We start from the raw sequence: 72,089 nt of genomic DNA, 5'->3' as shown, positions 1-72,089 counted from the left end.
GGAAAGACCACTAATTACGCTCACCGGAACAAATGGACCCAACTTTCCATATGACAAAAGGGTCAGATATTCTCATACAGTGTCCTGCGGATCTTCAAACTGCAGTAGTGGATATTCAGGTTTGCGGTCAGAGGGTCGGATGAAATAAATCTCCTCTCGAGGTTTATTCTGTCACAGGAGAATGTTAGAAATGCCAGCAGTGAGACTGGCTATGCACGAATCACCGGATTGTGTTCCGCAGGAAAAATCTGATGAGCAAGTCTGGGTATGCTCAGTGAAGAAAAAACACAAAGAAAGCAAACCAACACATGACATCACTTCTGAAGTAGAATTTTGTTGGCCAAGAAAATTCGTGTGCAGTCTAGGCACATTCCAACCAACAGACACCACTTAAACAAAAGTCAGACGATCGGTCGGCCGATAATCGTTGCGTGTGTACGAGGCTTTAGAGTAAAGGGGGCTGAATACAAATGCACGCCACACTTTTCAGATATTTATTTGTAAAAAATGTTGAAAACCATTTATAATTTTCCTTCCAGTTTACAATTATGTGCCATTTTGTGTTGATCTATCACATAAAATCAACATAAAATACATTTACGTTTTTGGTTGTAACATGACAACATGTGGACAATTTCAAGGGGTATGAATACTTTTTTAGGGACTGTACAGTACTTATTCTGGGTCACATCCTCTAAGTCAGCCATCACTAAATGGCGGCCCGTTGTCCATTGACGGACCGCACGATGCTTCCGCCCGGACGTGAGGCTGCTACCTGTAATCAGTCATTGGTTTGCTGGGACCGCAGGTGTCCCAGCAACCAGTTTTGTGCTGTGTGTGTGCACCACGCCCCCTCCTTACTTCACCTTATTCAGCTCCTGGCTCACTCCCAGCCGGTGTCCTGTCGGGCCGACAGTAGGGGCGTGACATCACACGCGCGCCCTGCCCCCCTGCTCCTGACTGCGGCTCCCTCTCAGCCGGGCGTGACATTAGGTGCGTGCCCCGCCCCCTACTGCTCGCGGCTCCTGGCTCAGCTCCTGGCTCCAGGTAAGGGGAGAAAGCAATGTGGTCCCCAATTTAATAGCTGCACTTGTTAAAGCTTGTGAGAACGGTTTGTAAAAGTGCAGACTGATGGGCATATTTTGTTGTGCTCATTAGAGTGCCCCATAAAAAAAAAAAAAATGTGCCCATCAGAGTGCTCCCTAACATAAAATGTGCCCATCAGCGTGACCCTTATTTTATGCGAAGGGACACGCTGATGGGCATATTTTATGTTAAGGGGCACTCTGATGGGCGTATTATATGTTAAGAGCAACGCTGATTTAAACGTTTTGTTTTTCCCATCAGCGTGCCCCCTAACATTAAAATGTGCCCATCAGTGTGACCCTTAACATAAAATGTGCCGATCAGCATGCCCCTTATTTTATGTTAAGGGTCACGCTGATGGGCAAATTTGATGCTAAAGGTCACGCTGATGGGCAAATTTGATGCTAAAGGTCACGCTGATGGGCAAATTTTATGTTAACCACTTGCCGACCGCCGCACGACTATCTACGGCGGCGGTCAGCCCCTCACAGGCAAAGTGACGTAGGTCTACGTCGCTCGCCTGTGAGGGTTTAGGGAGCGAGCGCGCGCCGCCGGAGGCGCGCTCCCGCTCCCGCGTGGTCACGGACCCCCCTGCGCGTGTGACCTGCGGACCCGATCGCCGCCGGCCACTCTGCGATCGGCGGGGGAGAGGGAGAAAGTCAGGCAGCTTGTGTAAACAAGCTGCCTGTCATTCTCCTCTCTGTATGAGAGCTGATCACATGGATCTACTATGTAGATCCATTGATCACTCTGCAGTTGAAGCCACAGCCAATCACAGTTAGAATCACGCCCCTAGGGACACACACAGCCCCTCCCTCTCAAATAAAGTTAACCCCTTCACTACCAGTGTATTTTTACAGTAACAGTGCATATATATAGCACTGATTACTGTAGAAATGTCACTGGTAACCCCAAAAGTGTCAAAAATGTCAGTCAAGGGTCCGATCTTTCCGCCGCAATGTCGCAGTACCGCAAAAAAAATCGCAGATCGCCGCCATTACGCGTTAAAAAAAGAAACAACAAAAATGACAAAAATCTTTCCCTTTGTTAGTAAACGCAATAACTTTTGCGCAAACCAATCAAAATACGCTTTTTGCGATTTTTTTTACCAAACATAGGTAGCATAAAACAAATTGGCCGAAAATATTAAAAAATTTTGATTTTTACATTTTTTTTTGGGGGAATTTCATATAAAAAAAAGGGAAAAATATTGCTATTTTTGCAAAATTTACGCTCTTTTTTTGTTTATAGCGCGTGATCAAAAAATCGCACAGGTGATCAAATACCGCCAAAAGAAAGCTCTGTTTGTGGGAAAAAAAGGACGCCAAATTCGTTTAGGTACAGCGTCGCACGACCGGGCAATTGTCCGTTAAAGTCACGCAGTGCCGAATCGCAAAATACCCTCTGGTCGTTTAGCAGCCAAATCCTCCGGGGCTTAAGTGGTTAAGGGTCATGCTGGTGGACACATTTTGTTCTGCCCATCAGAGTGCCCCTAACATAAAATGTGCCCATCAGCTTGCCCCCTATTTTATGTTAAGGGTCACGCTGATGGGCATATTTTATGTTAAGGGGCACTCTAATGGGCATATTTTATGTTAAGGGTCACGCTGATAGGCACATTTTATGTTAAGGGAGACTCTAATGGGCACATTTTATGTTAAGGGGCACTCTAATGGGCATATTTTATGTTACGAGCAACGCTGATAGACACGTTTTGTTTTGTCATCAGCAGCGTGCCCCTTAACCGATTGCTGACTGCCGCACAACTATTTACGGCGGCGGTCAGCCCCTCACAGGCAAAGAGACGTAGGGCTACGTTGCTAGCCTGTGAGGCTCTAGGGAGCGAGCGCGCGCTGCCGGTGGATCCGATGTCCGCCGGTCACTCGCGACCGTCCGTTACACCGGGAGAAATGCAGGCGGCTAATGTAAACAAAGCCGTCTGTCATTCTCCCCTGTGTTAGAATGGAGATCATACGGTTCTACTATGTAGGACCATTGATCACTGTTCTTACACATCAAGCCACATCCAATCACAGTTAGAATCACGCCCCTAGGGACACACTTAACCCCTCTCTCTCAAAAAAGTTAACCCCTTCACTGCTAGTGTTTTTTTTACAGTAACAGTGCATATGTATAGCACTGATTACTGTAGTAATGTCACTGGTAACTCCAAAAGTGTAAAAAATGTCAGTCAAGGGTCCGATCTGTCCGCCGCAATGTCGCAGTTCCGAAAAAAAAAAAAAATCGCAGATCGCCGCCATTACGTGTTAAAAAAAAAACAACAAAAATGACAAAAATCTTTCCCTTTGTTAGTAAACGCAATAACTTTTGCGCAAACCAATCAAAATGCGATTTTTTTTTACCAAACATATGGTAGAAAAAAATTGGCCTAAAATGATAAAAAATTTTGATTTTTACATTTTTTTTGGGGAATTTCATATAAAAAAATATGTGAAAAATATTGTTATTTTTGCAAAATTGACGCTCATTTTTTGTTTATAGCGCATGATCAAAAAAATCCCACAGGTGATCAAATACCACCAAAAGAAAGCTCTGTTTGTGGGAAAAAAAAGGATGTCAAATTCCTTTAGGAACAGCGTCGCACGACCGTGCAATTGTCCGTTAAAGTCATGCAGTGCCGAATCGCAAAATAGGCCCTGGTCAGGAAGGGGGTAAAATCTTCCGGGGCTTAAGTGGTTAACATAAAATGTGCCCATAAGAGTTCCCCCTAACATAAAATGTGCCCATCAGAGTGCCCCCTAACGTATATTATGCCCATCAGAGTGCCCCCTAACATAAAATGTGCCCATTAGAGTGCCCCCTAACATAAAATATGCCCCTTAGAGTGCCCCCTAACATAAAATGTGCCCATCAGAGTGCCCCCTAACGTATATTATGCCCATCAGAATGCCCCTAACATAAAATGTGCCCATTAGAGTGCCCCCTAACATAAAATATGCCCCTTAGAGTGCCCCTTATTTTATGTTAAGGGTCACGCTGATGGGCAAATTTTATGCTAAGGGTCAAGCTGATGGGCACATTTTATGTTAAGGGGCACTCTAATGGGCATATTTTATGTTAGGGGGCACTCTAAGGGGCATATTTTATGTTAGGGGGCACTCTGATGGGCATATTTTATGCTAGGGGGCACTCTAATGGGCATATTTTATGTTAAGAGCAACGCTGATGGACACGTTTTGTTTTGCCCATCTTTCTGAGTGATAGCACAGACTTCAGATTCAGACCTCGGCTCAAAGAAAATTTTAGCGACCGGACCTCATTGAATTTTAATTTCATCACTATGTGAGGCTCTTTTTCCCTATGATACCCTGGATATATTCCTCAGGAGTTCACTCTGATATCCACGATCCATACGGCTCCAAGAGGGTTACACCAGAAGGATCAGCATACATGTACATTCTATGACCGGATAGTGGATCTTGGTCCTATATGCTGGATACCCCTGTAGGGGTGTGATTATCTCGTGAGCGCGGGACAAATTAGGAACAAGAGGGGTACACTGTCCCCACACCTGGCACTTATACTACTGGAGCACTATAAAACACCCACCCATGGAGTAGAATATTGCCACAGCTCACCCTTTATTGAACTTTTAAGGACTCTTTACCAATTGATTCGAATGATTGAATTACCCGTTTTTTTCGAGCATAACCACAGATTAATTCCTTTATATATTTTTGATATGAGTCTTTGTAAATCAACACTTTTAAAATTGAGTTATTTGCACTAATTAGCACTTTAGCACTACCCACTATTATTATACATTATCTCTGATTATACTGCACTTTATTCCGTATTTTATATATTTATTGCACTTATTCACTTATCATATTTTATATATTTTCTATGATATTGTTGCACAGATATTCCTTTCACAGATAAAATTCAACATCTATCTTTTGTTGATTGACTGGCCAGATTCCTCACTGGCTAATCTCACTTTAATTAATTTTTTATATAGATCGTTAATATATATACCATTTTTTGGGGTATGCGCACTTTCCTGCACCATTTTGCACTATATATGTTTCTATAAATCACATGTGCATATATATTGATCTGTGATTGTATTGATTTACTGTTTTGTACTTTATATTTATATCTATTTATATCTGAGAGATTCTCCATGTATTGAATTGCCGTTTCACATTTACATCTATCTTTATCTGAGACATCCTTTAAACACAAGCGGACGGATCTCCATAGTGACAGGGAGTGACAGATCGGACTGTTCAGCATAGCTGGACATCCGATCTGTCCATGACTCACTCAGTCACCTCCCCCCTACACGTCAGTAAGCACCAGGCATACATTAACCCCTCCCTCTCCAATAAAATTAACCCCTTCCCTGCCAGTGTCATTTTTACAGTAACAGTGCATATATATAGCACTGATTACTGCAGTAATGTCACTGGTACCCCCAAAAGTGTCAAAAATGTCAGTCAAGGGTCCGATCTGTCCACCGCAATGTCGCAGTCCCACAAAAAAAATCGCAGATCGCCGCCATTACGCGTTAAAAAAAAACCACCAAAAATGACAGAAATCTTTCCCTTTGTTAGTAAACGCAATAACTTTTGCGCAAACCAATCAAAATACGCTTATTGCGATTTTTTTTACCAAACATAGGTAGCAGAAAACAAATTGGCCAAAAATTTTTTAAAAAATTGGTTTTTACATCTTTTTTGGAGGGAATTTCATATAAAAAAATGTTAAAAATATTGTTATTTTTTCAAAATAAACTCTCTTTTTTTGTTTATAGCGCAAAAAGTAAAAAATCGCACAGGTGATCAAATACCACCAAAAGAAAGCTCTGTTTGTGGGAAAAAAAGGACGTAAATTTCGTTTGGGTACGGCGTCGCACGACCGCGCAATTGTCAGTTGAAGTCGCACAGCGCCGAATCGCAAAAAGTTGCCTGGACGGAAGACAGCAAAATCCTCCGGTGGTAAAGTGGTTAAGAAGCAGAAAAAGCGCCGCACCTTAGAAAACTGCCAGCCACAGGCCTCCTATTTTTATTTCCAACACATCAGTAAAACATCATTCACATGCTGACATTAGAAACTGTGAGGTATCTGTAGAAAACTCACTTTGTAGACTGGGATTTTCATGATGAAATAAACATTTCTTCTCTCTCTTGGCAGAAGAGAACATTTTTTTTTCAGAAGCAGTACACTGGATAGGAAGGGGATTTCTGCATACAACTTCTCAGCATACCATCACATTACATTTATGTAAACTCAATCTTTAAAATCTCATTTTAGGTTTAACCACATGCTTACTAGACATTTCACCCCCTTCCTGCCCAGGCCAATATTCAGTGCTGTCGCACTTTGAATGACAATTGCGTGGTCATGCTGTCAGTGTGTGGAGAGGATTGCCGATAACCGGCAAATCCAGTTTACACTGTAATCAGCTGTGATTGGACACAGCTGGTCACATGTTAGAGAGCCACTGTGATTGGCTCTTTACCCTGATCTGTGATCAGCTGAGTCCGGAGGACACAGCGATCAAAGATCACTGCCGATACGCACCGCATGGGGCTCGCGGGAAACACGATCACGGGAGGACATCATATGACGCCCTCCCGGCAATGTGCGACTGCTCTGTAGCCGTCATTCCACAGTCGTGAAGAGGTTAATATGGTAATGTCATTTAACCACTTTAGGACCGGAGGATTTTCCTGCTTTACGTCCAGGCCACTTTTTGCAACTTGGCACTGTGCGACTTTAACTGACAATTGCGCTGTCATGCAACGCCGTACCCAAACTAATGTTACGTCCTTTTTTTTCCCACAAACAGAGCTTTCTTTTGGTGGTATTTGATCCCCTCTGCGCTTTTCATTTTTTGCGATATTAATAAAAAAAGAGCGACAATTTTGAAAAAATAACAATATTTTTCTACTTTGACAGTTAAAAAATATCCAATATATTCAATTTTTGTCATATATTTAGGCCAAAATGTATTTAGCTACATGTCTTTGACAAAAAAATTCTCAATGAGCGTATTTTTAACCGCTTTAAGACCGGAAGATTTTACCCCATTCCTGACCAGGCCATATTTTGCGATTCGGCACTGCGTTATTTTAACGGACAATTGCGCAGTCGTGCGATGCTGTACCCAAATTAAATGTATGTCCTTTTTTTCTCCACAAACAGAGCTTTCTTTTGGTGGTATTTGATCACCGGTGCAATTTTTACTTTTTGCGCTATAAACAAAAAAAAGCGACAATTTTGAAAAAATAACAATATTTTTCACATTTTTTTATATGAAATTCCCCCCCAAAAAAATGTAAAAATCAAAATTTTTTAACATTTTAGGCCAATTTGTTTTCTGCTACCTATGTTTGGTAAAAAAAAATCGCAATAAGCGTATTTTGATTGGTTTAGCGCAAAAGTTATCACAGCTATTAACTACGGGAATGATTTATGTCATTTATGTAATTTTTATTGTTTTTTTTTTTTAACGAGTAATGGCGGAGATCTGCGATTTTTTTTGCGGGACTGCGACATTGCGGCGAACAGATCGGACCCCTGACTGACATTTTTGACACTTTTGGGGGGACCAGTGACATTACTATAAATATGCACTGTTACTGTAATAATAACACTGGCAGGGAAGGGGTTAACTTTATTGGTGATCAAGGGGTTAAATGTATGCCTGGTGCTTACTGACGCGTGTGGGGGGAGGGGACTGTGTGACACAGGTACAGATCGCAGTTTCGGCTATGCTGAATCCTGTAATCTGTCCCTGCCTGTCACTTAGGAGATCCGCCTGCTTTGTTTACACAAGCGGGCGGATTTCCTCACTCGATTCCCCGACGATCGGGGAAGAGCGGTGGTGATCACCGCCGCTCCTCCCCTGGCCCGACTCCCGCTGTGTCTGAATGCAGCAGGAGCGAGCCTCCGGCGGGGCGTGCGCACTGCCCACAAGGGGAGGAGTCCAGCAGCGTAGATCTACGTCACTGGACGATAACGAGCCACTTTGCCGCAGTATGCTCAATGGGAGTGGTCGGCAAGTGGTTATTCACTTCAGCTCCGGAAGATTTTACCCCCTTAATGACTAGGCCATTTTTTGCGATTCGGCACTGCGTTACTTTAACGAAAAATTGTGCGGTCGTGCGATGCTGTACCTAAGTACAATTGAAGTCCTTTTTTCCCCACAAATAGAGCTTTCTTTTGGTGGTATTTGATTACCTCTGCGGTTTTAAGATTTTGCGCTATAAACAAAAAAAAGAGCGACAATTTTGAAAAAAACACAATATTTTTTACTTTCTGCTATAAAAGCATTCCCCATAAAAAAAATTTAAAAAATCGAATTTTGTTATCAGTTTAGGCCAATTTGTAGTCTTCTACATATTTTTGGTAAAAAATAAATCTCAAAAAGTGTATTTTAATTAGTTTGCGCAAAAGTTATAGCATTTACAAACTATGGGATAGATTTTTGGACTTTTTATATATTTTTTTTGTTTTTATTAGTAATGGTGGCGATCAGGGATTTTTAGCGGGACTGCGACATTGCGGCGGACAGATCGGACCCCTTACTGACATTTTTGACATTTTCTGGGGACCAGTGACATTAATACAGTAATCAGTGCTAAATATTATGCACTGTTACTGTATAAATGACACTGGCAGGGAAGGGGTTAACACTGGGTGTGATCAAAGGGGTTAATGTATGCCTAATAATGCTTACTGACTATAGGGGGGGTGCTCTGTGACAGGCACAGAGAGATCGGAGTTTCAGCTTAGCTGAAACTCTTGGTCTCTCTTTGCCTGTCTGACAGAAGACCCACCTGCATTTGTTTACATAAGCAGGCTTGTCTTTTGTCAGTTCCTGTGACAATCGTGGGAGGCCGGCAGCGATCGCGGCTGCTCCTCCTACGATCTGGCTCCCGCTGTGCGCGGGTGTAGATCTACGTGATTATGCGCAGCCGAGCTGCACTGCCACAGTAAATCTGTGTGGGGTGGTCGGCAAGTAGTTAAAAAGTCGTCTTCAATCATTTTAAAACTGAAGATTTCATTAAAATAATCCCTGGGTCTTGTTCAGTCACTTCCATTCACAGAGTGACAGTGACATTCCCTTCCCTTCCAATTGTGCTCCTAAATTGCCACCCTATCACATTTTCTTATTTTAGGCTTTTTCCCCCCCTCTGTTTTTACCTGGTGATCTAGCCAGTAACACACCTCCTGTATTAGAGCACCCCCCACTCTGGATGAAGGAGCACAGCAGACAGCAATATAGTCAGTCTGGGGTAAGTTTTAGATGGACTACTAGATTTACGTACAGTACACTGAAGCCAAACTCACGCTAACACTTTATAAGCAGTCACAGCAGTTTTTTTTCTTTTTAGGATAAAGGTTTTACATCTGCAGGACAGCGTGTTCTGTTGAAAAATAACAGACTTACTGGCTGGATCACCAAGAGAAAATGAAAGAAAGAAAGCCTAAAAAAAGAAAATGAATGCAGCCATCATATCTAAGAATTGGACAAGCTGTAATATAATTCATGTTTGCTTTTGGGTTTTGTGACGAGACCCTTGCTCGCTCGCTTCCGCTCTCCCGACACTCCTCTGTTTCTAGTGAGTCAGCTTGCAGATCGCAACGTCTGATGGTTCGGTCAACCAAGGCTCCGGGATCCGAACTACAGCTATGTGCTGTTCGGAATCCATTAGAACAAACACCGGGCAGGCTGTATGTAAGTTCAAACAGGAAGACCTTTATTGGAAGTACACAATACACTTTTATACAGAATTTGGAACATCCTGCCCCCAACAACCGCTTTCCCATTGGTCAATTGCAAAGTACATGCCATTCTCCTTCAGGTCCTCCTTAGCCATGCAAATAAGGACTTGAAAATGAGTCAGCAGGGATTGGCCAGATAGCTTGATCAGAAGGGCTGTTATGTGTAATGAGACAGAAACCCCCAGGGGACAATCAATGTACACAATAGCCAGACACAGAACAATGGGAGGTCATTAGCACTTACAATGAGACAGGGCAATCCACATTCCCTCCCAATACACAAACAAAAGAAAAACCTTGCTGACATTGAAAGATATGTAATATACATAGCATTTAGGAATTACAGATTTCATGGCAAATGGGAATAAATCTTAATATTTCTTTATGGATATATTGCTGGCAAATATGAAGCAATCCAAACCATTACTTATCTGTCTTTAAGTTCCAGTGACAGTGAATACTGTCACAGGTTTATTTCCACTTTAATTCGTTTTTAACTTCGGTGTAAGAGTGTAACGCTCCTGCGTTTTTAGTATAGGCTGGATTTGCAGCTGCAAAATCTCCACTCAGTAGTCATGTAGAGATGTGTTGAATACCAGATCCAACTCTCCAGGACTCATCACCGTGGGCCTGTCAGCTTCAACATACAGATATATACACACTCAATGAGATGTTCCTGGAGTGATAGTATGTATATGATAGTATGAAGGTGATGTGCTGAAGGGACAGGTGTGAACAGTGACAAGGATGGTAATCACTTGATAGGGTTTGTATAGGAGAGTTCAAGATGGTATTAGGAATGCAGATAGGTTAGTATCGAGTATGCTAACAGGTGGTGAGGACAGCAGATGACAATACAGGATAGACTAACCCAGTGCAAGGATAGATAGTAGTAGACAGGAGAGCCAGCAATCTGTGCAGCAGTGCAGATGATAGATGGTAGTAGGCTGAAGAGCTAGCAATCTATGTAACAGTGCAGATGATAGGATAGTATAGATAGGTAGCAACAGTCCTTAATGTGCATAGGTAGATAGTGCAATAAGGTTATGGAGGGTTCCCCTGCGGGGTACTTATCACTTGTAATGTTAGTAGTTAGAGAGGTCCAGTAGATGAGGAATGATCCGGTAGCGAGATACAGGGATCTGTAGCGAGGTTCCGGTCTGCTCCAGGTAAAGGGAATGGCTGGAGGTTCCGATCGAGAGACAGGCTTGAAAGCATGTGGGTAACAAGGCAGGTTGAACGAACAATGTGAGTGAGACCGCCGGCGGTTGAAATAGCCGCTCTGCGGCGCTCAGCAGTGACATCATCGTTCTTAAAGGTATATGCGTACCACCTGAAGAGAAAGGTGGGACGCATTACAGAGGAAAGTGGTGATCAAGGGTACCGGAGGTACCAGAATCTTACAGTACCCCCCCCTTAAGGCCGGCTCCGGAAGGCCTATAGGACAGGTTTCTCTGGGTGTTTCGAGTGAAAGTTCCGTATAAGTCTAGGAGCATGAATATCAGAGGTATCTAGCCAGGTGTCGTCTTGGGGTCCATAATTCTTCCATCTTATGAGATACTGGAGTCTTCCTCTATGGATGCGAGAATCCAAAACTTCCTTGATCTCATACTCTTCTCCGCCTTCAACTTGTATTGGAGGTGGAGGCAAGATGGTAGGCCTTATTCCTTGGTTAGGAACATGGGGCTTCAGTAGCGACACATGGAAGATGGGATGGATCTTGAGATCTGCTGGTAGAGTGAGCTGTACTGCAGCTTTTCCGATAAGTTTTTTAATTGGGAAGGGTCCCAAAAATAAAGGTCCAAGCTTCTTGCTAGGGATTTTTAATCTTAAGTTCTTTGTCGATAGCCAAACAAGGTCCCCAATAGCATACTGAGGAGAAGGTCTTCTACGAAGGTCGTAGTACTTTTTTTGTTGACTGTGAGCGTGTGATATAGTGGTATTGAGTAAGCCCAAAGAGTCTTTTATTTGGGTAAGGTAATCCGAGGCTACTGGGTTACTCGATGGCAGGATGCGTGGTGGAAGAAGAGTGGGATGAAACCCATAGTTCAAGTAGAATGGACTTTGCTTCGTGGTACTGTGGGTTGCGTTGTTGTAAGCAAATTCTGCTAGAGGAAGGAGATCCACCCAATCATCCTGCAAGTATGATGTGTAGCAACGTAGATATTGCTCAATGCACTGGTTGACTCTTTCAGTCTGTCCGTTGGTCTGAGGATGGTAGGGAGAAGTGAGCTTTCGCTCAATGCGTAAAATTTGACAAAGTGCTTGCCAAAATTTAGAGATGAATTGTGAACCACGGTCGGACAAAAGAGTTTTTGGAATTCCATGCAACTTAAACACATGTTTCATCAGTAGTTCTGATGTTTGTTTAGATGAAGGTAGTCTACGGATAGCAATGAAATGTGCCATCTTTGTCAAGTGGTCCACTGACACTAGGATGGTATTAAATCCTTTAGAGGGTGGTAGTTCTACTATGAAATCCAAGGATACAACTTCCCATGGAACCTGGGGTATTGGTAGACTACAAAGTAGTCCAGATGGTTTTGTAGTGTCAATTTTGGACCTTGCACAGATGTCACATGAAGAAACAAATTTTTGTATAGACGTCTTCATATCAGGCCACCAAAACTGCCTGGTGAGCAAATTAAAGGTTTTCGTTATACCCATATGTCCTGCCATGGGCATATCATGCGATAACTCCAAAATCTTGGTGCGCATAGTAGGGGGTATGTAGAGTTTGTCATTGTAATAGAGGAAGCCTTCTGCATCAGTACTTAGTTGTGGTGGAGGTGAATCCATTCTTATACTGTGCAAAATCTCTTCCTTCAAGGAACGGACAACACCAATAATGCGTTCATAGGGTATTATGGGAATGGAAGGGATTTCAGCGCAGTTATCTTCGGTTAATCGTGATAGCGCATCCGTTTTTTTATTTTTGTCTGCAGGCATGTAGGTCACTAGGAAATTAAATCTTAAAAATAATAATGACCATCGTACCTGCCGGTGGGAGAGAGTCTTGTTAGTCTGGAGGTATTGAAGGTTTTTATGATCTGTATATATGAGTATTGGTAACTGGGTACCTTCGAGCAGATGTCGCCAATTCTCCAGTGCCAGTTTTATGGCAAGCAACTCCTTTTCACCCACTGGGTAATTCACCTCTGGGCTGCTTAATGATTTGGAAAAGAAAGCAACTGGGTGAAGTGATGAAGTGTTTGTTGGTCGTTGGGAGAGAACTGCTCCTACTGCCATATTCGACGCATCTACCCCTAGAATATATTGGAGGGATGGGTCTGGATGGCGTAGTATGGGAGCAGAAGTAAAGCTTGATTTTAACAAGCAGAAAGCTTGATTTGCTTCTTCTGACCATTTGAATGTTTTTTTTATACTTGTCAGTTGTGTGAGAGGTCTAACAATAGCGGAAAAGTTCTTAATGAACTTCCTATAGAAGTTCAAAAAATCCAAGGAATCACTGTAGGGCCTTACGAGTTGTTGGTATAGGCCAGTCTTGAATACAGGATATCTTACTCATATCCATCTTAATTCCAGTTTTGGATATGAAGTATCCTAGAAATAATATTTCTTCTTTATGAAATAGACATTTTTTTAATTTCACATATGGTCTGTGTGAGAGCAGTCTGGACAACACAAGTCTTACATGTTTTATGTGTTCAGGCATGGATCGAGAATAAATAAGTATATCGTCTAGGTATACTACAACACAGACATCAAGTAAGTCTCTAAAGATGTCGTTTATGAATCTTTGGAAAGCTGCGGGAGCATTACATAGCCCGAATGGCATCACAAGGTATTCGAATAGTCCGTATCTGGTTCTGAATGCTGTTTTCCATTCATCCCCGTCACGGATTCGGATTAGGTTGTATGCCCCTTTCAGGTCTAATTTGGTGAAATAAGTAGCCCCACGCACCTGTTCAATAAGTTCAGGGATGAGCGGCAAAGGATAGCGATCCTTTATCGTAATCGTGTTTAATTGCCTATAATCGATAATAGGCCTGAGACTGAAATCCTTATTGCGGACAAAAAAAAGTCCTGCAGCAGTGGAAGAAGTAGAGGGTCTAATGAACCCTTTTGTCAAATTCTCATCCAAGTATTCATTGAGATGAGAAAGTTCATCCTGTTAAAGGGGATAAACATGACCGAAAGGCAATTTGCTGTTAGGGAGTAGATCGATAGTGCAATCGTAATCCCTATGGGGAGGCAACACTTGAGCATTTTTCTCAAGGAACACTTCGGACAGATCCTGATAGCATAGTGGTGCAATTTCATCAGACACCACAGACAGAATCTTCCCATAAGATGGGAGGTTACACGTATTCTCACAATAGTGAGAAGGGAAAACCAAAGCCCGTTTTTTCCAATCTATGATTGGTTGGTGTGTGTGTAACCAGGGAAGTCCCAAAATAATAGGAAAATGGGGTGAGGATAGTATGTCAAAGGTGATGGTCTCCACATGTGATTCGTTGGTAGTGGCAAGGAGTGCCTGAGTCTGGTTGGTGATTGGACCAGAAGACAGTGCAATACCATTAATGAAACTAACAGAAACAGGCTTAGATTTTGAAATAATAGGTATTTTATTTAAGGTAACAAAGCGTGTATCAATATAGTTTCCACAAGATCCAGTGTCGACCATAGCCTTGGTGGTGATCCTAGTTTGGTCCCACTGTAATATTAAATGAACAAAAAGATAGGGGTTAGAGAAGGAAGTCGTTAATCCTCCCAGCAAGACATGTGAACACTCACCCTCTTTTTTGCGGACAAGGGGACAGGTGTTTATCAAATGATCCGAGGATGCGCAGTACATGCAGAGATTTCTGGATGTTCTTCTAGCTCGTTCAGTAGTCGTTAAAGGTGAGCTTATGGTTCCTACATCCATGGGAGTAGGGTCAACGGCCGAAATCTGAGAAGGACTAGACAATGGCATTCCCATCTTTTCAGCCCTTCTTTCTCGCAGTCGTCTGTCGATGTTGATACTAAGTTGTATCAAGGCCTCCAAGGTGCCAGGTAAATCCGCTCGGGCGAGCTCGTCTTTAACAGCTTCCGATAACCCGAGTCGGAATTGAGTTCGCAAAGATGTGTCATTCCACCCTGAATCAAGGGTCCATCTTTTGAACTCAGATACAAAGTCTTCTACAGGTCTCCTTCCTTGTTTTAAGGCCCTCAACTGAATATCAGTAGTACTCTGCCTATTGGGGTCATCGTATAACCTAGCGAGTTCCGCTAGGAATAAGGAGTAGGTGTTGAGAATCTGATCATTACTCTCAAAGAGAGAGTCTGCCCAGGCCCGTGGATCACCCGTCAGGTATGAAATAACGGTACAGACTTTTATTTGATCAGTGGGGTATGTACGAGGTTTTAACAAAAAAAGCAATTGACATGCGTTTTTGAATTCACGAAATATTTTCCGATCACCTGTAAACACTAGAGGAGGGTTTATTTTAGGTTCAGGAGGGTGAATAGCAGTAAGCCGTGAGAGCTGAGTTACCTGCTGTGTCAGAGTCTGATTCTTTTCTTGTACGTCAGTCAGAGCAAGTATTAACGCTTTTACTTGTTGTGTTAATTGTGTCACTTGAGTGGGTAATTCTGCTGAATCCATTTTTAAGGTTCGTTCGATCTGTAACGCTCCTGCGTTTTTAGTATAGGCTGGATTTGCAGCTGCAAAATCTCCACTCAGTAGTCATGTAGAGATGTGTTGAATACCAGATCCAACTCTCCAGGACTCATCACCGTGGGCCTGTCAGCTTCAACATACAGATATATACACACTCAATGAGATGTTCCTGGAGTGATAGTATGTATATGATAGTATGAAGGTGATGTGCTGAAGGGACAGGTGTGAACAGTGACAAGGATGGTAATCACTTGATAGGGTTTGTATAGGAGAGTTCAAGATGGTATTAGGAATGCAGATAGGTTAGTATCGAGTATGCTAACAGGTGGTGAGGACAGCAGATGACAATACAGGATAGACTAACCCAGTGCAAGGATAGATAGTAGTAGACAGGAGAGCCAGCAATCTATGCAGCAGTGCAGATGATAGATGGTAGTAGGCTGAAGAGCTAGCAATCTATGTAACAGTGCAGATGATAGGATAGTATAGATAGGTAGCAACAGTCCTTAATGTGCATAGGTAGATAGTGCAATAAGGTTATGGAGGGTTCCCCTGCGGGGTACTTATCAGTTGTAATGTTAGTAGTTAGAGAGGTCCAGTAGATGAGGAATGATCCGGTAGCGAGATACAGGGATCTGTAGCGAGGTTCCGGTCTGCTCCAGGTAAAGGGAATGGCTGGAGGTTCCGATCGAGAGACAGGCTTGAAAGCATGTGGGTAACAAGGCAGGTTGAACGAACAATGTGAGTGAGACCGCCGGCGGTTGAAATAGCCACACTGCGGCGCTCAGCAGTGACATCATCGTTCTTAAAGGTATATGCGTACCACCTGAAGAGAAAGGTGGGACGCATTACAGAGGAAAGTGGTGATCAAGGGTACCGGAGGTACCAGAATCTTACAAAGAGCATGTCTTTAATGGAATAGAGCACTCAGTTGAAGCCACGTGGGATGTGGTGTAACGCGTAGAGGTACCAAGCGGTGGGCAGGACTGAAGCTGTACATGTGAGAATTGCTGAAATGGCTTGGTTTTTATATATGCTGTGTTTACTTTTAATAAATGTGAGTTTAATGTATGAAGCTGGGGTTGTGGCTTATTCAAATTATTAACCCGGTACTGCACTATTGGAGATTGTCTTTTTCTTCCCATACGGTACTCTGGAGTATTTCTAAACAGTGTGGAGTCGCATAGAAAGGGGACACCAGAGAACACCTTTCATATTTGCTGTGTTGACCCCTTGTGGGTCTATAATGGAGGTGAGCAGGCATTTCAACTGGTGATCTGAGCACAAGAGTAAAGAAGAGGATATACACTGAGTGACTATATATGCACTTTAATTGAACAGAGACGTTGGATTTTGCGCACACGTTTTTTCTGCATACAGTATAAGGAGTTGTTCATTTTGGATTGCACTTTAAGTAATTTAATGATGTTTTTCACACTGCACTTTCTTTATTGCAAGCACTTTATGTTTTAATACTATTGCTATTGTAGCAGTGCTGGATAATACACTCTCGGGTCCCCCCGTTAGTAACACTGGCATTCACAAATTAATACTTTACTTCTTTGGTCAATCCAGGGGTTTGTAGTTATTTTTGTTTTTTTTTATTTTAAATAGGGATGGGAGATGGGAAGAGTGGGATTCTCCAAATTGAACTATTCACAATGGATGAGGACTCCTATCTGGAGATGCAGCCAGGCTGCAGATTCACCTTGCCACTAGATTATTTAGGTCAAGTCTCTGTTCAGACGCCTTAGTTAGATAGATTATCTTCAGGATACCTGCCTAGTATCCCCTTTCACTCCGTAGACTGAGACCCATCCTCTGACTACCTTACACCGGGGTGGCCCCCCTCAGGTCAGGCCCCTAAACACAATCCCTTGTACTCCTAATACTGTTTTTCGAGGGTCTCCAGTGTCTATACCCCTCCAGTCAGTTCTTCTGGACCTCTGGGTTCAGTTCCTTTCCTCTGGCTCCCAGGCCGACTGCCTGTGACCATGTGCCACTGCTACAGAGGAGGAGGCAGCCGCCACCCACCTTCCGGGACTCTGCTCACCAGCCAAAGACACCACAGCACATGTGCTCCTGGCTTTTATACAGTATGCTATAATGCCTTGAGACAGCCAGTCTCTACCAATCACTGGCACTGTATATTTATACTTATGTCTTTAAGTCTTTAAGTCTTATGCTACACTTAACGCCCCCCCCCCCCGCCAAACCGAGCCATGTCCTCACTGGCTCTAGGCAGGCGCCCCTAAAAAAATTCTTTCACCAAAAATTTTCTACGGAGTATCTCACAAACCTGAAAAGGGGAAAAGGGAAATAGCAAATGTAGAAGGCCATGGGGCATACCCCATATGTGGCCGTTAGATTGAATAAATTACGTAAAAGAATATATATCTCTGCTGTACAAATATTCACAAGGTTATTTACACACAGTAGGTGCATTTAAATCAATGCACCCCCCTGCCAAACAAAAATCTGGTAAAGAACATTATCCTGTCTAGCTAACTAAATACAATATGTACATTGCATAAAATGATGGAGGGCCTAGCCAGATTCGGAAATCCAAAGCAAGCCTGCAAAGGAATTTAGGTTAAGTATGGGTTAATGCATAACTACTTACACCAGCGAGACTGTCCTCTCCTCAGAGGTGGTTTTCTCATCACATTGTTCCTAACTGTACATTCACATAGAGATCTTCTTCAATTCCTGTCACTTCTGGACACACTTGACTCAGCGTTTCACTGTTACTCCTGGAACAGGTAACATTTAAACCCTGCCAAGCTAACTATCTATCTAATCCCTGTGAACCGTTCTTAGTGACTAGATGATAGGCACAGTCCCTTCTCAGCACTAGGGCACTGACTCTCCTCCTATCAAAGTCAGACTCACAAGTTCAGAACCAAGACATGCGGAGTCCACCCGACTGGTGCTCACATTGTCCTTTCCTCCTGTAACACTGAGGCAACATTTCTTTTCTCTGTGACAAGCTATTTTGCTGGAGCCTGAGCAAACTTGTCCAACTTGTGAGTGTTATAATTCTCTTCAAGGGGCCCCTCACTCTGGCACTCCCTTCTCCGAAGAGACATCAAGCCACTACCCGCTCTCCTGGGGTAGTAACTTGCACAAATTTTCTCCAACTGGCCCCCTGGCCCAACAGAATCTTCGCAAAGTGTCCTTTGAACAAAGTATCTTTGTGAAGGGATCCTCTTCTTCTGTACTCCTTCTTTTGGGCCGATGGCCCAAGTCTTTCTGCAAAGTGTCCATTAACTTGTTCTATTAAGTGATCCTTGCCCAATGGCCCAAGGGATCTTGATAGAGAATGTGGTGAAACTGACTTCTGATGATGACTGAAGCGTGACTTTAAGATACTACTTAAGTCCTCTTGAACAGGAAGTCCATTGTATGTTAGAGGGCCGGCCCTCTTTTGATAGTACTACCCAGTGGTAGCAGTTCTGCTGACTTTCAGATCCCTTTTGCAACAACAACTTGAACTTTGCACTTGAACTTTGGGCTTTCCTCTCCAGCCCCTCTTCTTCTTCAAAGAACTCTCAGGCTAACCAGCCTTGCAATGGTATCTCTGCAGAGGTGGGATCCTACATCCATAGCAGTAATGGTCAGGATCAGGGATCTGGACTGACTTCCCTTGAGAGTCTTGAACACGGGCAGACCAGAGCTTGCCTGTTCCATTTGGGCAGTGAACTTCTACACGGTCTATGTAGATAGCCCGCCCTAAGTTCCAGTTGGTCTTCACAGAGCAGAAGGTATCCCATAGTTCAGGCCTCTTTGTTTTGGTATGGCATGGGAATGTAGAGGAATTCCCAAATCGCATCACTGCACCACTCGGCCTCGACCTCCATCATGATCTCCCGGGGAGCATAGGGGTAGTCATACCTATACGCCAGGGCCACCTTCCTCTGAATCAGGTGCTGGCATCTTGAGAACCTGGGCAGGGTTTGTCTGTTTCCTCTCCCAGGTGGGGAATACAGGGTCTCTTTGTCTCCTGATGAGTCTTGCATAGGCCTTGTTTTGATCCTGAGCCCAGGTGTAGGTAGGAGGTAGGGAGAGATCTGGAGCCTGTGTAGCACAGGCCTCACAGAACCCCAAATTCCTGATGCGTAACACTGAATCCCTTGTCTCCTCATCAGGTAATCTGGGCCTTGTAGAGCTGCTCCTTTCATCTGCTCCCCAGTCCCACTCTGTCTCTTCTTCAGACTTCCAGACATCCATCCCCTACTCCAAGGATCTAAACCGATGCTGAAAGCTGGGGGACTCTGTATCAATAGCTCTGGCCTCTCCTTCACTTGTCACACTGGGAGCCTTCTTCCCGGGAGCCCATTGATTCCTCTCTGCCTTAGTAGAAGTCGGTTCTGCTCATGCAGGTGTAGCTGGCCCTTTTCCTGGCTGAGACTCGGACTCACCAAATCACCTGGGTGCACTTCACCTCCAAGGTGTGAGTCTCCCTGGTCTGGCAAATGGCAGTTTAAGTCTGCACTACCTGCCCCGGTTTCAGCAGCGCTCGCAGCACCCCGTTCCTCTGTCCACAGGGATCCTTATGGGCGCCCATGCTTCTTAAGTGAAGCCTGTATCCCTGATCACACACAACTTCCTGGGCTGACTTTAACTCAGCACCACCTGCACCGGAAAATTACCGCAGTGTCCGCATGGACTCCATACCAGCCCAAGATGCTCCTTGTCCTTCCCACTGCACAGTGCCAGTCCTCCCTTGGGCACCAACCGCACTCCGGTGCCCCACAGGATGGACTCCAGTAATTCTGCCAACTCCTCAGGTACTCAGCCAACACGTGGGATAGCCCCTGCGCTCCGTCTCACTCGGACATCCGCAATCTTGCTCCTCCACACACGTGCCTCCCTCTCAGCTACACCCGAAGGCGGAAGTGATGTCTCAGCTCTCTTCCTCCATTCTGATGGACAGTCTGTGGGCACCAACCCCGCCAACAACTCCAGACTTGCTGACTCCTTGGCGGTGGCTCCACCTGTTAGGCAGATCTCTTCAGCGTGTGCTTTCCCGCGCGGTGCAGTAACCTCTTCACTGCTGCTCCAACTCCACTCAGCCAGCACGGAGGTCACTGCCTGTCAGATTGTGTTCCTCAATCCACACACATCCGCCATCTCTGACTGTACTTGGCCCTCAGTTGCACTTCCATCTCGCCAAGTCAACTGACCTCCCACACTGTCTAGGAAAATGGTCCCGCTGTCATAAATTGCACGGCCTTCACCTTTCTTCACAGCATATGTACAGACACAACTCCCGACACACCGATCCCTGTGTCCCTGGGTCACTACTCGTCCACACTTGCAACGATTACTGTAAAGCAGACACAGTCCTTTTGTACACTACAGTGCATCTCCTCTTCATCAACTCTGCTGCATTTTACTTGAGAACAGATACTATTTCTTGTGTAAATGTCTATTCATTGCCCATGGCAACTACCGTTACTAACCTGACTTGTCAGCACACTTTCACTGATCACTGTAAGGCAGACATTTTCTTCTTCAATGACACTCCAGTACATTAATTGGGAAAGCATGGCATTACTTGGCGGGATTTCTCAGCCGTTGCCGTTAGCAACTGTTGCAGTAACCCAGGATTGCATCCCAGACAAGCCCCCAAATGTAGCACTGCATCCTTGAGGACTGCTGGATAATACACTCTCGGGTCCCCCTGGGTTACCGTTAGCAACACTGTCATTCACAAATTAACACTTTAATTCTTTGGCTCAGTCAATGATCAGTCCATGGGTTTGTAGTTGTTTTTGGTGTTTTATTTTAAATAGGGATGGGAGATGGGAAGAGGGGATACTCCAAATTGAACTATTCACAATGGATGAGGACTCCTATCTGGAAATGCAGCCAGGCTGAAGATTCACCTTGCCACTAGATGAATTTAGGTCAAGTCTCTATTCAGACGACAGTTAAATAGATTATCTTCAGGATACCTGCCTAGTATCCCCTTCCACTCCGTAGACTGACACCCGTCCTCTGACTATCCTACACCAGGGTTGCCCCTCTCAGGTCAGGCCCATAGACACGATCCCCTGTACTCACGATACTGTTTTTCTATTGACTCCAGTGTCTCTACCCCTCCAGTCAGTTCTTCTGGACCTCTGGGTTCAGTTCCTTTCCTCTGGCTCCCAGGCCGACTGCCTGTGACCATGTGCCACTGCTACAGAGGAGGAGGCAGCCGCCACCCACCTTCCGGGACTCTGCTCACCAGCCAAAGACACCACAGCACATGTGCTCCTGGCTTTTATACAGTATGCTATAATGCCTTGAGACAGCCAGTCTCTACCAATCACTGGCACTGTATATTTATACTTATGTCTTTTATTGTATTTACACTTAAAAATCGTATTTGTACTAGTACTTTCAGTTGCATGTTTTCTCCTGTGTATATGTATTACTGGTTTAAATATGTGAATAGGATATATGTACTATATTGATACCACGAACCCACCCTGCTGGAGGTTGATTGGCAATGATGCAAGTGGGAAGAGTTCGAGCACTACTGCCACACCCCAGAGGGAGGAGCCCATTAGACCGCATGGATGGGGCTTGGGCCTTTTTAGTGATATATAAATCTGTGAGTAGACTATGACACAGTGGCACTGAGGAAGAGGCATGTGTCTCGAAACGCGTCAGACATCATCCAAATAGGACTATGGACAATCGTATGGACTACTCCTGATACTCAAGTTCTTGAGTTCGATATGATTGATTTTCACCTATGTTTGTGAATATAAATTTTTAGGTTTTAACAATAAAGCCATTATTGAGGATAATGCGCTAGGTCGGTGCGCCCTTTTTTGTGTTTTTTATTTGCAGTACTGTTGGACTACCCAAGTGCTTTAGGGCAGCAAGACCGTAGCCATCTGAGACGCCATTTGTAAAGTCCCGTGGAAGGAGCAATCGGGGAGCCTTGTTATCTGAGCGCAGGAGAAAGGTGGTTCGTTCACCTTATTTTTTTGGACCTAACTCACAGATCCTGCTCCCTGGTAGGCAGAAAGCAATATAGGTTTCTCTGCTGCTAGTCAGATAGGCAGACAGAGCCAAAACTATACTCTCTCACTAGCGCCTACCTAGGAGGGTGCTACACTAATATATATATATATATATATATATATATATATATATATATATATATATATATATATATATATATATATGTGTATATGTATATATACTGTATATATGTGTGTGTGTGTTTATATTCTTGTGTATTTATAATAGCAGCGCTTTCACATATTTACAGGCTTTCAAAAGAGCACCCATGCGGCAACGCTTAATGCCTGTTCCCCCTCTTAGATTTCCCAATTTTCCATGTCTATACTGTCAGCATTTGTAACTATAGAAATACCCATAGCAGTATTTCATACCTCCCAACTTTCTGAGATGGGAATGAGGGACACCTATTAGCAAAATTATGTAGACACAGGACACACCCCCACCACGCCCCCTAAAGGAGAATTGTACAAATTATTGCCTAAACCCACAAGTGCTTTTTTTTTTCCACTAGTATTCCTTTAAATTGGCTTTTGGAATTTACAAATGCAGCAATTTAGAAATATGGTGAAAGGTTTAGCACTGTAAAACCCTTTTGCATAGATAAATAGTGCATTTTATATATAGCTATATAGATCAGACCAAAATGAGGGACAAATGAGGGTGAAAGAGGGACTTTGTTCCAAATCAAGGACAGTCCCTGGAAATCAGGGACAGTTGGGAGCTGTGGTATTTTCCACTAACCTGAATAGGAGAGTCCTTGGCCAGGCAGAGACTGAATAGGTGAGACACGGGGCACATGCCTGTGGTTGCATATTGGCAAATCCAGCCCTGTATGCAAGCATTTCAAACCACCAAAGTACTGCACTGGGTAGGAGGAGTATAGTTGAACCTTTTTTTTAAAAAAATGTACCATACCCTATTTAAAAAGGAAGTAAACTCTTCCTTCCCCCCCCCCCCAATATCTGCAAAGTAAATGCATAATGTGCTAGTATGCATTGCATACTAGCACATTATATGACACCTGTAAACGAAGCCTGCATTGTCCCTGCTGCCGGTTGCATCCATCTTCACCTGTCCGCGTCAGCGATCTCCGGCTGTATTAATGCCCGGAGCAGGGTGATGTCACTCCTGTGCATGCATGCAGGAGCCACTGGTCACGGCAAAGGGCTCTGAGGAAATGGCACGGGCAGCCGTTTCTTCAGGGCGCATGCGCTGATGACGTCATCGGCTACATGCAATATAAATATTTCCTAAACGGTGCAAGTTTAGGAAATATTTACAGTACCTATAAGTAAGCCTTATTAAAGGCTTACCTATAGGTAAAAGTTATAAAAGTGGGTTTACAACCACTTTAATTGAAAATAGAGCCTAATATCCTTGGATATTGTATTACTGCAATACTTAATCTGCCTGAAAGTACATGCAAGCAAAATCTCATGCTGCAAGCTGAGTGTATGTGGGTGAGTATTAAATGTCTCGTCTGGGAAGGTTCAGTATTTATTGAAAGCTATAAAAGGTATGCTTGCACTGTGTGTGCATGGTGTTCATAGATAACGAGGTATATTGATTCATCTTTAATGGCTTAGAGTGCAATAGTACCTGCTGTGTTCCTTCATGTAAGAATAGATATGGATTGCTCTTTGAGAACAATGATGTACTGGGCCATTTTATGTGTATGTGTTTGTACAGCTGTCATGTCATAGATAGCTTTTGTATAGGGGTGAGTGAATCTGCCTAGGTTTCATTTACAGGGGAGGGGGAAAAGTCATTAAATCTGGCATGAAGTACTCAAAACCCAAACATAAAATTGAAGTCTATGGGGGTGAATTTTTTAACAGCCTGTTTTCAAGCTTAATAGGAAAAGTGGTTTTAAAAAAAGTGCCCAGGGATCTGGGAACTGTCATGGGGGGCAAAAGCCACAGATACTTTACAGTTATTGGGTATTACATCAGGCATCAGCTACCATCTGGAGCTGCAATAAGAAGATATACTATAACCATTTAAAAGTCTGGTAGTCTGAGCCCGACTTTATCCATGCTCTTATAAATGCAACCCCTCCCATATATGTTCATAAATGTGTCTTTCTTTTCGTACATCACGGGACACAGAGCCATAAATCATAATATATGGGTTATACAGCCACCTATAGGTGAAAGATACTGGCAAGCAACCAATCAGAATTTATGACCCCCTATATAAACCCTCCCACACAGGAAGTACCTCCGTTTTTTCGCCAGTATCTAAAAGGTGAAGGTTGCTGTGGAGAGGTGCTCCACATGTTTGTTATGTTTCAAAGAAGAAGAAAGAAGATTATGCTAACATATCGCAAACAAAGATCACTGGATCTAAGGGGTTAGCTATCGGATCCATCTAAAACAGTCAATGGACTAAAAAGATGGTACCCGAGCCTCTGGAAGCAGATACGAGGTTTTGCCTGTAACGCTGTCCTTTTTAGGCGCTGAACCTTGGGATCCGGACCCTTGGAATACCAAACCCCAAAGGCGCTCCGTGCAGGATGCTCTACAGGTCCAAGGCCGTGGCCCCTCTTATATAGGGGACCCAGTCCTTGAAGTTCTCCAAGACAATGCTCGCTGTGATGGGTGAAAATTGGATTCTTGCTTATAGCAGATTCCTGTGGCAGGACTGGTGAGTCCATTTTAAATATTTACACAACAAACAAACCTTAAAAGGTTAAAATTGCAAAATTGTAAATATTTTATGCACTGTTCCCTTTAATACGATTACAGAGACTTGTGCCAGGTGTATTTCTGCTTGTAATTACATGTAATAAATTACTGGCTAGCTTCCCCTTTCAGGGAGAACACCTTTTTGGTGATGATCTGGATAAGTATATCCAAAAAATATTGGGGAGGGAAGAGTATGTTGCTACCTGTAAAGAGGAAGAGCAGGCGTCCTTCCTTTAAAATCCCCAGCACTCATAATACCAGTACTTCCAATTCCAGGCAGTGGCGATGGCCTCAACCATCTGCATCCGGATCCAAGCCTTCAGGACAGGGTCAGAAAAAGCCCTGGGCCCAGAGATCAGCCAAGTCTTCCTCTATACCCCCTCAGTGAAGGGGCGCCCCCACTTGCCTGGGTGGGGGGATGTAATGTTCCGGTACCTTTGGTATCCTAAATTACACTTTCCACAAGTGTATGCGCCCTACCATTTACTTTTGGAAAGGTGCGCATACACCTTTAAGACTGGAGCTGTCATCACTCAGCGCCGGACTAGATGGCTATTTAAGGCGTCGGTTCTCACTCACATGTGTTCGTTCAAACACCCTTATCTGGATGCTAACCTTGCTTGAAGCTTCCATGCTTGCAAGCTTACTTCGCTGACGGAACCTCGCTGCGCTGATCCCTGTATCCCGCTACTGGATCATCCGCCTCTCCTGAACCACCCTTCGGCTGTATAGCTAATAGTGCTAAGTACCCCACAGGGGAATTCTCTATAAACTTATACTAAGCTTACACTATCTAGCTCTGCATAGTAGAGACTGTTTATCACATCTGCATAAACTAGATTGCTAGCTCTTGAGACTACTGCTACTTTTCTGCACTGGGTTGATCTCTTTTGTATGTCCACCTGCTATTCTATCATCTGCTATCATACAACATTGCTAAACCTTCCTGCATCAATCTGCTACTGTCTCACCTTCAAGTGTCTATCACCTACCACCTCCACTCAACCTTCATCATTGTGTTACCACATGCATAAAGTCACTCTAAGAACCAGCTTGCTAATTGTGTGTATTTACTGGCTGAAATAAGACCTTCCACACATGATGAGTCATTGAGGTTGGGAATGGTGTCTCAGCATATCTCTTACATGACTGCTGACGTGGAACTATTTTGGCAGCTGAAAATCCACACCATATAAAAACCGCAGGAGCGTTACAGATTGAACGAACCTAAAAATGGATTCAGCAGAAATAACCACTCAGGTGACACAATTAAAACAGCAAGTATCTGCGTTAATACACGCACTTGCTGAATTAAAAGAAGACAATCAGGCTCTGTCGCAGCAGGTAATTAGACTGACACAACTTACCTCTGCTCAGTCCCCTGAACCCAAGATAAATCCCCCTTTGGTATTTACAGGCGATCGCAAAAAATTTCGCGAATTTAAAAACGCATGTGAGTTACTTTTTTTGCTAAAACCTCGTACCTACCTTACTGATCACATTAAGGTTTGTACTATTATTTCTTACCTATCAAGCGATCCTCGAGCCTGGGCAGATTCTCTTTTTGAGAAAAACGACCAGCTTCTCAACTCCTATGCCTTGTTCCTGGCAGAGCTCACTAGCCTATATGATGACCCCAATAGGCAGAGTACTGCTGATCTTCAGTTAAGATCCTTGAAACAAGGAAGGAGGCCTGTGGAAGACTTTGTCGCAGAGTTCAAGAGATGGACCCTTGATTCAGAATGGAATGATGCATCTCTGAAAACCCAATTTAGGCTTGGCCTATCAGAAGCCGTTAAGGACGAGCTCGCCCGAGCGGATCTGCCAAAAACCCTGGATGCATTAATACAACTCAGTATTACCATAGATAGAAGACTACGAGAAAGAAAGGCTGAAAAGATGGGAATGCCATTATCCGTTTCCTCTCGGAGTCTGGCCGTTCCTATGGAGGTAGGAACCATACGCCCACCGCTATCAACTATGGAAAAAGCCAAAAGACGAAATGAAAATCTCTGCTTGTACTGTGCATCCCCGGATCACAAGATAAACGTCCGTCCCCTAGTCAACAAAAAGAAGGGTGAGTGTTCACATGTCTCTCTAGGAGGATTGACAACTTCATTCACTAACCCCTACATTTCTGTTTTTTTGACATTACAGTGGGACCAGAATAGGATTACTACTAAGGCCATGATTGACACAGGATCTTGTGGAAATTATATGGATATATGTTTTGCTGCTTTAAATAAAATTCCTATTATTTCTAAACTCAAACCTGTCTCAGTAAGTCTTATTACCGGTGTTCCGTTATCCTCTGGTCCGATCACCGATCAGACACAAGCACTTCTAGTCACTATTAACGAGTCTCATAGGGAGACTTCTACCTTCGATTTAATACCATCACCCCACTTTCCCATTGTGTTGGGACTTCCCTGGTTGCACACACACCAACCAACCATAGATTGGAAGAAACGGTCCTTGACCTTCCCTTCTTGTTATTGCGAGGAAACGTGTAACCTCCCGTTTTCCGGGAAGATTCTGTCTGTGGTGACAGATGAGATTGCACTACTATGTTATCAGGATCTTTCTGAGGTTTTTCTTGAGAAAAATGCTCAAGCATTACCTCCTCATCGAGACTATGATTGTAGCATTGATCTACTCCCAAATAGCAAATTGCCGTTCGGTCATGCTTATCCTCTTTCACAGGATGAACTTGCCCATCTCAAAACCTATTTGGATGAGAACTTGGAAAAAGGTTTTATTAGACCTTCCACTTCTTCCACAGCAGCAGGACTCTTTTTTGTTCGCAATAAAGATTCAAGTCTCAGACCTATCATCGACTACAGGAAATTGAATGCTATCACAATAAAAGATCGCTATCCTCTACCGCTTATCCCTGAGCTCATTGAGCAGGTGCGTGGAGCTACCTATTTTTCAAAATTAGACCTGAAAGGAGCATACAATCTCATTCGAATCCGTGATGGACACGAGTGGAAGACTGCGTTCAGAACTAGATACGGATTGTTCGAATATCTTGTGATGCCATTCGGCCTATGCAATGCCCCTGCAGTTTTCCAACGATTTATAAACAATATTTTTAAAGACTTACTAGATGTCTGTGTTGTGGTATATCTGGACGATATACTTATATATTCACGGACCCTGTCTGAACACATAAGACATGTAAGACTTGTATTATCGAGATTGCTTGCACATAATCTTTATGTGAAGCTGAAGAAATGCTTGTTCCATAAAGATGAGGTACTCTTTCTAGGCTACATCATATCCAAAACAGGAATCGAGATGGACATGAGTAAAATATCCTGCATTCAGGATTGGCCTACACCAACTACACGCAAGGCGCTACAGCGATTCCTGGGATTTTCAAATTTCTACAGGAAGTTCATAAAAAACTTTTCTGCTATTGTGAGACCCCTCACACAGCTCACTAGCATAAAAATACCATTTAAATGGTCAGAAGAAGCAAATAAGGCTTTCCACTTAAAACTAAAAACATAAATAGACAGCGCTAACAGGTGACAAAATGTAAAATGAATTATAAATATATATAAATGTGCTACAATAATTAATTGGTGCCCTAAAACATTGATGCTCTAAAAAAATTGATTGGTACAACCAAAAGGTGTATTTATAAACAATACATATATAATAAATAATAAAGTGCTATGATTAAGTGTCCATAATATAACCATTAAGGTGCAAAGTGATTTGTTAAGGTGCAGTCCAATAAATGCTTCTTCAACAGAAAACTAAAGTGCCAAACAGGTGCTCGAATCCATAAAAGTGCCCAAGTGCTCTTCAGGAAAAAGGCCCCCAATGGGGATGCACTCACCAGATTTTGGGTAAAAATGAGCCTTGAACATGTATAATGTTCCTTGATCGGATCACAGGATCAATGCAGCTACCCTAGCATATGAGATATCCCTCAAACGGATGGATGGATGACATGCACCTCATAGACTGGCTCCTTAATAATTCGTCTCCTCTCTCTCTCCCATGTGTGTTTCAAATATAAAGAGAGAAGCCATACATAGTGAAGCCCGTAGTATTTATTTAAAACAGAATGGTAAGAATAATACTCACAAAGTATCTTTAAAAAATCGGCAATAAACAGCATTAAGCAGCCTAGCACAGTCAATCCTCTAATTTCCGTGTCGCTGCCGGCGTGCGTTCCACGGTGGTTAACAGGAAATGACGCTGCAAAAGCTCCGCTGCCCGGAAGTGCGTCGACGCGTTTCGCCCGCCTTAATGGGCGTTATCAAAGACATCACTTCCGGTAAGGCGGCTTGTGTTTTTATACTTAATTGACTCTACTCGCAGCCAATCGAAGGAGAAAGGGGGGTGGCATATACTCTATCTATCAACTTCCTGTTGACAGTCTACTACTAAGCGTGTCCCCACGGTGCAAATAGCAACTCAATCCGCAATATTTATTTGGATGAATAAAATAAATTAATGAATATATGCAAATCTATCGAAAGTTAAAATCACCACCTCATTTCCTGTTGCCGATAACTTATTATATTGTTAAAAAACCTTAAAATTTATTACACTTCATAAAATTCATAAATACAAATCATACATATCAGCGTTATTCAAAAAATCTTATTTGTTAAATAGAACAATTCAGATAAAAAGGTCGATATTGTAACAAGAATATATATTAGTATCTATTATTTACAAAATCCCAAAACCTATGAATGATGCGACCCCTGGAAATAATGGGAGAAACAACGGGGGGGATTCTAGATCTGCCCCTCGGGGAAGATCAAGGGGTAGATCACAATCCTATACTCCCCAATATGAGATCCCCACATCCAATAGATTTGAGCCCCTGAGAAACGAACAGGTGCAACAATACCACCAACCTGGACACAACCAGGGATACCATCCCAGGGGCCCACGAGGAGGTGCACGGGGGTATCAAAATGGTGGATACAGAGGAGGAAGAGGACAATATCAAGGCCCACACCAAAATAATTATCTAAGAGGGGATTTTCACAGGAGGGGATCAGGGAGACCCCCTTGGAGAGGAAGAGGAGGATTCAACCCCAGAGGAAGGGGGAATTCCAACAACTATTACCAACAGGAACAGAGGGAAGATTGGAGACCTTGGTTCCCCACCGAACCCCCGTATGCACAAGAGAGAGGGGTTCAAAACGAAAGACCAGAGGATGCAGAGGAGGGAAGAGGAAAAAGGAAAAGAGAAAATTAACAGAAGGAATTTTTAATTTAAGCGATGTCACTTTTACCAACGAGGAATTACAAGTTTTAGCATTAGGTCTTAAATTTGCGCCAGATAAAAATATCAACAAGTTTGACACTTTTATTGACCTCCAAAAATTTATTCGTAAGATCAACATTAAAAAACATTATGCAAAGAATCCTCCTAAGGGAGACACAAGATCGGAAGAATATGCGCACACGCAATTAAGAAATAATTCTGTTTTTAACCCCAAGCCCAAAAATAATCAGTTTTTAGATGTTTTTAAAGTTTTAGTAGAAAACGACTTGGATAAATTAAAAGCCCGCCCCTCCAGAAGAAAGAGAGATGTAGAGAAAGGCCTGAAATTACTTGAGAACAAGAAAAATATAGTAATCAGGCCTGCTGACAAAGGAGGTGGTTTGGTGGTTTTAAATAAACAAGATTATCTAGACGAACTAGATAGGTTGGTTAATGATACAGAAACATATGAAGAGTTAAGAAGGAATCCTAGTAACCTCTACAAAGCCAAATTAACAAAACTGATCAAGAAAGCCACTAAAGATGAGATTTTAAACAAGAGAGAAAGTAGATATTTAATACCGGATGCACCGAGGGTTCCGGTTATATACCAGCTCCCAAAAATTCACAAAGACAACAAGAAACCCCCTGGGAGACCCATAGTAAGCGGAGTTGACTCCTTGTTCTCCCGGGTAGGTGAATATCTGGATTGTTTTTTCCAACCGTTGGCCCAGCAAGGGAAGGCCTACTTGAGGGACAGCAAACACTTAATGGGGATCCTCAATGGTTTGGAAATTGAAGAAGATGATTTGCTTGTGAGTGTAGACGTGAACTCACTGTACACGAATATACAGCAAACACATGCATTGGAGGCTGCTAAATGGGTCCTTGATACAACCCAGATAAAGAAAAAACAGAAAGAATTCTTGCTCCAGGCCCTTGATTTAGCCATGAGCCACAACTTCTTCTGGCACAATAAGAAATTCTACAGGCAAAAAAGGGGTGTGGCTATGGGGGCAAAGTATGCGCCATCCATAGCCAACATTTTTATGAGAAAGTGGGAAGAAGAGACCATCCTTAAAAGTCAATCAGCTCATCTGAAACTCTATTACAGATATATAGACGATATAATTATGGTGTGGAATGGGAACCATGACTCTCTCAGGGCTTTCTTGGAGTCCATGGGAAGAAATAAATATGGCATTTCCTTCTCTGAAAATATAGGAAACCAATCCATCCACTTTTTAGATCTGGAAATTTTTAAATTTGAAGGAAAACTTTTTACACGGACCTATTTCAAAGATGTTGATAGAAATGGTTATATTCCAACGGGGAGTTGCCATCACCCCAAGTGGCTTAGCTCTGTGCCTAAGAGCCAACTGCTCAGAGTAAGACGGAACTGTGACCGGGAAGAAGACTACGATCAGCAAGCCAATTTGTTAATAAAAAGATTTGAAGAAAAAGGTTACAACTCCAAGGAACTCATCAACACCAAAGAAAACATCAGGAGGATTGATAGGAAAGAGCTGTTGAAGGATAAAACAAAAGATTCAAATCATTCTAACAACTACGGTTTGGCTTTTATGACAGGTTTTACTAGGCAATATAAACAAGTAGAACATATTATAAAAAAACATTGGCCATTGCTTTTAAAGGACGACATTTTAAAAACGATTTTACCTTCAAGGCCTAAATTCGTCTATACTAAACCAAGCACTTTAAGATTGAAACTGGCGCATAATGTGGTAAACCCTCCAGTTAAAACATGTACATTTTTAGATCAAGTCGGTTATTTTAGCTGTGGGAGATGTGCAATATGTAAAACTTCGAGGCATAGGAAACGCAAAACCTCCGAATTTAGGTCCCTTGTCGATGGGAAACAGTATACCATAGACAAGTTTATCACGTGTTCATCTACCCATGTAACGTATCTGTTGACGTGCCCATGTGGGCTACAGTACGTGGGCAGAACAACGAGAGAACTCAGAGTAAGATTGCGGGAGCATGTGACTAACATCAAAAAGGGATTTCGTCACCACAGCGTATCCAATCATTTCAGATTGGTCCACAATAGTGATCCCAGAGGATTAGCATTTTGTGGTATAGATAGGGTTGAACCACATTGGAGGGGGGGTAATCTAAAGAGAGCAATCTCTAAAAACGAAACGCAATGGATTCATCGCCTCGGGACCTTACAGCCCCGGGGTCTCAATATAGAATTGGATCTGAACTGTTTTCTGTCTAACTGGTAAAAAAATTTTTCCTCCCCTTCCCCCTTCTCTGTTTTTTTCTTCTAAGGCTGAGGCATAATTTTGATTATTTTGAATCCCATATTGTTTAAGTAAATCTTTGTTTAATATTTTTTTTATTATTATTTTCAATTTTATTTTGTTTATTATTTATTATTTTTTATTTGCTATACTAATTTTATTTTCATTTTTATTCTTATTTATATTTTTTTATTTATTCTATTTTATTTTTTCTTATTATTTTTTTCTTATTTATAATTTATTTTTATTTTTATATTTATTTTTATTTTTATTTTTATTATTTTTATATTTATATTTTTTTCACATATTTTCTTCACATATTTTTTCATTATATATTTTATATATATTTTTTTCGTTTTTTTATTCTTTTTGGGATTTTGTAAATAATAGATACTAATATATATTCTTGTTACAATATCGACCTTTTTATCTGAATTGTTCTATTTAACAAATAAGATTTTTTGAATAACGCTGATATGTATGATTTGTATTTATGAATTTTATGAAGTGTAATAAATTTTAAGGTTTTTTAACAATATAATAAGTTATCGGCAACAGGAAATGAGGTGGTGATTTTAACTTTCGATAGATTTGCATATATTCATTAATTTATTTTATTCATCCAAATAAATATTGCGGATTGAGTTGCTATTTGCACCGTGGGGACACGCTTAGTAGTAGACTGTCAACAGGAAGTTGATAGATAGAGTATATGCCACCCCCCTTTCTCCTTCGATTGGCTGCGAGTAGAGTCAATTAAGTATAAAAACACAAGCCGCCTTACCGGAAGTGATGTCTTTGATAACGCCCATTAAGGCGGGCGAAACACGTCGACGCACTTCCGGGCAGCGGAGCTTTTGCAGCGTAATTTCCTGTTAACCACCGTGGAACGCACGCCGGCAGCGACACGGAAATTAGAGGATTGACTGTGCTAGGCTGCTTAATGCTGTTTATTGCCGATTTTTTAAAGATACTTTGTGAGTATTATTCTTACCATTCTGTTTTAAATAAATACTACGGGCTTCACTATGTATGGCTTCTCTCTTTATATTTGAAACACACATGGGAGAGAGAGAGGAGACGAATTATTAAGGAGCCAGTCTATGAGGTGCATGTCATCCATCCATCCGTTTGAGGGATATCTCATATGCTAGGGTAGCTGCATTGATCCTGTGATCCGATCAAGGAACATTATACATGTTCAAGGCTCATTTTTACCCAAAATCTGGTGAGTGCATCCCCATTGGGGGCCTTTTTCCTGAAGAGCACTTGGGCACTTTTATGGATTCGAGCACCTGTTTGGCACTTTAGTTTTCTGTTGAAGAAGCATTTATTGGACTGCACCTTAACAAATCACTTTGCACCTTAATGGTTATATTATGGACACTTAATCATAGCACTTTATTATTTATTATATATGTATTGTTTATAAATACACCTTTTGGTTGTACCAATCAATTTTTTTAGAGCATCAATGTTTTAGGGCACCAATTAATTATTGTAGCACATTTATATATATTTATAATTCATTTTACATTTTGTCACCTGTTAGCGCTGTCTATTTATGTTTTTAGTTTTTTCTGGTATTTTACCTAGTGAGCAGCAGCTTCAGGTTTTATACATTGTTTTTATTTTTTCACCAAAATATACATCACAGCGCGGAAAATAATTTATTGTTTTACAAGGCTTTCCACTTGTTAAAGACAAGGTTTACTTCCGCTCCCATATTACGCCATCCAGACCCATCCCTCCAATACATTCTGGAGGTAGATGCGTCAAACCTGGCAGCAGGAGCAATACTCTCCCAACGACCTACCCCCACTTCACCACTTCATCCAGTCGCCTTTTTTTCTAAATCCCTGAGCAGTCCCGAGATAAATTACCCCGTGGGTGAGAAGGAACTGCTTGCTATAAAATTGGCTCTGGAGAATTGGCGACATTTACTCGAAGGCACCCAATTACCAATAATTATATACACGGACCATAAAAACCTCCAATATCTTCAGACTAGCAAAACTCTCTCGCATCGACAGGTACGATGGTCACTATTCTTTCTAAGGTTTAACTTCCTAGTGACCTCCACACCTGCAGATAAGAACAAAAAGGCGGATGCACTATCACGACTAACTGAAGAAAACTACTTTGAAATTCCTTCCGTTCCTATAATACCTCACAAACGCATTATTGGAGTTGTCCGTTCCTTAAAGGAAGAGGTTCTGCATGGTATAAGTTTGGATTCACCCCCACCACAACTAAATACTGATGCAGAAGGCTTCCTCTACTACAACTACAAACTTTACATACCACCTACCCTACGCACCAAGATCTTGGAATTATCGCATGATGTGCCTATGGCAGGACATATGGGTATGACAAAGACTTTCAATTTGATTTCTCGGCAATTCTGGTGGCCTGACATGAAAACATCTATACAAAAATTCGTCTCTTCATGCAATGTCTGTGCCAGGTCCAAAATTGACACTACGAGACCATCCGGTCTACTATGCAGTCTACCAATACCCCAAACTCCATGGGAGGTTCTGTCATTGGACTTCATCGTAGAATTGCCTCCTTCCAAAGGATTTAATACCATCTTGGTGTCAGTGGACCATCTGACAAAGATGGCACATTTCATTGCTATTCGCAGACTACCTTCGTCCAAACAAACGGCAGAACTCCTGATGAAACATGTCTTCAGATTACATGGTATCCCAAAAACTCTTTTGTCTGACCGTGGATCCCAATTTATTTCTAAATTCTGGCAAGAACTATGTCACATACTACGGATTGAGCGGAAGCTCACTTCTCCTTACCATCCGCAGACCAACGGACAGACTGAAAGAGTCAACCAATGCATCGAGCAGTATTTACGTTGTTACACTTCTTACCAACAGGATGATTGGTTGGATCTTCTCCCCCTGGCAGAATTTGCCTACAACAACGCAACTCACAGTACAACCAAGCAGAGTCCGTTCTACTTGAACTATGGGTTCCATCCCTCTATTCTCCCTCCACGCATCCTTCCTTCAAATAACCCAGTAGCCTCAGACTATCTTTCCCAAATAAAGGATTCTCTGGGTTTACTAAATACTACCATTGCACACGCTCACAGTCAACAAAAGAAGTACTATGATCTTCATAGAAGACCTTCTCCACAGTATACTATCGGGGACCTCGTTTGGCTCTCAACAAAAAACTTGAGACTGAAGATCCCTAGCAAAAAGCTTGGACCTCTGTTCTTGGGACCTTTCCCAATCAAGAAACTTATTGGAAAAGCTGCAGTGCAGCTTACATTGCCAATGGACCTAAAAATCCATCCCATTTTCCATGTGTCGCTACTAAAACCCCATGTTCCGGACCAAGGAATAAGGCCTAATATTCCACCTCCCCCTCCTGTACAAGTTGAAGGTGGAGAAGAATATGAGATAAAAGAGATTCTAGATTCTCGTATCTACAGAAGAAGACTTCAGTACTTGGTTAGATGGAAGAACTATGGGCCCCAAGACGACACCTGGCTAAACACCTCTGACATACATGCCCCTAGATTAATCCGCAATTTTCATGCGAGATACCCAGACAAACCAGCTCCAGAGGCCTTCAGGAGCAGGCCTTAAGGGGGGGGGTATTGTAATGTTCCGGTACCTTTGGTACCCTAAATTACACTTTCCACAAGTGTATGCGCCCTACCATTTACTTTTGGAAAGGTGCGCATACACCTTTAAGACTGGAGCTGTCATCACTCAGCGCCGGACTAGATGGCTATTTAAGGCGTCGGTTCTCACTCACATGTGTTCGTTCAAACACCCTTATCTGGATGCTAACCTTGCTTGAAGCTTCCATGCTTGCAAGCTTACTTCGCTGACGGAACCTCGCTGCGCTGATCCCTGTATCCCGCTACTGGATCATCCGCCTCTCCTGAACCACCCTTCGGCTGTATCGCTAATAGTGCTAAGTACCCCACAGGGGAATTCTCTATAAACTTATACTAAGCTTACACTATCTAGCTCTGCATAGTAGAGACTGTTTATCACATCTGCATAAACTAGATTGCTAGCTCTTGAGACTACTGCTACTTTTCTGCACTGGGTTGATCTCTTTTGTATGTCCACCTGCTATTCTATCATCTGCTATCATACAACATTGCTAAACCTTCCTGCATCCATCTGCTACTGTCTCACCTTCAAGTGTCTATCACCTACCACCTCCACTCAACCTTCATCATTGTGTTACCACATGCATAAAGTCACTCTAAGAACCAGCTTGCTAATTGTGTGTATTTACTGGCTGAAATAAGACCTTCCACACATGATGAGTCATTGAGGTTGGGAATGGTGTCTCAGCATATCTCTTACATGACTGCTGACGTGGAACTATTTCTGCAGCTGAAAATCCACACCATATAAAAACGCAGGAGCGTTACAGGGGAAGGCTCCTGCAGTTTTCAGGGGTATGGGTGGAGTTAATTCAAGACAACTGGGTTGTCTCCACCATTTCACAGGGATACAAGCTGGAATTTTGGATGTTCCCGCATCCTCAGTTTGTGAGGTCAAGTATACCAACAGATCCCCTAAAAGAAAGATCTCTCTTTCAGGCATTGGACCAGCTGTGGGTGATAACCGAGGTTCCAGAAAACGAAAGGTTCAAGGGTTTTTACTCAAACTAATTCATAATCCTCAAACCAAACGGGGATGTGAGACCAATTTTGGATCTCAAAGCACTAAATCAATTTCTGAACGTTCGTTCTTTCTGCATGGAATCAGTTTATTCATTCATAGCCTCCTGTAGGGAGACAAATTTCTAGCATCCATAGACATCAAGGATGCATATCTTCATGTGCCTATATTTCAGACCCATCAAAAGTTCCTTCAGTTTGCGAAGCCATCATTTCCAGTTTGTGGCCCTGCCCTTTGGGTTGGCCACAGCTCCAAGAGTGTTCAAAAAGATCCTAGCTCCAGTATTGGAGCTATCCAGTACATTTTTTGGAACGTCTGGGTTGGATACTGAACTTAGCAAAGTCAGCATTACAGCCAGTCCAGAGTCTGGAATACCTGGGCTTCTTGTTGACACAGTGCAGGCAAAGATATTCTTGCCAGCAAGAAGGGTCTCAGACCTGAAGGGTCAGGTTCAGACTATAGCAAGGCTGAGATATTTTTCTATAAGTCTTTGCATGATGATACTGGGGAAGATGGTGCCCACATTCAAGACAATTCCCTATGCTCAATTCCAGACCCTTGTAGAACAACATTCTGTCTGCGTGGAACGGAAATGTTCAGTCCTTGGACTAGTCCATATCTCTGCTACCAAGAGTACAACAGAGTCTGAATTGGTGGTTGTTGATCAGAAATCTGGAGAGGGGGAAATCCTTTCTTCCAGTGGAAGGTAGTGACTACAGATGCCAGTCTGTCTGGCTGGGGGCGGTTCTGGAGGAAGCTACTGTCCACGGGAAATGGTCTTGGGCAGAGAGTCGTCTCTCTATCAACATTTTGGAAATTCTTGCAGTCAGTCGGGCTCTGAAATTCTGGACGCCCAAAATTCGGGGTTACCCTGTAAAGGGTGCAATCCGACAATGCCACGACCGTGGCCTATGTCAACCATCAAGGAGGCACAAGGAGTCGATTAGCCCGGAAAGAAGTGGATATTATCCTGTCCTGGGCAGAGAAGTTTGTGCCATGCCTGACAGCAGTGTTCATTGCAGGGATAGAGAACTGTCAGGCAGATTTTTTGAGCCGTCAACAGATGTTTCTGGGGGAATGGTCCTTACATCCCAAGATTTTTCAATTGATCTGCCTATGCTGGGGGGTCCCAGACGTAGATCTGTTGGCATTCAGGCTCAACAACAAGTTGGAGAGATTTGTGTCCAGGACCAGTGATCCACTCGCAGTCAGAGTGGATGCTTTGGTGACTCCTTGGGAGGAGTATTCCCTGATCTATGCCTTTCCTCTGGTACAGCAGATATTGCGTTTGTTGCGCAGAATCTAGCTAGAGGGGAAACCAGTAGTTCTGGTAGCTCCGGCTTGGCCGAGAAGGATTTGGTATGCCCAAATTCAGAGGTTGGCAGTGACGAGGCCATGGGTTCTTCCACTGCGTCCAGACTTGCTTTCTCAAGGTCCGATATTCCACCCTGCTGTACAGTCTCTAAATTTGACAGCTTGATACTTAAGGCTTCAATAGCCTTAATCTTGAAGGAGCAGAGTGTATCTGGCCCCGCAGTTCATACACTGATAAATGCCAGGAAGCCAGTCTCTGGAAATATTTATTAAAGGGTATGGAAATCCTACATTGCCAGGTGCAAAGTTAGGAAATGGCATCCTCGCACATATATTATCAGGAGAGTTCTATCCTTGCAAGCAGGGGTAAATATGAAATTAACCATGAGCACGAATAACCACTTCCATACAGGGCAGTTACACCCTCTTCCTGCCCAGACCAATTTTCAGCTTTCAGCGCTCTCACACTTTGAATGCAATGCTGTACCCAATCAAATTTGTTATCATTTTTTTCACACAAATAGAGCTTTCTTTTGGTAGTATTTAATCCACCACTGGGTTTTTTTTGCAATATAAGTGAAAAAGAGTGAAAATTTTTCAAATAAGTAATTTTTTTTTCATAAATTTGGACCAAAATTTATACTGCTATATATCTTTGGTAAAAATAACCCAAATTAGTGGATATTATTTAGTCTGTGTGAAAGTTATAGAGTCTAAAAGCTATTGTGCCAATCATTGAAAATTGATTACACCTAATCACACCTGATGTACCGACAGCCTATCTTATTTCTTGAGGCCCTGAAATGTCAGAACAGTACAAATACCCCCCAAATGACCCCTTTTTTGAAAGTAGACATTCCAGGGTATTTAGTAAGAGGCATGGTGAGTTTTTTGAAGTTGTAATTTTTCCCCACAATTCTTGGAAAATGAAGAAATATATATATTTTTCTTTTACACAAAATTGTCATAACAACAAGTTATTTCTCACACACATGATATACATACTTACAATTACACCCCAAAATACATTCTGCTACTCCTCCTGAGTATGGCGATACAACATGTATGAGACCTTTACACAGCCTGGCCACATAAAGAGGCCCAACATGCAAGGAGCACCATCAGGTGTTCTAGGAGCATAAATTACACCTATAATTTCCTAACGACCAGGCCCTGGAGCACCAGGACAATGGCATTACCCACAAAATGACCTTATTTTGGAAAGCAAACACCCCCATGTATATTTTATGAGGTATAATGAGTCTTTTAAACGTGCCAGTTTTTGGAAAATGTAGAAAGAAAATGAACACATATTTCTTGTACACAAAGTTGTAAATTTATAAGATATTTCTAACACATAGCATGTACATAGCAAAAATGACACCCCAAAATACATTCTGCTACTCCTCCTGAGTATGGCAATACCACATATGTGAGATTTTGTCACAGCATACCCAACATGCAAGGGGCACCGTCAGGTGTTCTAGGAGCATGTATTACACATATAATTTCATTACAAACAATCACACTTTTGAAGGCCCTGGAGCACCAGGACAATGGAAACTCCCACAAAATGACCCCATTTTGGAAAGCAAACACCCCAACACATAATCTAGGAGGCATGGGCTGCAGATAGATACGCAGGTACTCTGAGGAGCTGCAGATAGGTACTCAGATACTCTGATCAGCTTCAGAAAGGTACTCGGGTACTCTGATGGGCTAGAGACAGGTACTCGGGTAATTTGATGGGCTGCAGATAGGTACTCTGGCACTCTGGGCTGAAGACAGGTACTCTGGTACTCTTGGCTGGAGACAGGTACTCAGTTACTCTGGTGGGCTACAGAGAGGAATTTGAGTACTCTGATGGGCTGGAGACAGGTACCCGGATACTTTGATGGGCAGGAGACAGGTACTCAGGTACTCTGTTGGGCTGCAGATAGGTACTTAGATACCCTGATGGGCTGGAGACAGGTACTCAGGTACTCTGATGGGCTGCAGATAGGTACTCAGGTACTCAGAAAGGCTGAAGACAGGTACTCGGGTACTCTGATAACAGGTACTTGGGTACTCTGATGGACTGGTGACAGGTACTTGGGTATGCTGATGGCATGTTCTCGAGTACTCTGATGGGCTGTAGAGAGGTACTTGGGTTCTCTGATGGGCTGGAGACAGGTACTCGGGCACTCTGGGCTGGAGACAGGTACTTAAGTACACTGGGCTGGAGACAGGTACTCGGATACTCTAATGGGATACAGAGAGGTACTCGGGTACTCTGATGAGCTAGTGACAGGTACTCGGGTACTCCGATTACAGGTATTCGGGTACTCAAATGACAGGTACTAGGGTACTCTGATGACGGGTACTCAGAGTACCCGAGTACCTGTCATCAGAGTACCCGAGTACCTGTCATCAGAGTACCCGAGTACCTGTCAACAGAGCACCCAAGTACCTGTCATCAGAGTACCCGAATACCTGTCACCAGCCCATCAGAGTACCTGTCATCAGAGTATCTGATGGGCTGGTGACAGGTACTTTGATGGGCTAGTGACAGGTATCTTGATGGGCTAGTGACAGGTACTTTGATGGGCTAGTGACAGGTCCTTTTTATTGGGGGGGGGGGGGGCAATCAGTGTGTTTAGGTGTGCACTGTAATCGGTAACTAGCTGTTACCGCAATCTCTTCCCCACACAGGAATGGTGTGTGAGGAGGAGAACACCTAACAGCTATTTACCGTGGTCTCTGTTGATATTCTGTGACCAGCTGTGATTGGACACAGCCGGTCACATGGTAAAGAGCCAATTTCATTGTCTCTTTACCCTGATCGGGGATTAACTGTGTCAGAGTGACACTCTCCATCCCCGATCGCCGCTCTGCGCGCCCCTGGGGATGCGCACGAGCAGGCGGGCTCGAGTAAAGTGCATGTGGCGGGCTGTGATTGGACACAGCTGGTAACATGGTAAAGAGCTATTTTTTTAATGGCTCTTTACACCAATCAGGGATGTGCTGTGTCCCAACGAACAAGCTGCATCCTCGATCACTGCACTGCGTGCCCCTGGGGGGGGCGGGAGAGCAGCGGGAACGGGCGGACGTCATATGACGCCCGCCCGGAGGGAGGAAGTGTTCCTGCCGGTGTCATTTTATAATGCGTACAGGCAAAAAATACAAAGGTCATTGGACTTTAAATGAAGCAAGTATGTATAGTTTAAAATTAATTAAAAAGTCATTGAACAATCTTCTATGATCATACGAAGAACACAATAACAATTACAAAATATGGTAAAAGCATCTGAAACAAAGAGCTGAGATATAAAAATGCATAATTCATAAAATAAATTCATATTAAACTGATACATGATGATATACATGAATGATTGAAAATACATGATTGACAAAGATATGACTAAAAAAAAAAAAATCTTGACATCCTAAGACTCTACGCGTTGCACGGATCCTTGTCCACTTCATCACGAGTTTGATGTCAGGGGGTATCTATAAATATAGGTAAGTATGAGAGAGAAAAAAGAAAGAAAGAAAAAAAAAATGGGGAAAACATAATTACTAGTCTAGTCTACTACCTAGTCAGCTCAAAGATCGAAACCTGCATCCAGAAAGGGGTGTCGGACAAACGTCTCTCCTGGGGCTGTGGCAAGAAAACCATTCACATCAAGGGGACAGCAAGAGGGCAGGCCAGGTAATATAGTGTAGTCCATAAAATAAACAGAGTGTATGGGCACATCTAACCCCCATTGATCTAAAAAACATGAACATATGTATATATATTAAGTGTAAAAAAATGAATGATTAACAAGGTGTTGAAGTGGTGCCTGGAGTGAAAGAAAAGGTAAGAAAAAAAAAACCTATAAATGTGCACCAATAGGGAAAAAAATGGAAAAAAAAGTGCTCAAATATAATAAACAGAAAAGAAAAGTATATGGATAGGAAAATATACATCCCCCCTCTAAATTCTTACGTGTGTGATTCATAAGCTGAATGAGTGTCCCAATTGTCCTTTTAGTGGCAAGATAGATAAAGAGTGATCTCCTAATCAGCCTCAGCTTTAAAACCCTGAGATCCAGTGCGGGTAACGGCCAGCATCATACAGACGCCGAGCAGACTATGTCCATGTCATTGGATAGAATTGCTGCTAAGGCCTAGAACAATAATAGCACAATACAGTAATTCAGGAAGGAGAGGAAAGAGCCTGACACCAGTCAATCCCTTTTTTCTACTTTTGCAGTGTTCTTACCTTGTCTTAGAACTCGACTTTTTGTACAACAGTTCTGTAAGCCTTCTGTTTTCTGCATACATAAGGTTTCTTCTACTTCCCATGGATAGTAAACTTGGTAACCTTCAGCTCTTAGAAACTGTAATTTAGTTCATTGGTGGCACACAATGCCTACATTTTCAATATGGTTTAATATTTTGTATTACTGAAAAGGGCCTGAGATGAAAAATGAAGCCTCTCCCCTCCCCCTCCTCCCTTGTCCCCCCCCCCCCGACACTCTTTTCCCTCCCGATCCTCATCTTCCTCTCTTCGTTCCATGTCCCCTCCCATTGTGTTGTAAGCCCCTCTTTTCTGGTTCCCTGGTGAGAAAAGTTCTTCAGTTATCTCCGTTCTCACGGCCATTGGTTTTCAGATTACCCTGGTACATTATGTTTTACGTCACCTGCAGATCTACTGCTGCCTCACCACGTTCCTGATAGTCGTACTACTTTCTTATATAGTTTTTTGAGATGAAGGCTTGTCCACTACTAATTTACCTTCTCGCTTAGATATATTGTTGCTTTGATATTACCTTTCTCACTTGCTTAATGTACTTCAGATATGTGCTTCAACACTGTTATTCTTTAATACATGTACTTCTTGTGGCTGTAACCTTTGTTGTCTTTAATAAAGAAGAATTTGAAAAAAGAAAAATGAAGCCTCTCACTGTTTCAGTGCACTATACCCCAGCCATCTTATCTCAGATAAAACATCCCCCTGATTCCCACACACTTTGTAATTTGGCAAAAACAACTCCTGTGTCGTCTTAGTCTATAAAATAACTATGTTTCTTCAAAGGAGATATTTTGGGCTTAGCAGGACAAACTGTGGCTTGGCCATCCATCCCTTCACACCAAAGCGTTGCAATTTCTGCCCTCTCCACCTGGGGCAGCATCAACCAAGGCCCTTGGCACTTTCTAAGGGGTTCTTGCCTCCCAGCTTCTCTCCTGTGATTGGCTGAGGGGGATCTGCAGCTGGCTACTCTCTCTTCACAGGTACCAGTCCCAAGACAGAGAGGCCAGGATTTTTCTAGACTTATCTGACAAACCATGCTCTTTATAAAAATGTAATTCTTTCTGTTCCAGATCTTTACAATAGTACAGTTTCCTCTTCATGCCATTAGTGACAAGTATTTGCTGGTTAAGTTGTTCAGTGGTTTAGCAAGTCAGACACAATTGGTAGTCAATTTCTGCAACATACTTTGTCTTTGACATGTATAATACATTTCATTTCATTATTAAACAACTATCTTCATTACAGAATGCTTTCTGGCAAATTTCAATTAACAATGTGCATATGTTTTTGTGCAGTTGCCTTGAGATATTTTTCTATTATTTGCTATCTAAGAAATAAACAGATGTTTGAATGCACTTTTGGATTCTCAGTATTTATTTTAGTGTTCATGTAGTAGGGAACTTCACACCCTAAGACCGCATTCACACTAGTCCGACTTGGACCGCGACTTGTCAGCCTGACAAGTCGCGGTCCGTCACGCTCCCATTGTGCGGTACACAAGTCGCTCCGACTTAGAAAAAGGTTCCTGTACTACTTCGGGGCGACCTGGAGCGACATGCATAGACATTCATTTTATGAAGTCCATGCAAGTCGCGCTGCACGCGACTTCACAGGTCGCCCCCAAAGTCGGAGCGACGGACTGTGAACCGGTACTAAAGCTGAAGTTTAGGTATGACAATTTTTCCAGCTTGGACCAATGTAACCAGGTACAATGCATCCGGAAAGTATTCATAGTGCTTCACTTTTTCGACATTTTGTTATGTTACAGCCTTATTCCCAAAATGGATTAAATTCAATTTCTTTCCACAAAATTCTACAAACAATACCCCATAATGACAACGTGAAAGAAGTTTTTTGAAATCTTTGCAAATTTATTAAAAATAAAAAATAAAAATTAAAAAAAATCACATATACGTAAGTGTTCACATTCTTTGCTCAATACTTTTTTAAAGCACCTTTGGCACCAATTACAGACTCAAGTCTTTTTGAGTATGATGCTACAAGCTTGGCACACCTATTTTTGGGCAATTTCTCCCATCCTTCTTTGCAGGACCTCTCAAGCTCCATCAGGTTGGATGGGGAGTGTTGTTGCACAGCCATTTTCAGATCTCTCCAGGGATGTTTAATCGGGTTCAAGTCTGGGCTGTGGCTGAGCACTCAAGGACATTAACAGAGTTGTCCGGTAGCAACTCCTTTTTAATCTTGGCTGTGTGCTTAGGGTCATTGTCCTGTTGGAAGATGAACCTTCGCCCCAGTCTGAGGCCCAGATCATTCTGTAGCAGGTTTTTATCAGGGATGTCTCTGTGCATTGCTACATTTATCTTTCCCTCATTCCTGACTGGTCTCCCAGTTCCTGCCACTGAAAAACATCCCCGCAGTATGATGCTGCCACCACCATGCTTCACTGTAGGGATGGTATTGGCCAGGTAATGAGCGCTGCCTGCTGATTTCCTCCAGACCTGACACTTGCCATTCAGGCTAAAGAGTTAAATCTTTGTTTCATCAGACCAACAAATTATGTTTCTCATTGTCTGAGAGTCCTTCAGGTGCCTTTTGGCATACTCTAGGCAGGCTGTCATGTGCCTTTTACCAAGGAGTGACTTCCGTCTGGCCACTCTACCATACAGGCTTGATTGATGGAGTGCTGCAGAGATGGTTGTTCTTCTGGAAGGTTCTCTTCTCCCCCAGAGAAATGCTGGAGCTCGGTCAGAGTGACCATTGGGTTCTTGGTCGCCTCCCTGACAAAGGCCCTTCTGCCCCATTCACTCAGTTTGGTTGGGCGGCCCACTCTACGAAGAGTCCTGGTGTTTACAAACTTCTTCCATTTACATATGATGGAGGCCACTGTGTTCATTGGGACCTTTAATGCTGCAGACATTTTTCTGTACCCTTCCCCAGATCTGTGCCTTGATACAATCCTGTCTTGGAGGTCTAGAGACAATTTCTTGGACTTCATGGCTTGGTTTGTGCTCTGACATGCACTGTTAACTTTGGGACTTTATATAGACAGGTGTGTGCCTTTCCAAATCATGTCCAATCAACTGAATTTACCACAGGTGGACTCCAATCATGTTGTAGAAACATCTTAAGGATGATTAGTGGAAACAGGATGGACCTGAGCTCAATTTTGAGTGTCTTGGCAAAGGCTGCAAATACTTATGTACATGTGATTTTTTCATTTTTTTTTAAAGTTTGAAAAAGTTTGCAAAGGTTTCAAGCAAACTTTTTTCACTTTGTCATTATGGGGTATTGTTTATAGAATTTTGAGTAAAATAATGATTTAAATACATTTTTAAATAAAGCTGTAACATAGCAAAATGGGGAAAAAGTGAAGCGCTGTGAATACTTTCCAAATGCACTGTATATACCATACCTGGCTGATGCCCCCGGAACCTGGAAATCACTGAAGCATGTAGGCTGTAGGAGCCCAGGTGGTAGGCACTCCTGAGGGAAGGCACAGAACACACACAGTTGGCTTGCAGAACTTTTATTGTCAAACCATTCCAACAAATAGTAACAACATCTTTGCAGTGGCTTAGAACTGGTGGAAACACTCACATAATGTTATGTAGAACTTACAGCAATCCATGCACTGAGACCAGTAGCACCTAGTGCAGAGGGGGAGCTGGATGGCAGGTGCAGAAGAGCTGGTAGCGGAAAGGTTCCCTCAAGAAGCGCTGACGACAGTCCCTGTACTGTTCCTCCTCCCCTGGAAACTTTCCCTACACTAGCACACGCTCCCTGTAAGCAGGATTCCTGTTCCTATCCTAACCACTTGCAGAATGTGTGCCAACCACAGGGGAACAGTGCTTTTTATAAGCAATTCTCTTTACTAAAGATGGCCACAGGGGTCACCCAGGTGGAAGCATCCAATCGGACAGCAATCCACCCGGTGAAAGTACGGAGGCCTAAGAGGAATGGGTATTCCTCCTGTCCTCCACTTTACCTGCAGGATGGTGCAACAGCAAAACCTGTGTAGGGAAGTCAACCTGAACCTGCCTACAAGCAGACATTGTCGCTACACACTGATCACTGCTGGCTTCCAGGTCCCATGCCAAGCAGCTGCCCTGCTGTTTAGCAAACACAGGAACTTGCTTGGCATGGGCACCACTCATATAACTTTGTATTTTCTTAAATTATGCAAAGTGTTCTCTGATTAAACAATCTGAGATGGTAAGGTTGCGATCTTCACCTCGTCCAATCAGAGAAAACTTTACATTAATTGAGAAAAATACAAGGCATTCTCTGAATGGCACCTGTACCAAGCAAGTAAACTCCTGTGTAATCAACAAGGCAACTGATCAGCACATAGCTAGCAGTGATCACTTTAGTAGTGGAGCCCATGTAATCTAAAAATTGCTATACCTAAACTTCAGCTTTAATTACTCTTACCATAAACTACTACTGACAGTAAACAGTAAAATTCTCTGTCCTATGCAAGCCTATACAAATTATTTTCTTGAAATGTAGGGTCCTTTGCAGTGCCCAGGTGTTTTTGGTGTGTTACAGTTGTAGCACCCTCCTAGGTAGGTGCTAGAGTAAGTTTATATCGTTTTTGGTTTCTCTGTCTAATAGGGAGACATCCAAGCAAATTTATGAGCTGTCTTCCTAACAGAGAGCTGAAATTGTTTAGTAAAGTCTGCTCAGTGTGCTCTGGTGCTGCTCATGCTGTCTGGATGTTTCACACTGATCCAGTAGCAATTGAGTATACTGGATAGTGCGTGGAAACCTGGCAGATGAGAGCATGGATGTCTATACAGTCCTGGCCAATTAGAAGGGGATGGGCCCCAAGGCATGCTGGGTAACTGTGTTTATATCTTTAGAGCACATGGGCTCTGGGCCAGTCTTCCTCTACGGAGAGAGGTCCAGGTGGGGAGGAGGCTGCTGCCTCTCCCCAGCACAGGCTGCCATGCGGCCTCAGGTGGGTGACCTGAGGGCCTGAAACATTGAAGCTGAAACCCCTGGTCTCTTGCAAGCTTACTGAGGGAAGATGTCCATGGATCCTGTCTGGTATCACTGAGGAAGGTGACGTGCGGCCAGGGCCCTCTTAATAGACCCCCTAAAGAGATTCTAGAGACTGTTGCTGCTAAAATCCCCCTCTTTGTGCTAAAAGTCAGCATACTGGGTATAAGCTAAAGAGGACACTGGCTAGTGTCTTGAAGAAGCAAGGTCCACTAAATTCCTTCTAGTACAAAAGGACATGCTTGATTCGGTACAGCCTGCTGCATAGTTCTACTGACAGTCTGCTACACAGTTCTATTGAAGAAGTTGTTCTTGCTTGTGAATAGTTCATTTGGAGTATCCTACAAAATCCCATCTACTATCCAAGTTCTCCAAATAAAACATAAAAACAAAAACGCTAGACTGGTCATTAGAGACAACGAGCGGAAGAGTGAGTGCACCTCATTGCGTAAAATACCCTGTGACTTGCTGTGGGTTATTCAGTGGCAGACCCGAGCACAAATATTCAAGCCGCTCCTGCGGAGGTAGCGCTACACAGTATGCAGGTTAACGTGGTATTATGCATGTAAATGTGCTGCCAAAAACTTGGTTCACAGACATACAGAGAGGCATGCAAGGCATACTTGCTGTGTGAAAATGTCCTGTCCCATTGATTCTTTGGGACAAGCTGGCTGAAGCAATGCATGGACATAGGGGGATCATTCAGTCATGATTCTGCAAATTGCATTCACAACATGTGAGCCCATCACTGCAAGGTAAGGCAAACAAACAACACAGGGAATATAACCACACTAAGGCTTCATGTACAATTGGCTGTCAGTTACCGTGGCGACAGGCGTGATTTTCCATGGTTTTCACGCGTTTTGCGTTTTCCCATGGCCAGCGCTCAAAACGTTTCTATCCTGAACGCACCTCCTCCAAGTTCAGGAGAGAGAAGTTGAGGGAGGTTGAAACTCACCTAACTGCAGCAGCTCCTAAATTCTGCTAAAAGCCTATATCCACATGGACACATAGGCCTTTATGGGTTAAAATTTAGGAGCTTTGCCAAAAAAATGGCAAAAGCTCTAGGCTCAAGCTTTGGAGCTGCTAGTGTACATAAAGCCTAATCGCTAGTTAGAACAACAAAAACATTTGAAAGTGTACAATGCCTATAATATTGCTTGATCTGGGTAGATCAGAACTCCCGTGCTGGACTACTATAAATACCTCCTATCCCCCCAATACCCACACACACTTATAACTATATAATAAACACGCTACTCGTCTTGGAGTAAAAAATGGCCGACATGGCCTTTTTATTAAATAACAAAATATAAAACACTGAAATAACAATATAACAATAACCCAGATACTCATGTTTGTAGGTCCTTGACAGTACCATATTAACCAACTTCTGTGTCTGGGTCACCATTTGGCTTAGTCACTTCTCCAGCTGCTAAGCACCACCTCACAGACTAACACAGCCGACCTCAGACACCCACCTGTACCAATTAGAGGACGACATACCTCGGATGGGTCCCCACCATTTTACCCAAAAAAACAGTTTGATGAACCCCTGTCAAGGACCCCAAAACGCCCACCTTTAGAAGCCAAAAAATTGATATACCCCCCAAAAAGTGTTAACCCCACGAAAAACAAACAATAGGGCGGGAGGGAGGGACTTTCTTCCACGCTTTCTCCTTCAAGATTGACCTGACCCCTCCTACCCTGAACCTATATTTCAACATCTCCACCCCCTGCCCGGACAACTGACCAATAAGGTAAGTACCCCCTAACAGACCACCTACTTTTATCCCCCACTTGACCTTTGCTGCACGATCCCCTTTCACCCAGTCATGTATACCCTCTGCTTAGTCCTTTCCTCCTAGCGCCGGGCATGTCTTTTCTTTCATTGCCTGACTGTAGATGTTTTCCAATTCTAGTATTTTTCCTCCAAAAAAACACTGTATCTCATATTCAAAAAGTGTTTTCGCAAGTGATTTATACATCAACAACTTTATACTTGCATCATGCTTTTTTTTAACCATCAGAAGATTTTATTTGGCTTAGGAGCTGTATTTTGGCAGTTAATGAGGCTAACTTTGCTGTTAAGCAATATTCCTAATCTCTTCTTTCCCCAACTATATTTTACTTTGAATATACAAAATATATTCTGCACTTACCCAAACTTTGTAAAAAAGTAAAAAAATTAAATATACTATACTATAGATGGTGCTGCTACTCATGTAAACCTGAATACACGACCAATCTGTAAATTCATAAGTGTTTAATCGAAAATTATATATCCAGTCTACAGTGAACAATTAGTCCAAATACCTGTGCTCAATCAATGAAAACATGATTCACAAAAGGAAGCCACCCCTGCAAGGTGCTTTTCCCACACCAATACATGCCTCTTACCAGAAGGATTGGATCTCAAGCTATAGCAGGGCTGGCCCAAGACATTGTGCTGCCTGGGTCCAAGAATAAAATGCTGCCCCCCCCCCCCCAAAAAAAAATCACGCCCACCAAAAGACCCCCACATCTATAATTTTATATAAATATAACATTTAGAAAATATTATATATCTTGTTATCTTCTTCCATAACTCTGCACCGGACCTGTTCACCAAACACCTACTGTCTGTCCTCCTGTCACTCCTGTGTCTACCACAGCCAACGCCCTAGAAGATCCAGCCTGCCCTGCATGAGATGGAGTGCGCTGATGTCTGATATTGCGCACACCACGATCACGCGAGGGACGTTCCCAGAAAGAGACGCTCCGCTTCCTCATACTCATCAGTTTGCACTATGGGATGCGGAAATGACGCCCGTAACGTGCCGCTAACTGATGACACACAAAACTGCTGGAAAAAAAATCTTCTTTCCTTGGTGTAGATAATATAAATGGATACTAATATTTATAGGTAAAGTTAATCCAGGGAATATCCGATTGCCTCTCGGGGGATCAGGAAGGATTTTTTCTTCCCTGCTGTAGCAAATTAGATCATGCTTTGCTGGGGATTTTTCGCCTTCCTCTGGATCAACTGTGGGAAATAGGATTGTGTATATAGTATTGTATGGTTGGGTTTTCAATACTGTTTTTTGTTTTTTATTGGTTGAGCCAGATGGACTTGTGTCTTTTTTCAACCTGACTAATTATGTAACTATGTAGCTGCAAAGGGTTGAACCCTATGGACTTAGAATGGGATGTCATTAAAGGTCATGTGCGTGTAAAGGCAGGTGTCCCAATGCTTTTGGTAATATAGTTTAAGGACTTATATACCTTACCTGTGGGATCCCTGTGGAAGCTGGAAATCACTGTAGAAAACAAGCTGTATCAATGTGACTGTGTAAAAATATCCATACTGGGAATTCACTTTAACTCCTTTATGACTGCCCACAGGGGAGGACTGGGCCAGGAAGCAGGGGGGCAATTGCTCCCTGGGCCACTCTGATGTCCTGTAAAAAGGCTGCACCGCTTCTGCCACAGACATGCCTAAATGATTCCTGGTGAAGAAAAGTAAAATGTCCATGCAGCTGACCTACTGAGTGCAGGATGAAGACAAGGACAGAGCGCAGACCCCCCTCCCCCCCCCCAGCATGAATGGTGTAAACTGTGTCTGAGCAAAGGCCAGTTCCATGCCCCGCTGGAGAATCTCCCCCGGCCAGCCCCAACCAAACGGTCCCAGCTCCCCCCAACCGCCCCCTGCTGGCCAGGTCAAAAACCTGGATTCGGCCAGTGGTTAGAGAGTAACTGGAGCAGAGCTTCAGTTTGGAATGGGGGTCAGAAGGAGGCTGGGAAGAGGGAGAGTGGGAGGGGAGCCAAGTCACTGCACCATTGACCCCTGGATTGTACTTGCCCCCTGGGCCGAAAGTTGCCAGTCACCCCCTGCCCAACACATATGTGTCACTAGGCAGCTGCTGTTTTTTTGCTCACTGCATGCTCCCAGCACACAGACCGAGCTGTCAAACACAGATTTTGGTGCAGGCTATAGATTAGTAGTCAGCGGGATTGGCTTCCGATCATGTGACCACTGTGGCAGTGGTCACATGATTGTTAATTCCTGCTGCCTTGGCATTCTAAACTGTTTAAAAGGACACCAGGGCAGGCAAGAGGGGGCCGACTGACAAGGGATCGAAGCCCTTCTGGGCCTCCTCTGGAGGATCCAAGGGAACCTGGTCTGGCAAGTCAAGAGCAGGCTTCTCCAGACCCGTGGACAAGGCCACTTGAGCATGAAGGTGCGCCCTCACCCACTACAAGATCGAGTTTCGTTATTACCCTAAGGTAAGGTTCTTCCTTCCAACATGTGACTGTCCCCGGTCAGCTTACAAGCTCTTTTTGGGAAAGTGCAAGACCTTTTACTTCAAAGGATGATTGTCCTGGTTCTGACTTCAGAATGTTTTCAGGGGTTTTACTCAAACTTGTTTACTGTCCAAAGGAAGGAAGGCTAGGCGCGGAGAGAAGCATTATCAGTTTGTGGCGTTACCCTTTGGTCTCGCCTCCACTCCTCAGGTCTTCACAAACGTGTTGGCCCCGGTGCTAGCATTGTTACATGAGCGGGGGGATTATAGTCCTTGACTACTTGGACAACATTTTTCTGTGAGAAAACAACAAGAGAAGGGCGCACCGACCTTGTGCATTACCACTTAAAAGTTTATTAAAATCAAAGAAGGGTAGCGTACAATATACTCACAAATGTAGCATATGAACAAGCATATAGGAAATGGGCACCGCTCGCTTCCAGGACACTTCTCTGCTGCTGGATAGCATGATGGCGTCCTCAAAACCTGATGTGGCTTACGCAATTCGAGGGAGGACCCTCTTCCTCAGAGCCAAAGTCGCCACTGACCCACCATGCACTCCTAGGAAGTTATATAGCCAGTGGCCACCGCCCACACCACCCCGACCCCGCCCTGGGAGGGGCAAAAGGTCAGGGACAGGTGTAGGAGAAAACAAACTGGGGTGCGTGTCCCAATGGTCAGGTGCATGCAATAAATGATGTTCATAATATCGCAGTAGCACTGAGTGCAAAACAACCAAGGATAGCATGATGGTGGTAATGGCCCAAAAAGTTTTGTATGGATGCTTGTGATACAGGAGAAAGAAATATATGTATACATAGATAATAAACAAATACATAGATGATGACAGATGATAGTTAATACTGAAGCATTATACTCAAAAGTATCATTAGGAATCAATGATCAGTGGAGGTCAATAGATCAGTATATGATCATATGAATACCATGATTGGTAACAGGCAATTCTGCTAAAAAAAAAAAAATATATATATATATATATATATATATATATATACTGTGACAGGAAGTCAGGAAAATCTGGGAATGTAGTCACTGAGAGGAGACACATTCCCACCTGCTTTGAAAGTTCACTGATACTATAGGGTGTTGGCTGCAGAGAGAGCCAGCAGGAAGTTGAAAACCATTCAGCTGTTCAGAATGAGGAGATCAAGGACTCTATAATTTGTCCAGAGAAAATCTATTGAGTGCTGCCTCCTGTCGCTGTGTGAGCTGGGAAGAGGAGGACAGACATACGTGTACCTCCCGACGCCGTGTGGGCATGGGAGAAGGACTGCTGCCGCCTGTCGCCGTGTGGGCTGGGAGAGGGGGACAGTCGGATGTGTGCCTCCCGACAAGCTGGTGAGCATGGGAGAAGACCCCCTAAAGCGATGTGAAGCTAAGGAGGGTAACCACGAGTGAAGACGTCTCAAAGGTGAGAAGACAAAGTGTTCCATGTGAAGAGTGTGCAGAGAAGTGTTCCATGTGAAGAGTGTGAAGAGTAAAGGGACATGTTCAATGGACAATGTTTGTGCTGTGTGAAAAGCAAACAAATGGACATTTGAGTGTCTGCTGTAGGATCAGCAGTGTCGGCCCAACAGTAGGTTGGAAAGACTTCTTAGGTAGGTTCCAGCTGTGAGAAGGTAGCCGCCCACAGAGGCAAGGATTTATTTTGTCTTTTATTTTATTTTGGCTGTTTTGATGCTTGCAATTGTGTTAAGTAAATTGCATGAATAAATCAGTCTTGTTTTTCAACCTCTAATCGGCTATCTCTGTGAAAACGCACCCCCAAAGGGGTCACCCATACGCCTACCAATGAGTGAATCCTTACATATGGTGGAGGTATGCAGTGGGCATAAGCAGAGATCCCTGCAAGGAAGTGCAAATGTTTGATGAACTTTATCTGGTGCATGAGATTGCACAATCTATGTGTGCAGGAGAGAAGATCCTGACAGAAAAAAAAAAAAAAAGTGTTTTAAAGAGACAGCGGTCTCAAAATTATTTGATGAACTTTGTTGTGTCTGGTGCAAGTGACTGCACAAACTGTGTGCGCAGGAAAAGAGATCTTGCAAGAGAGAGAACAACTACATGTGTTAAAGAGACAGTGGTCTGAAAATTTTTTGCTGGACTGTGAAAAATTTGTTTGTGGAGTTATTGAAGATGGGGCGATCCAAACGCCTGAAAAATGCAAAGATAGATGAAATGAGAGACCGGATTCTATGGATGGAGGGGATGTTGCCGTCTGAACCAGCCCCATCCATGCCTAAAGAGAGTCTACTAAAGAGGAAGGTTGTTGTCCCTAGCAACACTGATGAAACCGCTATGGAGACGCAGTGTGCTCAGATGAAAAGTAAACTCAAAATGGAGGAGATGTTGAAACATCTGATTATATCAAATGCAGCTCAACAGCAAGCAAATGCAGCTCAACAGCAGGCAAATGCGGATTTTCAGCAGAGCTTTGCAGCTCAACAAAAGGCTCATCAAGAGAGCATGGCAGGCTGGAAACAGAGACGCCAGCAGCCAATGGAGGCCATCGGTTTGGAAGAAACCGAGTATGTGTGCAGGGCTGAGTTGGATGCCTTGCAACGGAAAATGGAAGAAAAGGAACAAGCCTTGGAATTGCTTAAAATGGAGCATAGAAACTTGCAGGAAATGAATGAACTACTCAAGTCTCATGTGTTACAGTGGGAAGAATCCACTGCTCTTCTTTTGGTCGAGTTGCAAAAACGCAGAGAGACTATAATGGAGAAAGATACCATCCTCATGGAAAAGGAAAGTGAAATTCAGACTTTGCAGAAGCAAAATATGTGTGAAATGTTGGAGTTGCGTAATCAGCTGGAAAAAAGTCTTCAGTGTTTGGAAGTTACAAAAATAGACCTGCAGGAGTCGCAGGAACAGAATGTCGCTCTGAAAACGACATTGTCTCTCAGCGACAACGAGAAAAGTGAAAGAGAGGCTAAATTACTGAGTACTGTGTATGAGCTCACCACTTTGAGCAATGTGGTAGATGAATTACGTGCAGACTGTGAAAGTTGGAAAGGTGAAGGCCAACGTTTCCAGCAGCAGTTAAAGGAGAAAGAAGCCTGTGTGGCAGAATTACGGTCTCATTCCCAGAAGCTAGCCAATGAGGTGAAAGCTCTTATGCAGGGAAAAGGAGATTGTGAACATAAGAGGGAAAAAGTAGAGGCACAGCTTCTGGAATCGCAAGTCAAGGTGTCAGAAGGTGACCGATTGTGTGCTAAGCTGTCAGAGAAGGCAAACCGACTGCAGGTTGAGTTGGACAATGTTACAAATCAGCTTTCTCAAGCAGACAGCAAATCTAGAGAAATTGCGGAAGATTTTTCTATCTTGGAATCGCAGCTGCAAGACACGCAGGAACTCTTACAGGAAGAGAGGTGTCAAAGGCTGAGTTTTAGCACAAAGCTCAAACAAATGGAAGATGAGAAAAATGGCTTCCTGGAACAATTAAAAGAGGAGGCGGAAGCAAAGAAAAACCTATCAGAGCAAGTCGCAACATTGCAAGCTCAGATAGCGGATATGAAAAAACGCATGGAAGAAAGCGTTGGTTCATTACAGTGTGTTGAAGATGTGAAAAAGAAGTTTGATCAGATGCTTGGTGAAGAGAAGACTGTGTCTGCAAAATATGCAGAAGAACGCGCACGTGCAGAAACGGAGGTGCGTGATAACGAGAGCAAAGCCCTGTTCTTGGCTCGCTCTTTGGAGGAAGCTCTAGAGTGTAAGGCTGAACTAGAAAGTGTTAAACAGCTGCGTACAGAAATGGAAGAATTGGTCAGCTCCAAGGATGATGTTGTGAAAAGCGTTCAGGAGCTAGAAAAGTCTAAGCGAGCCTTAGAACAGCAAGTAGAAGAGATGAAGATTCCGTTGCAGGAACTGGAAGAGGAATTCCAGGCAACAGAGGATCTGTCCCAAAGAGGGGATAGTGTGCCTGATGCAGTTTTTAAAAGGATCAGTGTTTTGGGGTCTGTCCCGAGTGAGCCTCAGAAATGTGACGACATGTGGCTTGAATCACCCCTTTGGAATAAACCGTTCCTTCAAAAACTTCAAGCATTGGAAAATGTATCATTAGAACTTCAGCAAACAAAGGAGCTGAGTAAGAAATGTGGTGATTTCTCAGTTCAGGCTGAAAACCTAGTGGAGAAAACTAAGGCTGTTGGTGAAAAAGTGAAGCAAATGAATAAGTGCCTTTCAGGGAGTGTTTCCAAAATGGAACTGGTGAAAGACGGGTGGCAGAAGTTTGATCGTGATCTTGAGATGCATTCCATGTGGAATTCAGATAGAGAAAAAGAACTAGGTGACCTTGAGCGGTCAAATAGTTCAGCAGAAAGTGCATTGAAGAAACCTGTAAAAGAATGTGTTGCAGTTCCATGCTTCTTCACTGATGCAGAGAGGAGGTCTATAATGGATACCACCCAGATCGCTGGGTTCAACTGTGTTGTTGCCTTTGACCCCTATGTTGGTGGAAGGAAAGTTGATGATGTTCTGGTTGGCTTCTTCTGTGAAGAGTTTGGCAAGAAATATAAACTGAATATCAAATCAAATAGTAGGCCTTTACTGCGACTCGCTCAGGAGGGCGAAAAGTTTAAGAAGTTGATGAGTGCAAATGCTTCAGATCTGCCTATGAATATGAAATGTTTGGTGAATGATATTGATATCTCTGGGAAAAGGAACAGGGGTCACTTTGAAGAAATGTGTGACAGCCTGTTGTCTCAATTGGAAAATCCTCTGCACAGCATCTTAGAGCAAGCAAAGCTCAAGAAGGAAGATCATTCCCTTTTACAACAAAAAGTCAATGATTGTGTACAGATGTATGGAGAGGCAACTCAAGTCACAGAGGGATGTCAAGAGTCCCTACTTGGAACAAAGCTTAGTGAAGCAAAGGTTCTCAAAGTTTTGTGGAAAACATTTATGGATTGCAGAGAGAGGCGTCTTAAGAATGTTGAAGACATTAAGACTAGCCCAATTGAGTTGCCTATGGATCACGGACCTCCATGGTGGATTGGACAGACGGTTATGAGGGACAAGCTGTCTGACATTTATGAGAAAGCTGTCAATGAAGATGACAGAAACGAGAAGGAGCAAAATGATGCCAAAAATGCAGTTGAAGAATGTGTATATGAGATGAGAGACAAACTGTGTGGCATTTATGAGAAATCTGTCAATGAAGATGACAAAACAGTTTCATCCGGAAGCTTGAGGATAATAGGAGGCTTATCAGTGAGTCAGCAGTGCCTGACACATGCGTGCCTGGAAATATGTGTCCCAACCCTAGGGTTGAAACAAGAGGGGGGGGTATGTGACAGGAAGTCAGGAAAATCTGGGAATGTAGTCACTGAGAGGAGACACATTCCCACCTGCTTTGAAAGTTCACTGATACTATAGGGTGTTGGCTGCAGAGAGAGCCAGCAGGAAGTTGAAAACCATTCAGCTGTTCAGAATGAGGAGATCAAGGACTCTATAATTTGTCCAGAGAAAATCTATTGAGTGCTGCCTCCTGTCGCTGTGTGAGCTGGGAAGAGGAGGACAGACATACGTGTACCTCCCGACGCCGTGTGGGCATGGGAGAAGGACTGCTGCCGCCTGTCGCCGTGTGGGCTGGGAGAGGGGGACAGTCGGATGTGTGCCTCCCGACAAGCTGGTGAGCATGGGAGAAGACCCCCTAAAGCGATGTGAAGCTAAGGAGGGTAACCACGAGTGAAGACGTCTCAAAGGTGAGAAGACAAAGTGTTCCATGTGAAGAGTGTGCAGAGAAGTGTTCCATGTGAAGAGTGTGAAGAGTAAAGGGACATGTTCAATGGACAATGTTTGTGCTGTGTGAAAAGCAAACAAATGGACATTTGAGTGTCTGCTGTAGGATCAGCAGTGTCGGCCCAACAGTAGGTTGGAAAGACTTCTTAGGTAGGTTCCAGCTGTGAGAAGGTAGCCGCCCACAGAGGCAAGGATTTATTTTGTCTTTTATTTTATTTTGGCTGTTTTGATGCTTGCAATTGTGTTAAGTAAATTGCATGAATAAATCAGTCTTGTTTTTCAACCTCTAATCGGCTATCTCTGTGAAAACGCACCCCCAAAGGGGTCACCCATACGCCTACCAATGAGTGAATCCTTACAATACATATATTTCTTTCTCCTGTATCACAAGCATCCATACAAAACTTTTTGGGCCATTACCACCATCATGCTATCCTTGGTTGTTTTGCACTCAGTGCTACTGCGATATTATGAACATCATTTATTGCATGCACCTGACCATTGGGACACGCACCCCAGTTTGTTTTCTCCTACACCTGTCCCTGACCTTTTGCCCCTCCCAGGGCGGGGTCAGGGTGGTGTGGGCGGTGGCCACTGGCTATATAACTTCCTAGGAGTGCATGGTGGGTCAGTGGCGACTTTGGCTCTGAGGAAGAAGGTCCTCCCTCGAAACGCGTTAGCCACATCAGGTTTTGAGGATGCCATCACGCTATCCAGCAGCAGTGTCCTGGAAGCGAGCGGTGCCCATTTCCTATATGCTTGTTCATATGCTACGTTTGTGAGTATATTGTACGCTACCCTTCTTTGATTTTAATAAACTTTTAAGTGGTAATGCACAAGGTCGGTGCGCCCTTCTCTTGTTGTTTTCTTGTAGTGCCTTTTGGATACCCTTGGTCCTGAGGGGGGCAGCAAGACCACTCCTTTTGTGTCATAAAACCGCCTAGAAGATTCACCTTCCCGCATACCACTTGAGCGCAGGAGAGATATTGTTGTTTTTTGGAAACCTTTTTCTGTGAGCAGAGTCTCCTACTGCACTGGAAACCTGGAAATCACCATACAGACCCAGAAGTCTGCCTTGGTTCCTTCCACGAAGCTAGACTATCTGGGTCTGACTCTGGACTTGGCCTTAGCCAGAGTACTCCTTATTCTAGACAAACACAAGAAACTGCAGACTGCAATTGGCCTCCTGCAGTCCAGCAGACGGTCATCCCTCTGGACTTGAATGCGGGTGCTGGGCCTGATAGTGTCGACCTTCGAGGTGGTCCATACAAAGGGAGATTCTGATCAAATGGGACTAGAATCTGTAGTCTCTGGACAACCATATCCAGCTGAGCCGGGGTACAAAAGGGTCCCTGATCTGTTTGCTTCATTCTTCAGCGCTCTGACAGGGCAAATTCTTCCTCCCCTTGTATTGGACGGTGGTCACTACGGATCATCTCCAAGGATGTCCAGTGTGCATTCAATCAGACAATGCCACAGCTGTGGCTTATGTCAATCACCAAGGCAGCACAAGAAGTGTCCTGGTGGCTCTTAAGGTAGCCAGCATTCTCAGGTGGGCAGAACATCTAGTTCCAGCCCTTTCCGCAGTACACATTCCCGGAGTAGAAAACTGGCAGGCGTTGGACCAGGGGAAATGGTCTCTTCACCCAGAAGTGTTTCAACAGTTGTGTCTCCGGTGGGGCACCCCCAAGGTGGATCTGTTGGTGTCAGGGCTCAACAAAAAGGTGCAGAGGTTCATGACATGGTCATAGGATCCTCTGGCGGACACCACAGACGTGCTGGTGGCCCCATGGAATCAGTATCATCTGATTTACCCCTTCCCTCCTCTCAAGCTTCTGCCAAGACTTCTAAGCAGATTGAGGCAGAAGGGATCTGCTGTCCCAAGAGCCAATCTTCCATCCTGCTTTACAGTTGCTGGCTTTCATGGATTGGCTGTTGAAAGCCAGGTGCTGAAGGATATGGGTTTTTCTGAATTGGTGATTCTAATGCTGTTAAACGCTAGGAAATCTACTTCTAGGAAGATCTATTATTGTACGTGGAAGACATACATTGTGTGGTGTGAGTCTCTTGGGGTTTATCCTCACTCCTTCTCGGTGGCTCAGACCTTGACCTTCCTTCTACTGGGGGTTGAACAGAAATTGGCCTTGAGTACCATTAAGGGCCAGGTGTCGGCTTTGGCAGTCTTCTTCCATGACTCTTGGCCACACACTCCCTGGTGCATACCTTTCTTGAGGGTGTTAGACATTTGGTTCCTCCAGTGTGGTCTCTGTTGCCGCCTTGGGACCTCAATTTGGTGCTTTCGGTCCTCCAGAAACCTCCCTTTGAGAACCTTCGGGAGATTCCCTTGCTTACACTGTCTCAGATGGTGGCTTTTTTGGTGGCTATCACCTCTGCGCACAGGGTGTCGGAACTGGGACCTGTGACGTGTCCTAGAAGATTACAGGGAGGGAGGGAGAGAAGAACTTCCACTCGAGCCGCCTAGGTGGCCGGAGCGGAAGTGGGAGCGGGTACCTGTCAAATCTGGGTACCCGTTCCCCCCCCAAAAAAATGACATGCCAAATGTGGCATATCAGGGGGTCAGGAGGCCTTAAAGCAGAACTTCCATTTTTGGGTGGAACTCCGCTTTAAGGTTTAAATATTTCCTCTTATTGTGTACTGTAGGCTTACTTTGATGTTTTTGGCTTTAAACAAGATTTAAGCCAGCAGATGGCGATAGTAACTTGTTTGTGATGAATTACTAATATAGCACGCAGTCTGTTTTGCACTTTGTGGATCTCATTTTTCTTATTACTCAAGGATAGAGGAAAAAAAATGATCATAATTGTGTCATAGGTGGCCCAAGCGCAGCACATTCAAACAAGGCCTAAATGTGATAAATGCTTCCTGTTATCAATACTGCACACAGACTTTTATAATTTTTTCACATTTTCATGACTGAAACCAAGCCTTCCCATTCCTATAAAGAAAAGTAAAGGGAATAAAGGCCACATGTGTGCTGCTAGTCCATCCCAGACTGATAGTTCAAGGACAGGTCATCTGTCTGTCCTAATAGCTGTGTATGTGAATGCTAATGGGACCTTGGGAAAACATGTCTTTCATTTTCTATTTGAAGTGTTCTGATTTAAGGCTCATGCACAAAAATTTTCTAGCATAAAAAATCCCAATGTTTTTTAATGCCTAGGAAATGGCATGTACAGCATAGAAGTTAATGTTTGTATGTAGCCATACTTGAGTAAACTTGCGTGGTATTGGGGTGATTATACTCATAGGTAGGTGCTTTTCCAATGAGTTGCACCTGTCAAAACTGCATTTAAGGGCATGGTAGCCCACTTTTTATAAAAAAAACGGAAAGTTCACATAGACATCAATTCCCAATGCAGGGGGTCTTCCACATCAATATGAACAAAATTGACGAGCCGCCTGCATCTCTTGTTGGCAGCAATGCTGCTCCTCTTACCAGCCCCTCTAACTGTGTTGCCCAGATCTAATAGTTCACTTGGCTCTCTAAGCCTTTAGATGCAGTTCCAGACCAATCCTGGCCTCTGGATAGGGGTTTTCGTGACCCCCCCCCCCCCGATAGGAGACCCCCTGACTCCTAGAATTAGACTTCCTGTTTTCTGGCTGGAACTCCTTTGACCCCTGGCTAAGACCACCTGTCTCTTGGCTTTGGCCCCTTTGACTACTGGGTGAGACCTCTTGTCTCTTGACTCCTGGCTGGAGCACCTCTGACCCCTGGTTGAGACCTCCTGTCTCCCGGCTACTGGATTGGGAATCTCTGACCCCTGGGTGAGACCTCCTTATTTCTTCAGGGTCTCCTCTGACCCTGCGTAAGACCTTTCCGTCTCCCACACTGGGAGCTGTCTCCAAACTGGGATCCCTGAGCTTAGAGGATGACGTTGCAAGTCCTCCAACGCCTCTGACCTTCTGAGTTCTTGTTGTGACAAAATATACTTATAAACACACACAGTCAAGTAAAGCAATTTAATCTTATTTACTAGAAGATTAGTAACAATGAAATTCAATAACACATACTCATTACTTATAAGCAGTGCTTTAAGTGGCCCAAAAGAGGTGCAGGTACTCTATTATAGCCTATACATTTTTTCGCCCAACCCACATCAGGGTCCCCACAGAGCACCCCCCTCGGCCTGGGCTGGGTTTCCGGAGCAGGGGGACTCACTGGTGGTGACTGGTCTGGCTCTGGAGTGGGAAATATTCTTGGGGGGGGGCAATTGAGGGTGCAGATGTCCAAAAAGTAAGGCGCGCGGAGAGGTGGCGGTATGCTCAAGAGCCATATTTGGAAGTGGCGGTACTGAGTACCAGTGCATACCGGCCCACTTAAAGCACTGCTTTAAAGAAATTTGCATGACAAACAACTCTGATCACAGAAACAATCAAAGGAATGATAGCTGAGTACAGAATAATACAAACACTTATGCAAAACTAAATAGACTCTGCTTAGTTTGAAGTTTATGGCTACAGGCTAAGAGAAGGGCAGAGAAATGACCAATTTTATGTTAGACCACTCTCTTCTGCCCCCTGATACCACAGCCCAAAATAACTGTAAGAAGTATGTAGATAAATCAATTCAAGTACTATACCCCTTAAATGTTTAGACCCGCTCTTTAGTAAACAGAGTTGTAGGTGGAGGTATGGGCCCTTAAGGCACCAATGGATTTTTATCCCTTGTGTGGGGAAGGAAATAAGATGTAGATTCTTAGAAGGAAGGAAAACCTTGCATCTTCAGCTAGCTCTTTGATGGGCTTGAGGTGTCCTGACAAGCAGGGCGATGTAAAGTATGCTGGTAGTGTCCTGACAAGAAGGGTGAACACTGTTGCTGCTTAGCAAAGAGGAAGTATAGCACAAAGTTCTCCTACAAGTGTAGTCAGAGAAACAAGACAATGGTGTCTGCATGCGCTGTCCTTTGTTATAGGAAGATGGGCAAGTGCACGCCCACCAATCCCAGTGACTTTCCAGTGTACGACAGATTGTGTGAAATCTCCGCAGTAGGTCTCCGCAGAGTCTGGCTCAAGGGATGGCACTTGACCTCCTGTCGCCCTACATCTGGCGTGGATGTAAGGAGCGCAGCCTCCAGGCTTCTGCTGAATTACCAGAAGTGGATGGCAGTGGATATTCCTGTACCTGCTCACGATGAGTCTCTTTCTACTGGTAGTACATGCCACAGCTCAACTGAAGCACAGTCTAACACTGAGTCACTGCTTGCAGATCCAGGTTGTGGTCCCAAGAGAGTGATTCTGTTCCACACAGGCCTTTTATACCCTCTCCCAGCACTTAGTTTTTCTTCCCCCAGCCAGCTGGGATTTGTAGTCCATAACAGTCCGACTGAGTTTTAAACTTGACTCTTTAGGCTACACGTCTCCATCCATAGTTCTCATTCATTCTGACTGCAGGATTCCTATCCTTCCTATCCCATAGAGTTCGGGCTGGGCACTAGGAGAAAACTCTCTCTCTCACTCTCTCACTGTAGCAGGACTGCCTCCTGATAATGCAGGCAATATTAGCCAGCTCTTGGCTACACGTCAAATTTCAATTTCGTTTTAGTCTTTTGACTCAAATGCCATTTTGGTTTTAGTCATATTTTAGTCATCTGAACGGTTTAAGTTTTGGTCGTATTTTAGTCAACTAAAATCATTTTAAAATTGAATGGGTTTATTTAAATTATACATTATTTAGGCATTTCTCTAGAATTTCCAAACTCATTATATACTTGTATAGTAAAAATCGAATACTATGCTTTTATTTATTGTATTAAGGTTTGAACATGAAACAGAAAACAGAAACATATTTTTGTCAAAGAAATTTACACTGCTTTTAAGTTTGGTAAATATTTAGAAACAGCAATCTAATCAAGCTATTGAGCAAAGTTTAGTCTCTCTGACCTGATTTGCTTCCAAGTAGCAGAGATGTATAGTAACTAAGTAGAACTACTTCACTACTGTACTTAAGTACCGAAAGGCGGTATCTGTACTTTCCTGGAGTAGAATTTTTTTCTCCTACTTCCACTTTTACTTCACTACATTTTTTCAATGATTTCAATACTTCTACTCCGATATTTTTTTTTTGTGCTGCATAGTTACTCGTTACAATTATAAAAATTACCACTGCCAGAACAGTAGATGGCAGGTTTCATGAAGCTCAAAACATGTGTATTATCAGCGCATACGAAAATAAATGCTACTGTATGTATAAATAAAAGCTGCATTTGAAATAATAAAAAACAATATGATGTTCAAACTTTTGACTTCTTTCTTTAACCACTTTACCACCGGAGGATTTTGCTGTCTTACGTCCAGGCCACTTTTTGCGATTCGGCGCTGTGCGACTTTAACTGACAATTGCGCGGTCGTGCGATGCCGTACCCAAACGAAATTTACGTCCTTTTTTTCCCACAAACAGAGCTTTCTTTTGGTGGTATTTGATCACCTGTGCGATTTTTACTTTTTGCGCTATAAACAAAAAAAGAGCGTAAATTTTGAAAAAATAACAATATTTTTCACATTTTTTTATATGAAATTCCCCCCAAAAAAATGTAAAAATCAAAATTTTTTAAAATTTTTGGCCAATTTGTTTTCTGCTACCTATGTTTGGTAAAAAAATTCACAATAAGCGTATTTTGATTGGTTTGCGCAAAAGTTATTGCATTTACTAACAAAGGGAAAGATTTCTGTCATTTTTGGTGTTTTTTTTTAACGCGTAATGGCGGCGATCTGCGATTTTTTTTGCAGGACTACGACATTGCGGCGGACAGATCGGACCATTGACTGACATTTTTGACACTTTTGGGGGTACCAGTGACATTACTGCAGTAATCAGTGCTATAAATATGCACTGTTACTGTAAAAATGACACTGGCAGGGAAGGGGTTAATTTTATTGGAGAGGGAGGGGTTAATGTATGCCTGGTGCTTACTGACGTGTGGGGGGGGAGGTGACTGAGTGACACAAGGACAGATCCAGGGTTCAGCTATGCTGAACCCTGCAATCTGACCCTGCCTGTCACTTAGGAGATCCGCCCGCTTGTGTTTACACAAGCAGGCGGATCTCCACACTAGATCCCCAACGATCGGGGAAGAGCGGCGGCGATCGCCGCTGCTCCTCCCCTGGCCCGACACGCTGTGACTGAAAACAGCGGGAGCGAGCCTCCGGCGGCGCTTGCGCGCCGCCGAGAAAGGGGAGTGTCTGATGACGGAGTATTACGTCGTCAGACGATAACGAGCCACTCTGCCGCAGTAATATTACTGTAGGCAGACGGCAAGTGGTTAATAACTACATAACACAGTACTTGCACTTTTACTTTCATACTTGAGTAGCAATTTTTTTTTCAAAACTACTGGTACTTTTACTTTCAGTACTTGAGTAGCAAAATTTTTTAAAAAACTACTTGCAATACTTAAGTACAAAAAATGTTGAATACTTTAGTACTTCTACTCAAGTCACTTTTTGATCGAGCACTTCCACTTCTACTCAAGTCACTTTTTGATCGAGCACTTGTACTTTTACTCAAGTATGGGTTTCGAGTACTTTATACAACTCTGCCAAGTAGCGTTGCCGGGCTTCATTCTCCCCGATGGCTAGCCCAGCCACAATACTTGTCCCATAGAAACAGTCATAGCAGCAGGTGCGTGTCACCTCTACAAGTGACAGCGCTAGACGGGATGTACACATGTACTGGCTGCCCATTGTTTGACAATACAGAGGGGATTGCAGTCACATGATGGGGGCTATAATACATAAAGAAAAGGTAAAATAAAGTAATTTTTTGGCTTTAAAGGCTTATCAAGGTTGTTAGTGATTCCATATGGTTGCAGTGGCCTGTTCAAGGCGTTAAAGGTTTTCAACCACTTTAATGCAGCTAGTGGTTACAGGCCTATTTATCCTTTGCTTTGATTACATTTTCCATTTTCTCTTAAATTCCCAGGATTTCTTCGAGATCAATGTATGGATTCAGCACATAATATGATTAGTTTAATCTTATGTAAAAGGGAACGAGTACACAGTTAAAGTGGGATGTTCAGCTTGCCAGAACTTTTTCACATATTGATATAGACTGAATATGAAGAACATAAGCCATGCAAAAGGGTATAAGACAGGCTCTGGTGAACGTGCAACCATGCATTAAGTTGGTGTAAACGTGTTAAAGTTGACCTCTGGGGAAAATCTAAAGTTGACCTTTCAGTGGGGCTTCCTCCGCACTACATGGATTAAATTGCTGGTTTTTGTCTCGTACTTCTACCTACCTAATCCCTCACTCCTGCAGACTTCCTCCTCTACCAGTAACTGGTGCCCCATAGTTGGTTCTCTTCTGTGCTTGGTCCATTGCTCCCACACTGATGTCATCACATGTAAGCGGTTCTGCATTGTAAGTGAGAAAGCCAAGGCCCCTTCCAAAACTCAGAGCATCAGAAGTAGGGATGATCGAACTTTTGAAAAGTTCGGTTCGACCAGAACACCCGAACTTCCTGAAAGTTCGGCCCGCATTTCAGAACCCCATTGAAATCAATGGGACCCGAACTTCGGTAATCAAAAAACACAATTTTGAAGCCCTAAAATACAATAAATGCCCCTAAAAAGTGCCTAGGGTTCTGGGTCATGCCCCAGGGACTATTAATCACACAAAAAAAGTTCTTAAAAATTGTCATTTTTGATAGAGAGCCAATTATTGAAAAAAATATTGGAAAAAAAAAAGAGATTTCTTTGGCTTCGGTGTCTGGGAGGTCTAAAAAGTGTACCTGTGAAGTTTCAGCTCTGTAGCATGTCCAGAACCAGAAAAAAGATGATTGTTTGTATTAGAATTGCAATAGAGCAGGATAGTGGCTCCGCTATTTTCACCCCCGGCCGTTTTTGTTGCAGGCGTTTATTGGGCTTTTTTGTGGACGTCTTTGGAGGCAGGCATGACATCTGAACTTCTGTGTAGGGGTATATATACACACACACATGTATGTATATATACACATACACATATACAGGTGTGAAAGTAGCAGAACCCTATGCCTGCGCTAATGAAATAATTTGCAGGCATAGGGCTCCGCTCCTATAACACCTATATGTGTGTATGTGTATAAATACATATAAGTGTGTGTGTGTATATATACCCCTATACAGAAGTTCAGATGTTATGCCTGCCTTCCAAAGACGCCCAAAAAATGCCCAAAAAAAACGCCTGCAACAACACACCTGGGCGTTTTTGTTGCAGGCGTTTTTTTTTGGGCATTTTTTGGGCGTCTTTGGAGGCAGGCATAACATCTGAACTTCTGTGTAGGGGTATATATACACACACATATATGTATTTATACACATAACAAAAAGTTTGGAATTCGGCCGAATTTCGAACAGTCAATGTTCGGGTCGAACCGATGGTCGATCATCCCTAATCAGAATGAAAAGGAGAGTGCTGGTTGTTGAGAAAGCAAGGGATAAGGTAAGTTCAACTGCTTTTAAATGGTGCCCTAGAAAAAATTAAGCATTTAAACCCTGCAGTGCGGGGGAAGCCTAACTTCAAGAGTAACTTTCGATCTTCCCCATAGTTCAGCTTTAAAGATTTTAGGATCTATAATATGGATGAAACACATAATTGTTTTGAGAAGACATTACTTTACTGTGTTACAAAACACATTGATTTCCAATTTTTGACAATTTGACATGACTCATGAACTGATAGGCTTTTCTTTAAATGTTTGCTAATTCTAATAAAATTTAGCAGAGCTCTTCATTTGGGAATCTCTGTAGTTAACAAGGATAACAAATGTAAAAAAAAAAAAAAAATAACCTATGTATTGTTGATAGTAATTAATCAGTGTATACCTTTTTGTATTTTATTGCATCATTTGAACCACGTGTAAAGTGTAAAGTATTAACAGATTGGTCTGTATTTGCTTGTGTCACTATCCAGATACCTGTTATGGTAAGTGGACCTCAGTATGTAATGCCAAGAACTTCTAACAATTAAACTGCAACTAATAGCACCCTCAAGATAGCCAGACAACTGGATTTTGCTACCTTCAGCACTTACATGGACTACAATATAACTGCATATGTGTATACTTACTATGCCCTTCCATGAAGTCAGGGGCCTCCAAACTTTAGAAATAGTGTTGGGTGAATGGTTCGGCTCGAGCATGACTATGAGCCGAACATTGGCTGTTTTTGCAGGGTGTTCGGCAGACATTCACCAAGCTAAACGCTCTGCAATGCACTGCATGCTGCACAGTGCATTCTGAGCCCTGATTGGGCACAGCTTTGCTCAATCAGGGCACAGTAAAAGCTGGTTGTTAGAGAATGGGGCCGGGAAGCTGGCCGCTGCGTCCTTAACAGTGGATGAGTCATCGGCTGTCAATGGGCTTCCCCGCTGACAGCTCAATTAAAAACAAAAAAACATTTGCTGGTCAGCCGTTATTGAAGGCGGAGCATTTTTTTTTTCATTCTTTTTTGGAGTGGCGGGTGGTGTGATTGACGATGGATTTACATCGGGCGACACTGTTTTTTTTATTTTTTAATAAAGGAATTGTCAACTATCTCTATGTTTTTATTAGTTTTTGAAAAATTTTTGGTGAATTGGTAGGGGTACCCTATACTCAGTGGGGGGGAGGGGGGGTCTGGTGCCGCCCTGCAGACCTCCACAACCACAGCCCAGGTTTGTGGGGAAGAGACTCTTGTCCCCATCAACAAGGGGAAAAGGTGCCCCAAAGCACCTCCCCATGATGAGGGCATGTGGCCTGGTATGGTTCAGGAGGGGGGGCTTCTTACTTGCCCCCCCCCTTTTCTGACCTGCTGGACTGTGTGCTTCAATAAGGGTCTGGTGTGGATTTTTGGGGGACCCCACACTGTTTTCTTCTTCATTTTTTTTTTTTCAATAGCCAGGTGCTCGCAATTGCGACCGCAAGTAATTTTAATTTTTCTTTAGAAATGACATTTTTGCTGCAGCACGTTCTTTACATTCTAAAGATGCACCACTTTACAGGCAGACTAAGGGGACACCCCAGACACTATATTTAAAGGAATTTTTCATTTTTATTGTTGAACTGGAAGCTTCAATAAAATCACTGCTCCTGAAAAACTTTTGTTTTTAGAAATAATTTTTGCATTGATACATGTCCCCCAGGGCAGTACCCCCATACCCCTTTTATGGCAAATTACTTGCATATAAGCTTTCAAAATGGGGACTTTTGATTTTTCCTGTTCGGCTCCTATAGACTTCAATAGGGTTCGCTGTTCGGGCTAGAACTTTTACCCTGTTCCGGAGTTCTGCTGTGAACCGAACAGGGGGTTGTTCGGCCCATTTCTATTTAAAAACAAAGGGTCATTTTATTGCCCTCCCAATATTAGGGGGGCTGGACTGTGACCAGTGGAAGTAAAATACCCAGACATCCTTGGGAATAAACAATTATATAGGCTTGGTGGTGAGTGAGAGTAAAACAATTACATTATCGGTGTCAGTAGGAATAATAATGCCCCATCAGTGGTGTCAGTGGGAGGAATAGTGCCCCATAATTGGCAGGATCAGTTCCCCTTCTCTGGTGTAATTAGATGGGAAAGTCCCTCCTTGTTGGTGTCCATGGAAGGAATAGTGCCCCGCCTTTGGCATTAGTGGAAGGAATAGTGCCCTAGGGGCCGGATAAAGTCAAGCAAAGGGCCACATCCAGGCCAAGTGGCAACAGTTTGTATACCCCTGCATTAGGTCAATTGTGTATTGATATGCTGCCATCCTGTGGTTACTGTTTTTTAATTGTAGTTATTTTGGGGAAATTCTCCCCTTTGCATGATGCCAGTTCCTCCTTCCTTATTGTAAATCCCCATTATTCTTTCTGCAAGACATACTGAGGTTAGAAAATAAATATTCCTTTTGACCTGCAAATACTAATATATTTTGCTTCGTATTGTTTGCCAACACCTTATTGCGTGCAAAAAAAAAGATTTTGTAAATGAAAACCACCTTTTTGCTAAAAAAATGGAGGGGCTCACGTTTATTATCTTCTTCTAAAAATGCTAGCTACCCTGTATGTTAGGCTGACCCACTAAACTATACTTTCTGAGTTACTGACCCCAGAACAAGTATACAGATCAGAAGAATCTGAGAAAAACAGAAGTTCTTTTATGGACTGTCTATTGGCTTAAGGTAAGTGATTTCAAGTACTAAGGGCATGAGCTCAACAATGGCAGCTTTAACGTTTCCTTTTTTTTATTTCCTTTAAAAGCAAAACGTCAATGACATAAGATTAAGGCCCCTTTCATACATATGGTCTGTTCAGTTCATCAGTAGTTCAGTCATGTTTTTTGCCTTCAGTCAACGTCCGTTTTCATCTCACTTCATATCCGTTTTTTTTTTTCCTTTTTTCATCAGTTGTCATCCATTTTTCATCCGTTTTTCGTCAGTTGTCATCCGTTTTTCATCTGCTGTCATCCGTTTTCATCCGTTGTCATCTGTTTTCATCCATTTTTCATCCGTTTTTCGTCCGATCCGTTTTTTTGACGGATGAAAAATAGGGCATTGACGGAAGCGGATGAAAACGGATGTTAACGGATGATCATCCGTTGGCATCCGTTTTTACATAGAGATACATTGATGTACGTTTTTCATCCGTCAATGGATGGATGAAAAACGGACAAACGGACCGTATGTGTGAAAGGGGCCTTATTCATCTGGTTTAAATAGCCTTAGAATATCAAATTATTGCAGCTCTGTGATTATAAATACATCATCAAAAGTATTTTTAAATGCAAACAGGCAGAGTGCTTACGGTGGGATGATGGGTGAGATGTGAGTCACTTTGGTTGGGGGGGGCCGGTGGAACCCAGCTTACCTTAGAGAGGTTGGGAAATCCCTGTCTTAGCTCCCCAGGTCCCTCTTACGTGTAAGTCACCCTGTGTCTATTAGGGGCACAGGGTGACTGAGAAAAGGATGGACAACTACTTAATGGACACTGAGAATATGGTTTGGATTATTGATCGACCGATATTGTTTTTTTACTGCCAATACAGATATTTTGGACATCGGATATCGGTATCGGCCGATATTGGCCGATATTTTCGGACATTAAAAAACATTTTTTTTAATGTCTACAGGTACTGTGGTGGAGGGATCTGGGGGTCTAAAAGCCCCCAAACCCCTCCTCTGCACTTAAAAGCATTCAAAATGCCAAGTTTGGCTGTTTTGAATGCTGTAAGTTTTTTGAATTTGGCGCCGCCAGTACCCGGAAGTCATGTCATGACATGACTTCCTGGGTACTCGGCGGTGCCAAATTCAAAGAAATATAGTCCTGTCATACAGCGGCGGTGCAGATGGAGACCCGGTCAGATATTGGCAGTGAAGGTAGGATGCCCGGGTCTCCCGGTGGGACAGGAGACCCAGGCGAGCAGCGGAAGGCGGCGGGAGGGGGGGACGTCCCTTCTGCTCCTTGGAATGACAGCCGAGCGGCTTCTCAGTACTGTATGTATTATAACTAAACAAAATAAACAATCTTTGTCCAGTCTGGGAGAAAGTCATGGCTGTCTCTATAATTGGCGGTTCACATTTCTGCGATGCGGGAACACTGCGAATATACAGCGTGTTCCTGCAACGCATCCGCACCCCTGGCAGTTCACACTGCCATATGCGATACACTGGGGGTGTCAATTAAAAGTTAATGACACCCCTAGATCAGATCGCATATCACACAAAATCACACAAAAAAAGTTCTTAAAAATTTTTATTTTTGATAAAAAAGCCAATTATTGAAAAAATTTAAAAAAAAAAGAGATTTTTTGATTTTTACTTTGGATTTCGTATCTGGGGGGTCTAAAAAGTGTACATGTGAAGTTTCAGCTCTGTAGCATGTCCAGAACCAGAAAAAAAAAAGATTGTTTGTATTAGAAAACTTTCTGACAGGGGGTTTGCTTCGCTCCTGTAACACCTTGCCGGTTTAATAGAAGGCATTTTTTTGGGATCTTTGCAGTCAGGAAAAACATCTGAACTTGTGTATAGTGGTACTGTGCACAAGTTCTGATGTTTTGCCTGCCTCCAAAAACCCCCAAAAAATGCCAGCAAAAACACACCTGGGCATTTTTTTTTGACGCTAGCGTTTTTTTTGGCATTTTTTGGGGTTCTTTTGAGGCAGGCAAAACA

Source organism: Pelophylax lessonae (assembly GCF_965119305.1).
Source record: "Pelophylax lessonae genome assembly, chromosome: 11".
NCBI classification, from domain to species: Eukaryota; Metazoa; Chordata; class Amphibia; order Anura; family Ranidae; genus Pelophylax; species Pelophylax lessonae.
Note: the sequence above shows the minus strand (reverse complement) of the source record.